We start from the raw sequence: 69,226 nt of genomic DNA, 5'->3' as shown, positions 1-69,226 counted from the left end.
TTGCAAAACAGAACTTGGAGTGCTTTCAGCAAATTCTGGTGTTGAGGAAATAATGACTTGATTTTTTAAAAAAGTGCTAAATTAAGTGCTTTTCCTTTATAAGAAATATTTCTTGGGCTTCTAGGATATTTCTTCCCTAACCTTTTTAAGACAGAAGAAGCAAAGCTTTGCTGCATTAGTAATATGCTGGAGTCAGCGTGAACCCTGAGAAAAGGAAGGGGATGAGTAGGGACCGCTCCCTGCCCACCTCCCCTCCCAACCCCATTGTGGCATTTGAGCCCCTTTCTGGCAGGGGGCTGAGCTGCAGCAAGTCACTTGCTTCCTCCTGAAGGATGGTCCCCTGAAGGCCAGATGACACCTTACATGCAAAATTCATTCCATGCCCTACAGAGGTGCCAACACACATCACACATGCATAGCGCTGGAGCAGCTCCTGCTCCCGGAGGACAGTGGGGTGGTAGAAGTGCTCCAGCAGTGAGGCCCAAAGCTTGAGCAGCAGGAAGAGAGGGGCAATGTGTGTTTGCACTCAGGGAGAGGGGCAGCGATGAAGCTGGAACACAGCAGACGAGTTCCTTTCACAAGGTGTGCACAGACTGCAATATGCCAATACTCCCAGGGAGGTGGATTTTGCAGGTCTTTAAATTTGGAGGTGCCAAAAGTTCTCCTGAGGCAAGAGGTGGGATAGCCCCATCTCTGCAGTGCTGGGCTGCCACGTGTCCTTCCATGGCTGCTCTGTGTAAGTCCACCCTGCTTCCCTCTCCCACCACAACTCGGCCAGCCAAACTCAATTTAATACAACTATAAAATGAATGACATTGAAAATAGCTCTATGGACTTTTTTCGGTGTGTTTCTCTCTTGCCACTCTCCCACCAGTACCACCACACATTAAAAATCCAGTCGCTGGGCCAGACCCCAGTCTTTCTTCCAGCTCTGCCCTGGGCTGAGAGTGCGCCTGGCAGCATGCAAGAGCAGCATGGACAAGGGCAATCTTGCTCAGCTCAGCAGGTAAGCACAAATGTTTGGAACACTAACCTCTTCAAAACCAGAAGAAAAATAAGTCTGTTTCTGTGAGATTGATCTGCTGGCACCGACAGAGTGATCAGCTGGACTTCTAGGAGAGCAGCAACAAACAGCAAATTAGAAGGTGTCAGCCAGCTGAGATTTCAGACAAATTAGAAAACGAAATGGCAATGTCACTGCGCTGTGCCTTTCAGCAGCTGCTGGCTAGGCTAAGCCAGCTCCTTGCTTTCCTGCGAGCCAGCCCCTGACTCCGCTGCAGTGGCCGGTGGCCGTGTGTTAAGGCAAGGGAGCTGGTGGCCAGGTGGGAGCTGCCGCCAGAGCACCCTGTGGGGATGCTGCACCCACTCCCTGCAGCGCTGGGCTCCAGCAGCCACCGGGCACCTTTAAGCCGAGCTGTTCCTGCCACCAGCCAAAACTTCACCTTCCTGTCAACTACCTATATTAAAGAAAGCATGAAGCTCTTTCTGCTTGTCTTAGGGGGCTTTGAAATACAGCTACCCAAACCCCAAAATGTCCGTGCCCCGTGTGCAGGAGTGCTGGGCAGGCTCTGCGAGGTGCTTTGACCAGCATGAGCACAGGTGCTGAATCACCTTCCTGCTAAGCCCACTTTGGACGTGGAATTCCTGCATCCGTGACGCAGCATCGCTGTTAACTTGTGCAGCCCAAAGGTAGATCTGGATTTTCCTTAGTGCCCCCCAATTCCACCTAACTGTGATGCTTTAAAATCTCTCTCTTCTTCTGACAGTAAGATATTCCTCGCTGTGCAGCTGAAGAAGAAAGTGAAGTTGTGGTCAGAAACAACCATTCCCATGGGAGGTCAGTGGGTCAAGCAACTTGAGTTGCCTTCACAGACTGTGCCAGTCTGGTGAGAGATGTTTCCACCAACGCACAGTATCTCAGTAACCGTTGGGTGCCCTAAGGAGGATCTGAGCACCCCACAGAAACTCTGCCTTTATCCCCAAATGCTGACCTACCATATACTTTAAACTCTGATCTCAAGGGAATGATGCTCCTAATGCTTTCATCCACCAAATCCGATACTGCTCCAAATGAGATGGGTAATTAAACACCTCTGATGGTCCTGAAATCCTTTAGAATAAAAAATCCCAGATTACAACAGCACAGAAGACATCACCAAAGGAGTACAGGTTGACAGCTAAATTCTGTTCAGGTAAAAGCACTTACGTGTGTGGTTTCATCTTCTTCTGAAGTCACAGAATTTTTAAGAATTTTTTGCCCTTGGTTCTAAGGAGACAAAACTTCTCCTGACAGTTTTGAATTTAGATTTATGAAGTCTACTTTCATTCCTTCTCCCATTCCTGTTGAATAAAGGCAAACACTTGCCATTTTCTCCTGCAGCTTTTATCATGGAAATCAATTCTCCTTTTTGGCTGAAATGTCTGGAGCGAGTTAAACTACCCCCAAGAAATTATTGGAATAGCTGGATATGCAAGACAGACAGAACGAAAAGCCTGCAAACAAAATGGGGGATGGAGAATGCTTTCAAGTGCTTTATAATTACTAAGTCTTTTTTTTTTTTTAATCCTGTTTACATTTAACTTTGCACATTAAATTCATAACCGTGGTGTGCAACCAGGTGCAGTAGCAATATACAAAATCTTATTAAGAGGAGCAAATGAAGAAGATGGGAGGATTTGGGATGGGAAAGGAGGGGCGTTGTGATGGAATTAGCACCTGCTGATTTTCAACCTTTCTAACAATAAATTGCTTGTCAAGAAACTCAACAGGGACCAACTACCGTCAGTTAACTATGCACTTGAGAAAAATAATTGGAATGCAAAATGCAATGGCTCACAGCAATCTCCAAAATGTCCTGGCTCCTTGGGTTTCCGTCCAGTGGGCTCTGCCTTGCTGCAGCTTGGCATCTTCAAGGCCCTTTCTGCTCCTCTCTTTCACTCGCTGATGCTAATTGCTATGGTTTTTTACAAATCCTTGTTCAAACTTAAATAAAAAGGAGTCTTGGGCAGTCTGGCTGGATTGAACTGTTATGTCTGCATCTTTCCAGCCCTGCCAGTGATGATCAAAATAAAAGTTACATTTTAACCAGGTTTGCTATTAGAACAAAACAAGGATCAACTAATTACTGATCTCACTTAGGGAAGTCTCTCAGCTAACACTGGTGCTTAAGCATTATTGGCCACTTCATATTAATAGCTGTAGAAGTGAAAGTTAAGTATCAGCATCCTTCTTACACAGAGGCAGAAGTCGCAGACCCAGTGAGAAGTGACTTGTTAAGATTGCTCAAAAAAAAATGTGCCAAACCAGAAATTTAATCTCCACCTGGGGTTTATTTCAAATTCTCATCGCTGCCACAGAAATAGAAGGACCCATACAGAGAAAAACAACAGAGGTGTGGGTATACTTCAGAATTTATATTTCTATTGTTTTTCTATGGTCAATAGGTACACCTGCTCCCATGGGCCGGGCTGCATCCTGCACGCTCCTCTGAACAGCAAGACACCAGAGCCCTCCTTGGATCCCAGCACCACTCACCTTCGGAAAGGGAGGTAAGGTGCCAAAATCCAAGGCTGAATCCAGGTTAAAAAATGCTGTCAGGGATGCGGTGAAACCTCCAGCCCCAGGTATCTGGATGTAACAGCGGCTGGGCAGATGAGTTATACTGAGTCAATCAAAGGATCTCAAAATCTCAGTGGCAAGTTCTGCCGAGCATCCCTGGGTCAACCTGAATGCATCGCCCCGTTCCCAGCAAAACTCTGGAGACTTTCAGACTGAGCAAAGGCACTGGAGCTGGAACGCACCACAGCAGGACCCTGTGCCCCCCCAAAACCCACACCTGCAAACCCAGGGCTGAGACAGCCCAGGCTGCCCACTAGCCCCAAGAAATCCAAGCCCAGTGTAGCACACCCCCAGAATCCCGGCCAGCCTGAGCCTGCTCAGAAGCGGGATCTTTTTCCATCACATGAGAAAACACCTCCTGCAGAAAACAGAGGAATAAGAGCTGATCTCTGAGCTATGTCATCTCCCTGTGCTGCCTTCAGCTCACTGTTATCGTGGAACTGCTGAGGGACTCTGACCTTTGTAGGAAATGTTAAATCGTTGTGGCTTTCATATTGTTTAATATTCCTCATTGATTAGTTTCCATCTCCCTGAAGGCAAGAGGATTTGACTGAGAGCCAGAGCTCAGCGGTACCCGATGCTGTGGGTGGTATTGAGCTTTTGAGAGAGAAAAAGCTGACAAAATAAAATGCAGCAAATGACTTTCAAAAATAAAGACAAGAAAACTAATAACTTTCAGAATGGATGTTTTTCCTGACCTGGGCTAAAATCCCACTACCGTTTCCATAAAGCTTTAACTCCCAGAGACAGACAAACATTGACAGCTTATTTCAGCTCCCAGCCATGGGTTTCATTTGTTGCAGCTATAGAAATGTCATGTGGGCCTGGGTTTTGGTGGGGTTTTTTTGCCAAGAATTGTCTGTATTTGCTGTGCCCACCCAAGAGTAGGCTTGTGGGTGCAGCAGCCGTGTGTGTGTCCTCGCCAGTGATCTGGGGCGCCTGCGGCAGGGTGCTGGGTGCTGCCTCCGCACCTCGTCATCCTCTGGTGGACAGGGCTTCCAAGTCCAGCCTCAAGCAGGCAGGAGGAGGAAGAGCCGCCCGTTCTGCTGGCGCAGGCGGAGCTGCTGCCAGGGAAGAAGCCAGCAGAAGTAGGGCACAGAGATCAGGGCAGGTAGTTTTTCATGGGGTGGGGGCCAAGCGCAGCTCCCAGCAGGGTGTCCTGCTTCTCCAGGCTCCGAGCACCCATCCTCACATAAGTCCACCCCTGTGCCATACACGCTGAATGAAGCAGTGCCACTGAGTAAGGCGGGGACCTGTCATTATAGCCTGTTTAACTGCCTCAGAGCTCGTTTTGAGGAACCATAAGCAGTAATCTCCCTCCTAATAGAATAGCCAAGAATAGCCATGTCGAGGCAGATCTTGCTACTTGATTAATCTCATCTCAGCCCCAGCCTCCCTCTCCCAAAGCTTCTCCACAAAGCCCTGACTTGCCTCTTTCCACTGAGTCATGCACAGCACAGATCCCTCCACTCCCAGGCTCTTTCTTCAGTCTCATGATATTTTTAAAGCCTGGATTGGTTCTTTTTCTCCCCGTGTCCAGCCAAGTATATGATGGGATCTGGTTTACGAAGCCAGGTTTTGCATTTCCTGCCAGGAATCCCAGTAACAGCCTCCGAAGGGGATCTGGTGCTCAGCACATCCCATGCCATAGCCTTTGGCATCGGCAGAGCTGGAGCCCCATTGCAGCAGCCGGTACGGGGAAACCCCCCGCTCTCTTCTGCCGAACCATTCCCTCCCTGGTGTCCCAAGATTCCAGGGTCTCCAGCATTTTCAAATGGCTGTTACACCTCCCCAAACAGCCTCCCCCCTGCTCCCCCTACCCGCCCTCACCCCTGCTATGGTTCATTAACAGGGACCTCCCGCCCACGAGGCTGCAAAACCACTGCCCTTGTTCTGCCAACAAATACCAGAGACGTGGAGAGAAAAAAGAGGAAAACCAAGAACCAAGAGGAAAACATAGACCTGAAGAGCAGTCATTGCTTTTGTTGTTTTAAGGGTTTTGTGCTATCCCATGTCAGCTTAGGCTGGGTCAATATAATAATAGCAGTAGATAATGGTGAAATACCAGGTATTAAGAAGTAGCTTAGAATTAATCTCAACCTTATTTATTTATTTCTAAGTACAGCAGTGCACCTCCTAGCTCCCTTATCTTTTTGGGTGCACCTGGAATTGTGAAAGCTTTAAACTTGCAAATCCAAAGCTTAAACGAGGTAAACAGTTTTGCTTCAAACACTCCAGAATGGGGACGGGGAAGAAAAATCATGCTCTCTATTTTGCCTTTGGATTTATTGGGTGTGCAGAAGAGGAAGGTTTGGAGGAGCTTATGGGTTTGTATTTGTACAGGAGCTGAAAAGCTTGTGCCTGCTTAGCAGCCTTCATTGCACTGCACGCGGTAAGGAGAGAGCTGCCCATCCTGCATGCCAGCACTGCCAGGCCAGTCATCCTGCTGCAACATGGGCACTAGGGATGGATTTCCCCCAACTCTACCCAATGTCTTTAAAAAACTGCTTTTTAAGCATCTCTTTACCCATCTTAGAATAAAACTTGCCTTCCTCCTACTGCAGTTATTTGTGGAAGTTTTATAAAAGTGTCCAGAAAGGAGAATAATTTTCTCCTTTCACTCCTGGGCCCTTCAAAATCCTAAAATAAAATTTAACCATCCTCCTAAAAAAACAATAGTGATGTCAGTGTATCTGAGTGATGTCAGGAGTGGTCACGGAGACAGCCCAGTAACTAACCCTGAAGGATCCCCGCGGGTCTCTGCCCCAGAGGAGCCTGCAAGCGGCAGAGCAGGAGCTGTGCCCTGCCAGCGGCGATGGAGGTGGCTGTCAGCGGAGGATGCTTTTTTCCAGGGCAGATTTTCATCCCTCCACTAAGAAGCTCTGACAGCACACACCAGCTGAAACCAGGGGTTTGCATCAGCCTGACAACACTGCCTGCATCCCTTGCTGTGGAAATACATTTCAGCTGCACCATCTCTCTGATATAAATATGTTTTCCAATCCATTGGGAGCACAACAGACTGATTCTGTTGGCAGTGGGGCATTTCCCACTGCTTAGGGCTGCCCACCATGGGATGTTGTAACTCCCCAGTCTGAGCTGGGACCTAGAAACAAAGAACGGGAATTTCCAGCATTTGGCACGCATCATGCCTGGCTCCTCAAGGTTTAACTTTTGACCAGGATCTTGCAAAGTCTCTAGAGTTGTAAAGAGGATTTGTGCTACACAGTCCATCTTTTAGCTATTTGCAGGAAAACAGGGCACTGCATGTAAGAAAAATAAGAGCTGCAGCAGCAATTCACTAACCCATGAATAAAATTTGATGAGGACATGCCTCCACTCAGTCCTGGCTACTTTTTCTGTTTACACCACACTCCCCAAAGTACCTGGTGGCTGGTCATGAACAGCGAGCATATCTGCCCAGAGGACAGAGCTCAGGTGGGCTTGAGTTTGGTGGGAGTGAGAAACCTCAAAGTAGGGTTTTTTAAGGGTAAACTCCCTCTTTTTAAGGTAATTTTTGAACTTCAAGAGCATATTAATGTGCCAGCAAAGTCAGATCCATTTCCCAGCTTTTCTTCAGGAAGAAAGGACAGGGGTCCACATACTTTCTGCAGGCTCGAAAAGCAAGAAGCCAGAGAGGGCTTGCAATCTATTCATATTAATTATATTTCTTTCCAGACTTGACTTTTACAGCAGTCTTCAGTTTGAGCTCCTCATTTTTCAGTGTTTGGGGCTAGCTGGCAGGTTTTCAGTTTCCATCAGTGGTGTAAAGAGGATGGTTATCCCCAAGTGCCTGAGAGTGCCCAGAAGAGCCAGGGGAAGTCTGGAGGAGCGAGCAGGACGGCGCTGTCCTTGCAGCCGAGAGAATGAAGAGGGACAGCTGCACCACAATGCAGCCCTTCCTGCTGCTTTTCAGTAACCACCCAACGTAACTTTTCCCCCCACCCCCCTCTCCTTTTTCACTATGAAGATTTATGGGGAGGAAGGTGCCCAGCTGCATCTGAGTGCAATAAACCTCTCGTGGCTGGTAAAAACCGATGAGCTATTCTTTCAGCTTGTTAGCAGTCAGGAAGATGGAAGGAAGTGGGAGGAATCCAGAGGGTGAGGTTTTCTAATGCCTCACTCGTCACTGCCGAACCTAGCGCTATTTATGGTGCAATTATCACCGCGGACAGACTCCTTTATCATCCAGCCAATATTCTGAGTAGAAATCCTATTGCAGCCCAGCCACTCCATATATCATCGGGGCGCAGGCAATGGCCAGGTGAAGAGGTTCGCTTGTGGAGAACTCATCTGCCAGACGCTGCTTGTCCCTGGCATCCCTGCCCACCCTGTATTTACGACCAGGGAGGAGGCTGCTGTCCTTCTGCCCTCGCAGCAGTGCCCAGCGCAGTGGGAGGAGGTGAGGACAGTGCAGGGCTGCTCTGCACAGCAATGCCAACGGGGGGTTCCTGCAGGAATCTTTTCCTGTTGGGGCACGAGGGATGGGATTTTTTTACTAGTAACACATATACAAGCCAGCACCAAACCTGCTGGACTGTGGATGGCTGAGGGCAGCAGGGAAGGGAGAGGAATCTGCATGGAAGCGGCCGGAGCTGTGTTTTGAATCCCCTGTGGTTTTGTAAATGAGCCACAAGGCAGAAGACAGGGAGCCAAGCTCCTTATGCCCTGGTCATGTCTCTGAAGAGCAGGTTCCCTGCGCCTCTGAGTACCCCCCACAGCTCTGGTCCACCCCTCTCACCCCCTGCCTGGCCCTATTGCCTGAGCCAGTGCTGCAAGCACCATCCTCAAGGAGTCACCTTTGGGGGGCAGCCCAGCTCTGCAGACCAAAATTTGGATTTTTTTTTTTTTCCTCATCCCAAAATTCCTTTTTCTCTAAGGGAGGAAACTACGCCTTTCTCCTTACTTTGTGCTCAAATCTCTCCCAAACTTTGGCTGCACTTCTTCATGGGGCTAGAGGGTCTTGGAACAAACTCCTGCAATGCTAGTCCTCTGGCTGGTTTGGGACAAGACCGGAGCAGACTGACTCATGGGCACCACCAGTGAAGCCAGGTTTCCTTTTAAATACATATCTGGAAAGAGTGTGGTGTAGATTTTCTGGTGTCTAAAAAGGGTTGAGCATCCCCTTCTGTAGGGGAACGAAGGCAATGAGTTGATTGACACTGATAATATGCAGCTGTGGCCTTGCTTTGACGATGTGCAGCTGTGACCCTACAGCAAAATGGTTAAATAGCTCTGAGGGGTGTGACAGAGGAGGTCTTGGATGAAGGAGGGAACCAGAATGAAGCAGAGACAAGGAGGAGTGTGGTCTGGCCTCTGGAGGATGAAGAACCAGTATGGGCAGTAGAGTTTGACCAATGGTAAAGCTTTTTGATGCTTATTATTTTATTTGCGTTGCGTTACTTCCTGACTGCTGTAACACAAATTGTAACACCCTTCTCCTCCTCGCTGGCAGGTGCGTTTCTTTCCTCTACTTCATTGCCTGTTTTCACAGACCCCGTCAGCACCTCAGTATATGTGGAAGCCTCTTCCCCTGTGTCAAAAGTGGGTGGTACTGGGCAGCTGCTAGTGGGAACAAGCAAGAAAGCACGCAAGGCTGCTGAGTCACATAGCCTAATTTTCCTGGAGAATCGGACTAAATTCCCACCCACGTCACTGTTTCCACTGCCAGGGCAGAGCTGAGATGCGCCCTGGTCTCCACTCAACCATCTCCCCTTTATCTTTCATTGCACAGAGCTGGGCTGCATTTATTAAGAGATGAGCCTTAACACTTGCAAAAGGAGTGAAATTCTTGAGGCACTGGAGCTAAAATAACCATTGCTTGCACTGCCTGTTTACCTTCTAATTGTGACTGACTCCTGCCTTTTCACGTTCCTGGTGCTTGAAAAGGGAAGAACAGATCTAGGCAATGTAATTTAATACACCAAACATACTGGCTTAATTGCAATCCCCATAAGCCGGCCACACAAAACTCTAAACAAATTCGATTAATTTATTTCAATTTGCACAAGTCTCCCTCTCAGACTGTAATTAATGGAGGGAAACAATTAAGGTAAACACAGCACAGCTGAGAGAGCTGTCCTTGCTAAAAGTCACATTTTATTTTAATAATGCTGTATTTATAGAAGTTCCACACTTTTAACAAGTTTCCCATTTCCTCAATGTTTAATCGCTCCTGTAAATATTTTGCCTGGGCTAAAAGAGTTTTTTGAAATCGGAAATCAACGGGGAGGGCACGAGGCAGGGAGAGGCTGGTGGGGGCTCAGGGTGGACATGGCTGTGGGCAAAGGCTCAGGCAAGGGGGTCGTATCGGACCCCATATAGCCTCCCTCTCTCCACCAAAGCAGCGATGGCTGGCTTTGCTGAGGCTTGCTTCCACTGGGTTGTGGTGTCTTACGCTGAGGGGCACCTCACCAAGCTGGTGCCAGTGGTTCCCAGTAGCTGCAGTAAATGCCTTCCCCCTTACAGTCCTACACATCTGGAATGAAGCTAGTGGGTGTTCATTAAGGCTTTGATAGCCTTCAAGAGAGCCATTAGCATCAGTGATGGCTCTGCCATACTGTGCCTTCCAGGGATGGGGTTCCACCTGGGCACTGTCACGGCAGGGGCTGGGCAGAGTGGTGCTGGGGCTAATCCTGCACCCCCTGCCCCATGCTCAAGCCTCAGCTGTGTTGCTGTTGTGGGACTGGGGACAGTCACACACTGGGGGGCTATAATCCCCCCTCCAGGTTCTCCTCAGGGGGCTGTAAGGTGGCCCTGCATCAGGCAGTGTGGGAGGGCTGGGGGGGAGCCCCGTGCAGCTGCCCCGAGTCCAGGGCTCCCCAGCTGCCGGTCGGCACCATCACTAGTGTGATGGGCCCAAATGGGTTCGGAAAAGCCTGTCCCAGTAAATCTGTTTACCAATGGTGTAAATTATCCATGATCACGCTGAGACAGCTCCACCTGATGCATCATCCCAGATCAGGGCTTGGCTTTGCATGGCTCTGGTGTGCAGCTCAGCCAGCAACATGCCAGCAAGACTCCTCCAAAATGCCACCAGACTGGAGGCATAGGCATTTGTCCAGCTGCTACTTGATCTCTGCTCTGGGTCGCCTTTAGCACATGCCCACAATCATCCTGCTCTGCTCCGTACAGGACAGACTGATTTCATGATTTCATGCCGCATGAAGCCTGGCCAGAGGCAGGGACCAGGACATTCCTCCAGGGGGACAGGGAGATCCCACTCCAACTGCGGCTTTAAGTCACTTTTTTCATCACTTGTCATTTTCTGGCTTTGAATACATCCTGTGGGTGATTTTTCTTGCAAGAGGTGGCACATCTGTCTTCACTGCTTTCCTTTGGGTTTGTTTTTTATTTTTTTGAAAAAGCAGGACCAATACAATCCATCTTTCATTACACCAACTGGTATTGCTAAAGGATAGAAAAAATTAGGTGCTGCTTTTCTCCTTTTTCTTCCCACCTTCATTAACCTTAACATGTACTGTATTCCTCTTCCAACACAAGTGTGGCCTTGCTAGAGAAGAAGATCTTAGTTCAAGCAACCTCGTGTTGATTTTCCACTGTTTCAAGTACTGGCTGGCCTAATTAGTTTGGAAATGCACCATTTGTTAAAGAAAAATGAGGCACAGCCTGACATCTCCTGTATTAATTACTTGCCTCTTTAGCTAATTGCTTGCCCACGCTATTAGGTGAGGGAAGTTGTCACCGATGCCTTGAGTTGAAGGTGTCGAATGGGAAGGGAGGAAATGGTACTGTTGGAGAGAAGGTCAGGTTTTGGGATAATGGAAGCAGGGCCAGTGTTAGTGCTGGTTTACACCTCCCCAGGAATGCAAAAAAACAGGTGCAGGATACGTCCCAGCATCCACAGAGGTGGGGGCTAGGTGGGGTGGGAAGAGGGACCCATTGGGAGAGTGGTCCCCTGAATACCAGGGACCTTGTTGGGTCACCCTGTTAGGTGACACATTGCCACTTCCCACCCACAGTTTCTGCCTGTAAAATCCAGAGAAGGATACAGATGTCTGTTTGAAAAGCTCCGATGAGGTCTGCTGTATAAAGGCCAGAAATCATTACTAGGTGGTGTGGATGTGCAGGGGAGGAGTGCATGTGGAGATGGAAAAATACAGGGAGGAAACAAATCCAAGCCACAGAACGCAAAGAGTGGTGGCACAGGTGGTCATGACCTTCTGTGCTGTAGGGCTGAGTGTCTTGTCTCCCGTCAGGTCCTGAGTGCGACCAAGGAGCCTTATGCAGAGATGGATTTGTCTCCCCATGGTGCTGGCTGCTGATTTGGGGGTGAAGCTGCCACATGCACTGCCACCAATCTGAGGCAGAGGGGCTGGGGGTGTCCATAGCTGCCAGCCCCAGCCGTGCCAGGCAGGACCAGATCCAGCCCTTCTGAGGCTCCTGGCAGAGGATGAGTTGAAGCAAGAGCCCCTGGAGATGAGGAAAGAGTCGCTCCTGGCTGCACCAGCTCCTCTGTGTCCCCACAGACGGTCAGGCTGTAGCAGCCTGGGACCAAAAGCTGCCCAAAATGGACCTTGAAGAGCAGAGCATCTCAGGAGGTGACAGTTTACTGGGAGCTAGTGATGAGCGCAACAACCACCTCACAGTCCCACCTGCTGGTGAGGACAATGCGGTCGGTTTCCTCACCCTGACAGATATTTGGAGCAGGGTTGGGAGGGTGGCAGTGTGGAAATTACCAGGTCTTTCCCAGCTGCCCCCAACCAGATCCCAGCTGCTCGGTGAAACAACTAGTCCTCCCGGTGGGGCTGGGAGATGCCTGGTCTGCCTTTTCAAGGGGTCGTGGGACGCTGTTCTGCCCCAGCTGTGTGCTGGGACAAGGGGTTGTTTCATCTCCCACCTCTGATCTGAGGCCGTGCCCAGCAGGATGGCTGCAGGAGGATGGTGAGGACACCCCCCTACCGCCCCGAGTCCCCCGCCCCGGACCCGAGAGAGCAAACAGGACCCGGAGCGGAGCGGGGCTCCCCTGGCATGGACCCTGCGCGCTTGGGGACCTGGGGGTGGCCAGCCCCAGCTTCACTTCAGTGCTGGCGGGGAGCTGGGCTGAAAGCAGGGCTGCTTTTGGGGCCGGGCTTGAGAGAAGCATGGCCGAGGCTGCGGCTGCCGCTGCGCATCCCCTCGGCTGCGCCGCCCGCCCGCCCGCACTCGGCCTCCGCCTGACACCTAGCGGGGCGGCGCGGCACGCGCTCCCGGCGCCGCCGGGGCTGGCAGCGGCCACCGGGCTCCGCCAGGGCCAGGGCACGGCTGCCGCTGCAGAGCACTGCTGGGGGTGAAACTGGGGGTGCACGTAACTCCGCGGGGAGGCAGGTGTTAACGGCCCGGCAGAGACCCCGCTCTGAAGCACGGGACCTCCCCAGGGCTGCCCCCCGGCTCCAGCCCCCGCCCCCCCCACCCCTGACTTTTCTGCGGTTGATCCCGATTCCCAGGCAGGGGGCAAAGCAGAACCGAGCAGGGAAAGCGCCTTTGTCACCCTTGGCTTCGGGTGGCACATTTGGGAGGTAGAGGGAAGAGGGGAGGTGGGAGCCAGAGGCAGGCGAGAGCTGTGCCGTAGGGCATCCCCGTGCTCAGAGCCGAGGGCTGTCCACTCCATCCAGGGCCACCCTCTGACTGTAGAGCCCTGTAGTGCATGTCTCCCTGGATTGTCGCTCATGCCTAATGCCAGCTGCCAAAAGCAAACCTGCTCCTTGCAGCGCTCCACCCACAGTTGCAAAGGCAGGACAGGGACAGATGGTCTCCATGGCATTCAAGGGACAGACACCCTCCAGGGTCATCCCACACTGGTCTCCCAGTTCCCACCCTTCCCCAAAGCCTTTTGCTGCAAGGATGGGCAGGAGCTAGTCCGTCCTGCCCTGTTTCACATGCTCACTTTCTGTGAGCAAAACCACCCTATTTTTCTCCCCTGTTGCCATCCACCTTTGCTGGACTGTGTTCACTGTGTCTATCCAACTTACTGCCTGAAGGCCAGGGTGTCACCTCTCCATGTGCCCCCACATCTCCTTGGTGGTGACCAAGCATGTGAGCAGCTAAAAGTTAAACACCAGCAACAAAACAACAACAGTCTTTATTTCAATGACCACGAAGAAAATTTAATTCAAAGAGCAAAGACACCAATACAAGCTCCAAAGGTGCTCCGAGCAAACCGGAGCAATTTGCACAAGTCCCTTCCCAAAGCAGCCAGGCAGATGTGGCTCTGGTTCCTGGCTCTTCCCCTGGGAAGACCCACGCTTCTCCCCTGCATCCCCCCATGCCACCGCCTGGCTGAGGGACCTGCAGTGGTCCAGGGAGCTCCCACACCTGGGGAACAGGCTATGCCAGAGGCGAGTGAGGGGCTCGGGGGGGTGGGGTTGTCACTGGGTGAGCTCACCTTGATCCTGCAGAAAAGAAAGGCACTTCCCAAACTTCAGTGACATCCTGCCACCTGCATGCATGTGCCCTGGGACTGTGAGGCATCCCTCCATCACTTACCCCTGCCCACCCCTACGTGACACCCCAGGGATGTAGCCCCTCAGGGGAGTCACGGTGTCTCAATGACAGAAGGAAACTGGGGGAGGTCATGGCTCCAAGGTAGAGGAGCAAATCCATTTTGAGTTGCCCTCAGCCACCCTACACTCACTACGATGCTCCCTGCAAATGAGGCACTTTGCTGGAGAGGAATGACCCAGACCTCTCACTCCTGGAGAAGGCAGAACAGGGAAAGGTGGAGACCTTGGGCAGGGACCTCTCCAAGAGTTGTGTCCAGAGCCTCCTGCCCTGGGCTCAGCCCAGCAACACATGCAATAAGAAGCACCACAGCCCCAGCCTGATTTTCTCTCCCTCACATACATCCAACAGCCCACCGAGCCCCCACATGGGATGTGGAGCCTTTGAGAAAAGCAGGGATAAAATTCAGGAACCAATGTTAACCCAATGACTAAGTGGATGTCACTCCCAAAATTCAACCCAAAGCCACTGAAATTATGGATGGGAGACAAAAACCCCAAACCTTCAGGATTTCCATGGATGAAAGCCTGGTCTGTCCAGGGGGATAGCTTTTTCCCCGTGTCTACAGACAAGCAGCAGACAGGCACTTGCAGATAGGCACTTGCTCCCCTAACATGGGGCTCACTGCCCCGGTCACTGGTCCTACCCCCTTCCCACCGCTCCAGAGGTCTGGCTGCCTTTGACTTTACTATGTGCTCTTTTGGGGGATCCTAAACTGCTCTGGGTCCCAAGTGCAAGGATCCAGCCTCAGCTCAGATCCTGATTTTCTCCTGAGGAGGCAGAAAGTTCACAAGAAACACTGAACATGAGAAAATTGCACATGCCAAGGAGCAGAAAGTCTCACAAAATTTACTCCCAGGCTTAACTCCCTTGTGCCATCGGCTCCTTGCAGCCCCCAGGTCTACCCTACAACCTGAACCCAGCCAGGCTCAGGAAGAGCAGCCTTTGGGTGGGGAGAAAAGCACCAGTACTACCAACTCCCCCCCTTCCCATGGGACTTCACGGCAGTGGAGCCAGCAGTCAGGAAAGCAACCAGCAGCCTCCAGCACAGCTCCAGCCCAGGGAAGTGGCCGGCAATCTTTGCACAGCAACCACAGCAGAGCACTGAGCAAAGCGGTGGGAGAGGGATGTCCAGACCTGTGTGCATCTCCTTGCTGTGTGGCTATGGAAGTGGTTAGGAGCAGGACCATGAGTTTCAGATTGCTTACTTTAACCTTTCTTCTCCTTCAAATAGAAATTTAGTTAAAGTTGTAAGCAGAGGCAGAGCTGTCAGCCCCCGATGCTGGGGCAAGCCATCGGGACCCTCTGCCTCCGGGTGCCACCTCTCCCAAGCTTCTGAATCTGCTGCACAGAGCAGGACCATCTACCAAAGACCCCTAAGTTCCCCTTCAAAGCAGAAGGGCCAAAACCAAGGTGATCCTGGCACTTGGTCCTCTGCCCTAAGGAGAATCCTCCTTAGTGCCAAAGCAGCTCAGCAAGTGATTTTGGTTCCCAAGACACAACCCAGATTTCCATCCCAGTCCCCCCTTCAGGGGCACGGCACAGCCCTGTCACCGAGCAGCTCCCGGAGGTGGCATGGACGGCTTAGTGTCACTGCCGGTGCAGCACCGGCCCCACGAGCTGGGCAGAGGGTGCCCAACTCATCGCTGAGGTCACTTTTGGGGGGGGGCTTAAGCCAAACGCAAAACCATGAATCAACACATAGAGAAACCCAAGGGGGTGGAGGTCTCCCCTGCAGAGAGGGCAGGGGCCAGGGGGCTCAGACATGGCCCTGGGGGCTGCGCTCAGGCAGCGGGTGCCTGCCTGGGGGCTGCTGCAGCAGGGCGGTGAGGATGCGCTGCAGCTGGGCGAGGCGGGCATGCAGGGAGGTGGTGGAGAAGAGGTTCAGCTGGTAGGACGGGTCAAGGGGCAGGATGGAGATGAGCCACCAGCACCACGTTGGGCCATCTGCCAAAGCCTGGAGAGGAGAGAGGGAGAGACCCCCACGTCAGGAACTGCAAGGTGAATGCATGGCCTTTGGGCAGCGTCGCTGATGGGAAATCGTTGCTCTTGCCAGGACAGCAATGCCAGCTTTGGCCAAGGTATTCTGCTGACTGGCCCTTTTATCTGTCCAGGCTCAAAATTTCTTGATAAGCTAATTTAATTTCCAGACAAGCATTCCCCAGGGAGTCTCTAGACACAGGTGTAACCTGTGTACTGTACTTAAGCCTGTACTAAAGAGACAAAGAAATATCTTGTGCATTTCCTTGTTGAAGGTGATGCTTTTTGTAAAAGCGGGCCAGATCCTGCGTGGTCAGTGCCTTTTGGGGTACTTGCCTTACCACCACAGAAAAAGGCGAGGTGCAGGCCAGGCAGGCACAGCTGCTGGGCAGTGCTTTTGTAAACTTTTTTTCAAAGCCTGAGATAAACTAAGAGGGAAATGTTCAATTCAGTTGAAGGAAGATGAGGAGTTAAGTTATTCTGAGCACAGCATTGACGTGACTGCTGGCCAGGACAGCCTTAGCCTGGGACAAGCAGCAAGAGCACATTTGTTAACGATCCAGAGAGGAAACATTTTCTTACAGGAGTGAAAACTGAATTTGGGAATTATTTTTTTCTCCAGAATCCGAATTTGTTGGAGCAATTTAATAAGCAAACTGCACCCTGCCCTCTCAGCTCCTCTGCTCTGGCCAGCTACAGCTGTCCCAAGGGAACACAGTGAGAGGAGGCTGCAGGCTCACTGAGCTGTGGGGTTCACTTCTTTGCCCATTTGTTTGTTTTCGGTTTGTTTGTTCTTCCCCCAAGTGTTTTCAAAACAGTTCAGTTTCACAGCTCTCATTTAGGAAGAGACTCCAGGAAAGCTTTTAAAACTCAGTGCTCAGTTTCCAAGAGCAGTTAAAAACTATAAACATTAAACAGTTTCAACAGACATCTCCCTGAGAAATGTCGTAACTGGTAAAGCGAGTGGACAACAAGGTTTGTTTTGCTCATCCTGGGGGGGAGCAGGGTGGTTAGCAGGAACCATGCTGCTTCAGAGGTTCTCTTGGTACCCTCCCTATTTAGGGCACCCCTTCCCTCAGGGAATTACCTGGATGTCCTCTTCCTTCTCCGGCAGCTGTCCATGCTGCATCAAAATGTGCCTGGAGACAAGGTCTCTGTGCTCACAGAACTGCTGAGCCAAGCGGTAGGTGCTTTCGTGCAGGCGCTGCAGCTCCTGCAGCTCCTCCCCGGCCACCTGCATGGGGGGAAGAGGAACGGAGGTGTCCATAGGGAGGATCCATCCCACCCTGTTTGCCCTGGCCCTGCCCTCACCTTCTTGTCCTCCAGGTACTCGATGTCGGCAGTGTTGTAGCCGTCCCTGTGTCCGCGGCTCAGCACCCGGAACCGCCGCCTGCCGATGGTGTCCACCAAGGACCTCCCGTCCGCCAGCAGCTCGATCTGCCGGATCTCCAGCATGCAGCCGTAGTCAGCGAAACTGGAGGGGGCCAGGGGGAGAAAAGAGGGGCTGAGCTGGGATACTGGTGGGGAGAGAGCTGCTTCTCCTGAAGATACCAGCACCAGAGGAGGAAATGGCCCAGGAACAAACTGCCTGGGAGGGGGCAAATTTGGAGATTCACTCAACTCTATTGAGTTACCACTCGCTGCTAAGAGGGCAGGGAATAGCGTGCACGCTGCTTGCACTCCCTTGGATTTGCTATACACCACATTGACTGAGGTCCTCATTCTGTCCTGATGTCCAGGGGTTCTGAAGGCACCACCCCTTGCGGAGACATCCTCCCAAAGCCCAGAAAATGTTATTTATCTCACTTCACTTGAACAGGACTGGAGCACAGGGAGGATAAGTAAATAGAGTTATCTAACTTGGGTTAGGATCCTGGAGACTGAGCCCATCCCAGATCTGGAGGTGCCACCAGGAACATAAGGATGGCCAAGCTGCACCAAACAAAAGGCCATTTAACCCCATGTCCTCTCACAGCTCGTTAAGACAAAGTATGAGAAATACAGCAAATTTCAAGTGCTTGCTAAGAAGAGCTGGAGGTCACAGCCAGGGAGCCATGCAGCTCTGAGACATCCTGAGCCAGCAGCTGTTCCCAGACCACGGTATTTAACACCCACCACTAGCTCTGCTCAGCTGCAGCACTGGCCCATTCCTTGCCTGGCCAGTGGTGATGCCAGGAGGCTGCAAGATCCCTTTTGCTTTGCCATGTGGGGAATGCACCACCTCCCTGCTGCTTTTATCTGCAGGGTGCAGTGGGATAGGAAATTGCACCTGGTTCCTTCCCTCCAAACCACTCTGGATTTTAGATGCTCGGGGCCAGGGCAGAAAGGGGCAAATCAGCTTGGGCAGAGGGAAGCCGCTTTGCCCAGAGCTCACCTTTTCCCATTCTCATATATACACATGCCGAACCTCCTTGTGCCAGTCTCCTGGCACCGCCGGATCATGAGGCGGTAGCGAGGCTCGAAGACGTGCAGAGGGCAGGCAATGCCTGGGAAGGACATCGTGCATACGAAGATGGGGATGTTCTTGGTCAGGCTGAGGGACAGGAGAAGAAATCACTATGAAACCTCCCAGAGCAAATCCCATCCCAAGGGCTCTGCATCAGTTAGTCCCCCAAACCAGATGTGTCCTTTACCCTAAGAAATGATGCTCTGGCACAGAGCGGCACCAAAGCTTCCACTTGGCTCACCAAGAGCCCAAAGACAGACTCTGCCCACAAAACAGCTACTTGCAGAGATACTCCCCCATCCCCAGATGCCCCATGGGGCACGTCCATACCCACGTGGCATTGCGGTGATGTGGTCCTAGAAGTGGGACAGGCATCACTTGAGCAGAACCACGCCAGAGCAATGGTACGTGGTGTGGACAGCCCCCTCAGAGCCCAGCCCGGCCCCCACGAACATACACACTGGAGCAAGTGCCTGCTTACTTAGAGAGCTCTGCCATCTCGGCCCGGTGCAGCTCCTGGCGCTCGGCCAGCTGTGCGGGGAAGGTGGCCAGCATGATGTCCTGCAGCAGCACAGTGGGGCTGTAGCTTCCAGCTTTCAGGTACTAAAAGAAATTAGACCCAGAAATAGGTTGGAGAAGAGCAGGGAGGGAGCTCTGAGACTGTCAGGCTCTGAATCACACTCACTTTTATTGGAGCTGAGGGTAATTTTAGATCAGAGAAAGTCAGGGATAAAACCTATCAGGGGATGTTGAGCCATCTAGCAGGACGGGATGTCAGCTCCACTGAGACCTCCAGACGATGCTCAGACCCAGGGCCCGTCCCATGCAGCGTCCTGTCTCTGACAGTGATGCAGTCCTTGTATGACAACCTAATTTCCCTGATGGTCTCATCTGAATCCCTTTTCATTAAAGATTAAATCAAATCTCCAGGCTAGCAGGTTTTCCACCCATTTCCATTTTTAAAAGTAATTAGCATTTGCTTCTTTCTTTCCGTCTTTCTCTCTCTCTGCCTCTCAGTCCTGTTTACAATCTCACTAAATCACTGTGGCATCTTGTGGAAATTAATCTCTTGGTCTTAATTATCAACTGTCTGGTCATTGCCACATGAGTGAAGGTGACACCAACCATCCCAGGGAGCTGCTAATGTAAAAGAATTGCACCTTCCCTCCCAGCCCCGGGCACGCTGCTGGCAGCCAGAGCCAGTGCCCCGCTCTCCCTCGGGCTCCATCCCATGGGACACATGCCCTCACCTCTCTCAGGCTCTGTTTGCAGAGGGGGCAGTTGGGCCGGTGGTCCAGGCAGCGTTCAAGGCACTCCTTGCAGAAGGTGTGCCCACACGGTGTCGTCACCGGCTCAAAGAACATCCTGCAAAGGGACTGAAGTCAACGGATTGCAGAGAGTGGCATGGGGGAAGGACCTCAGGTAAGCCCAGCAGAGAAAGACTTCACAGAGCCTCTGTTCACAGGGCTGGGTGCCCTCGAAGCTGCTGTTCCCCAGGTCTGGCTCAGCACCCTGCTTTGGAAGCCCTGGCTGGTCTTAGCCCCATGGTGCAGGGGTCCCACAAAGCACTCGGGGACTTGCAAGAGGCCCAGGCTGCTGCTGCAAGGGTAGAGCTGGGCAGGGTGGGCAAAGCTCACAGGCTTTCCCCCCACAGCCCATGGGCACAGCTCCTGCCTACCCCCAGCCTTGTACCTGCATCTTCCTTGAATCACCTTGCTGGGAGCAAAAGATTTTGTTCCCAGCAGGAACAAGACATTTCCCATGTCTCCTCTTGCCATCTCAAGGAAAATCTGCTGCCTTCACCAGCCTTCTGCACTGAAGACAACGACGCTGCAGGGATGCAATGCCATGGAAAGCTATCTCACACTGTGTTTTCCAAGCCTTGACAGCCCCTGGCTATGAAACTCACCTTCGGTACAGCTGCATTGGCTAAGCTTTGCTCCTAACTCCTGTTAATTAAATGTAAAGGTTCCTAACTGGCTTATTTATTCAATTAGAAGTCTGGGCTCAGACTGTTGGACTTGCACAGCAATGTAAAGCGAGAACTGTCCCAGTTCTGAGCACGGCTCCCCATCCCTGTAGGGTGGTATCTCCCCGCAGACCCCATCAGTACGCACATGGCACCCCTTGGTCCTGGCAGCACTGCAGTGGGAAAGTGCCTCCTTCTCCCCTGTTCCCAGAGCAGAGCCAGCAGCAAGCACTCGGGATGCTCACAGGTAGCTCCGGGATCAGAAATTAACCGAAGGTCTCGGGGAAGCCCTGCTCAGCACTGAGCCCTTACTCCTCCTGAACACTGTGTTTCCCTGCTCTCAGAAGAGACCTAAGTTCACCTAACCCAGATTAGATACAGCCTTGATCTCTCTCTCCTCTGTGTCATTCCCCCATGCCAGACCCAGAACTGGAAAAATCTGCCATACAGGAGACCTTGACCGTCTTGCACGTCCAGCAGAGCAACACCCAGCTCTCTGCCAGCAGCCGCTTGCACAACTGCTCAAGGTCCTGGGACACGCCAGAAATAACAGCGTGGTTTCAGCGTGCCCCGTGGCAGCACCCAGCCCTTCCCTGGCCCTGAGTCAGCAGGCAGCCACGGGCTCTACCCTCTCCCCTTTTCTACCTTCAGCAGGCACGGAGCTGGGAAATGCTCCCCTCTGGGTCTGCAACATCCCCATCATAGATGGTATTTCCCTAGGGCAACACCTTCGTGCTCCAGCCTGCAGTTACAAAGGGCAACGGCTGCTTTCAGTCTTTGACCTCACAGAACATCCCCACCTCCACACCGATGTCCCAAGTGATACAGACCTAATGATGCCGCACCTGGAGACAGGGCAACCTGAGCTCCTACAGCCTGGCAGGGCAAAGCATGTCCCTGTCTGCCCCTCTTATCTCCTCCCTCTACTGGAACCTGCATTTCAGCAGTACTGGGGACTGAGTTTGCTGTTAAGATGTGAAGAAAGATCCCCACCAGGAAAGAAGACCCAGCAGGTGCTAATTCTTCATCCTAAAAGCTCTCCCACCAGAAAACTCACCGTATGCAGAGGGAGCACTCAAAGTCAGATATGCTCAGCAGCTCCCCAAGGCATGGCTGGGTACACTTTGCTGCTGCCGTTTCCTCTTCATTATCTAGTAGCAAAAGAGAAGGCAAGAGAAGGTGGCCCCCCATTCCAATACTGAAAATCAGTCTTTGCTTTCTGACCTTTTCTAGGTGTAAGTAGTTCACTGCTACACAAAACACTTAGAAAGTTACAAACAAAACCACTAGGAAATGCAACATCAGCCCCTCTATTAACCCATCTGTGTTCATCCACAGCTTTTACATCACTGGGGTCTCATGGTACTTGGTAGGAGAAGGTGGTATCTCCCTACCTCCTTTTGCAGGCAGGGAAACTGAAGCACTGGGAAGTGAAGTGGCCTAAGAAATTCCCAGATGGAGGTCTCTGGAGATGGAAATCTCACCTGCCATGAGTCATCATCACTGCTTGATGTGGCAGTCATCTGGCTAGATGCTAATGGCAAGTTAATGCCAATGGATGCGCTGCTTCTCCCAACGCACGGCACGCTACGTCCTTTGCAAGGGATTTTAAATATAAACCCATCTAAACCCATGGGAACCAAAGGAAGCCTCTCCTTGACTCCATGCAGGGAACAGGTGATGTCTGGCTTTAGCAAGAACTTTTCACCAAGCTAGACCCAAAAGTTTGGTATAACTTCACCAGCTCAACACAGGAAGATCGGACCCTCCTCAGAGCTGTCCCACCATGTGCCCCCGGGACGTCTGCTCACTGGGCTGGCACACAGCGCCAGCACCAATTTTCAGTGCCAAAATGGATTTCAAACAAGTATTCTGCGTGAGACAAGATCTTGGTAACTTTGACAACACTCACCTACCAACCACCAGCTCTGCCTCTCTGCCAAAGTCTCCGGCTCTTGCCCTGGCTGGGAAGGGGTGGCTGTCCCCTGGCTGTGCTCAGACCCTGTGGCTCCTCCGCCATCCGTCGACTCTCCCTCCGGACCCTAGGCACAGCAAGGATGAAACCAAGCTCAAAACCTCTTCCCTTTTTGAATGCACAGCCCTGTCTGTCCCACCGAGCCCAACGGCACCGGGAGGCTTCCTGGTGTGTTGCTGTATATCAACATCTTGCATCTGTGGGACAGCAGGAGAGCGTGGCCCTCGGACATTCCTGCTCATCCCAGGGTTAAAACATGGGTTTACTCTGTCCAGATGTACCACCTGGCACGTGGGTGTATCTGAGCCCATCTTCTCTGATTTCCCTCTCTCTCCAAACTTGCCAAATTCATCTATAGAAGGCAAAGAGCAAAAGATGAGCTTTCCTTAATAGCTGCTAATGGTCTGAGCCGCTCTCATGTGTGGGTTTTGTATGAAAAAAAAAAACATTAAAACTGAATTATTTTTTTTTCCTAAATGTAGTGTGACTTGGGAATTTTAAACACAATGACAGTCTAAAATCTTACCAGAAGTACTGCAGAATGAAAACTAGGAGAGGAATGGAGACAGAAAGAGCCTCCTCTGTTTCCTCAGTCCCCACGGCACCAGCTCTGATGGCACCTTTGCTGTCCCATCTTCCACTACCTGCAGCTTCTCATCCCAGCATGAAACCACACACACGTGGCTGTGGTCTTGCACAGCCTCCCCTTATCACACCTCCTTTCCCATCACTGGAAACCCCCATTTGGGATGTCCCAGAGGGACATTACACCCCGTCACAGACCCAGGTCAATGCAGGCTCTCTTACCTGAGCTTGTGAGGAAGACAATGGGAGTGCAGGGCTCCCTCCATCAACCTGAGGATCGGCTGAGCCCTGGTGAGCATCACCCAGGTTTGCAGCAGCCATGTGTGGCTGTGGAGCATCCTCTCGCTTGAGGATCTGCAAGGAGAAAGCAGGGCTCAGGGGGTGCTGGGAGAAGGAAGCAGGGAGGTGTGTGGGCTGCCAGGCTCCCTCTTTCCCCAAAGCAGCCTCCTGCTCATCACAGGACACATCAGGGTTACTTGTTTCAGCGCTGGCCGAGCTCTCTGTCAAACAAATGCCTTCGTAGCACATAAGGAAGAAAGCAGCATGAGGCAGCAAACAAAATGGTGTATTTTAAGGGCTGGGAGCCATGTTCTCCATCACCCACAAAGAGCAGGGAGTGAGCTGCAGAGGGTAAAATGTCATTCCCCATTCCCTTGCCCTTTTCCTCCTGGGGGGCAAGTGTCCCCTCATGGCATGAAGTCCCTGCGCTGGGGATATTGCTGGCAGCCCACTGGTGACGGTGACTTTGGTACACAGGCGGGTGCTGGCCTGCAATCATCTGCAGAAAAGACACAAAAGAAGCAGCTTTTGGCTGTCTGCTTTGCCTTGGGTGACTACTGATACTGCCTCAAAGCCCACCTCGTGCCATGTCAGCATCTGAACCCTGCAAAACCTGATACTTGAAGCTACAGACTGAGAAAGAGGAGTTTTCTTCACAAATAAACCTGCATCACTGATGGGAAGGCTCCTGGACCAAGATCCAACTCCTCTTGATCCCACTGCTGGCCAGAGCAGCACAACTGTGATGCATGTGAGTCCTTCAGAGGACAAGAGCATCTTCCTGTGTGATGTGAGGGCACAGGACCCTGTCACAGTATGGCCCACGCACCTTCTCCATCTCTTTCCAAGCAGGGTGGAAATGGGGACTGAGTGTCAGGCAGTGTTCCCACGCCAGCAGGGCTTCGGCTCTCTGTCCCATCTCCAGAAGCACCTTTCCTTTCCTGAAGAAGGCCTGCGGAGCAGAAAAACCTGTGGTGACTATAAGACAGCGACCAGCTGAGCATGTGCCCCTTCAGCTCCTATGTGAGTCCCGAGAGAATCTCCCTCCAGCCTCCTGCCTGCTCCCACCCCAGGCCAAAGCACCCAGACACGTCGCTGCTTCCAGGCTCAGACTCGTCTAGAAAAGACAGATCCACCCGCAGCCAAGTACCCGTAAAACAGGACTCCCCCAAAATGCAGCAGTTGCAAAAGCCAAGCAAAAAAACCCTGCAGAGACCCAGGGAAGGAGCCAAGGGCTTCTGCCTTTGAAGCTGCGAAACTATTGCCAACAAGTGCTTCACAAACCAGCAAACGGGCTGCCAGGGCTGATATCTTCAAGGGCAGCTCAGCCTCTGGCCAGTGCTTCTCCAAGCCTGCAACTGTGATCCTGAGCACCAGCGTGGCTACGTGCCCTCACTGTCTGCATGCGAGCAAGGACGGACTGGTGCTGAACCTCTCCCGTTAGTGCAACGCAGCGCTTGCAGCCTGGATTTGCACTAATGGGTCTGGCAAGTGTATTTCTGAGCGGGATGAATTCAATAGCTAGGAGAATTCTGGAAAGGGGGAAACGGCTCCCACACAGTAAGCTGTGGTTCCAAGCACAGCCAGCCAATGGGGGTTCCCCTCCACTCACCTCGTGCTCTCCAGGCTCAGCCCTACACACAGCATCCAGGTCCTCCAGCGCCTGTGAGTACTGCCCCAGCGCAGTGAAAGCCTCTGCCCGGCATAGCCGCAGGGACCTGGCATCTGGGGCTGGAAAGAGAAATGTTATCACTCACGTAATGAGTTCATGGTGAGGCAGAGGGGCTGGATGAGACCACGGAGATGCCACCGTGGTGGGACAGCCCCTGCGGTGCTGCCTTGAATTGAGCACAGCCAGCTCCTGCTCTCCTCTGGCAGAAGTCACTGGCCTCATCAGTCTCTGCAAGGAAGTTATTTCCCCTAAATATCTCCTTTTAAGCTCTTTGAGGTTCTTCCCTTTGTTTTTCTCCAGCTCCCCCAAATGCCTTCAGCCAAGGGGCCCCACCACTGCCTTGGCGCTGAGCCACGTTGGGGTCTGGGCTCTCATCCATCCTTTTGGGATGCAGCAAAAAGGCTGTACCATACACGTAGTCCCTACAGGGTCTGTTGCCACAGGAGGCTCTGCAATATGATTCACACAGCAGAGCCACAATAACATATTACCAAACAAGCCTGCAGCTATGGAGATCTGAATTCCCAAAACACCAGGGAGCCTCCTGGACCCACCTGGCTGCCACCACCCTCCCAGGGCAGAGGCAAAAACAGGGGGGTGCAAGGATCTTCTCCCCCACATCTCAGGGTTTCCAAGTATGAGAAAAGGCTGAGATTTTCCAAAACGGAGGAACTGAGCATTTACTTCCTCATCAGCAAGATGACACTGATGGGATCTCAGGGAGGGGGATGGGGGGGCACAGCACAGTTCCCACCGGTGCTGCTGGCCATGACACCCCAAGGGTCACAGCACTGAGTGCCCCACACACCCCTGCCTGCTCGTAAACAAGCAGTGAGACCCTCTGCTCTCTTGTCTCTGGGAAACTCCATAGCGACCTTCCTTCCTACCAGCACTGCCAGCAGGGGAACTGGGGTGAGGGACATCAAGGAGTACAAGCAAGCAGCACTGCGAAAGCCCATACTCATGGTGTAAGCAGGTGCAGTAATGTTTGCAGGTTTGAACTGCAACGTTTCCCCAGACCCACCCCGTTACACCTCAGCTTGCGTGGAGGTGACCTACACAGACCCAGCGCTGTGCTTAGCTGTGCACGTGCTAGCATTCCAGCTAACGGAACGGGTCTGTGCACCCAGCCCTGCGTCCCCCCCAGCGCAGAGCATTGCCCAACAGCTGCTGAGGGCTGGGGTCGGGGACCTGCAGCTCCCTGGCCCCTCTGGGGAGGTCTCCAGTGTCACGCAGGTCCCTGCTGGCCCCCAGCTCCCTGTGGGACAACGGTGGGTCCGGCATAGGTAGCATGTGTGGTGGCCCCGCAGGATGCTGGCTCTGAGGCCAACCTTATATCACAAATTAGGCACCATTTGCAGGCACTGGTGCTGCACTTACTGTGGCAAAGTGGTGCAGGCAACATCATCTTGCTGAAGGGCCAGCAGCTCCCTCCAAGGCAAGCCAGGACCAGGGGCCCGGCTGGCAGCCGATCAGGGATCATCAGGAGATGATGACTGATGATGATGATGATGTCTCCCATGCACCCACCCCCAGCAGCATTTCCCCTTGCCCCAGTTCAAACATGGCACCGATGCAGCTCTGCCAGCAAATGGCAGGTCAGGACTAGCAGCCCAGGAAGAGCAGGGTGCAGAAAGCCAGCATCTGCCCCCACCTCTGCCTCCGCTGTCACCATGCCCGGGCACCCACCAATCTGCCTGGGCAGCTGCCACATCTTATCATAGAGGAGAAAACTCTGCCATGGCTTTTGCCTCCTTTCCACCCACGCCCAGCACGGAGCACAGGGAGACCTTGCTTGCTAGCTGGTGCCACCAGGACCCGGAGAGCAGCAGACAGCCAGCCGCTCCTGCATCAAGGTTGCACTGTCCACACTGAGCTGTGCAGCAGAGCAACACCTGATCCCTTGGAGCTTATTTTCATTTATAATGTTAGTTCAGACCTTAGGGCTCAAGACAGAAAACAAAGGGACTTACTGCTGGGTACCCCATCCCACAAGCACACATCCAAAGACTAAATACTCCAGTTCCTAACAACAGGTAGGGATGAACAAATGGGTACAAAGTCTAGAGGCTTATTTTGCATGTGGGCAAACCCATTCAAACATTTGCACAGCCCAGCAATAAAGTGACCAATTTGGCAAAAAAAAGATGTGCAAAATGTGGCTATGAATTCTGCATTTCCCTTCTGCTGCACCTATTTTTGATCTATGATATCATTAGACATTAGGGACGTAAGCCAGCTGGCAGCTCTGGTGGCTGATGAGTGACTGATAGTGCTCCCCAGCCTCCCAGCTCCAGGCATGTCAGAAGGCCTCCTGTATTACACGTTACAGTGCATTTCTTTTGCTCACTTGGCAAAACAGAAGATAAAAAGTTGACTATTTTCTCCCAAGAATAAGCGAGCTGCTCCACAGGCTGGGCTGAGCAGGGCACTGCAAACTGGCCCATCGTGCAACACTGAACCCTACAAAATCCATTCTCGTGGATCAAATATTTATCAGTGGTTACTTTGGAAAGCAAAGGGGAGCCCATAAAAAATTGTGCAGCCTGAAAGTGGTCTGCAGGAGTTGGAAAACACATCCTGAAAGCACCACCCACGTGGCTGAGCCTGAGCAGCACCAGCAAGCGCAGGTTTACTGGAGCTGCGGCTGTGAAAGCGATTTCCTTGTCACCCTAAGCCAGACCTCCCCTGTCCTTTGGGGAGTGGAGCGTGCAGGGAAGACCGAGCACAGAGCTTGCAGTGTTGAATTTTTTCTACTCTTTATGCTCACAGAGGCTTGTTAAAAAGAGACGTACAACCATATACCCCAAACAGTCAAAAGCCTGGCGATGAGGAGCACAGTCCTAGAGAACTGTGCACATGCGTTGGCGTTGAGGGACAGGTGTGCGGGGTGTGAGATTGATGCCTATGGTTGCATAAAGAGACCTGCTTTGTGTTGCCAACACCAGGATCGGCTGGCCCGCTCAGCCCTGCGGTTCCAGGTGTACCCTGAACCTCCGGCACTTGTCTGGCAGCAGGTAATGAACAAGTGTCTGCGCCGCGGGAGGAGAGCTGACTGCTGTCATAGAAACGCTGGTGGAGAAAGGACCTTCTGCCACCATCGCCCCAACCCCCTGCTCCAGACACATTGTATAACCCCTTTTATTTAAGCGTTACTCTGCAAGAAATCCACTTACAGCCACCCACTAAAGCAGATCAGCTTCCCCCCCTCCCCGGGCCTGATGTTGACCCTGCAGGCAAATGTCTAGCCAGGGCGGGTTGCAGAAGGGGGCTGGGGTGAGGGGCTGCCCTACACCCTGGGGCTGGCACAGGAGCTCAGCCAAGGCTGTGTCCTCGCCAAGCTCCAAGGACGTGTGTGTCCTGGACTGGAAAAGTCCCAACCACTTTACATAATGGCCACCCCCCCCAGGGAGAGCTCTTCCTCTGACCCCAAAATATTGCCAGGCAGCAAGATGCAAGAAGCTGTTTGCTGCTCTTTCCGGCTGCTTGATAATGCCACAAGCACGTGGCTGCCCTGCCCCTGGCCCCGGCAGGCGGGATGAGCAGCGGGGCTTGCCTGGCCACCCACCCCCTCCCGTCACCCCGGGACAAGTGCAGACACGGCAGAAACGCCCAGCAGCTGGATCCCCCTTCCCCATCCCCACCAGTCCTGCCTTTCCAATACTTGCACCTTCCCAGCTCGGGGGACACCGCGGTGCTGGGATGCCGTGACCCACACCGGTACCCACCACATCCTCGCCTCCGCTTCAGGCTGGCCCCTGGCCCCCAGCCCCCCAGCGCGCCCCGCCAGCCCCTCCGGCCCGGTGGTGCTTACCCAGCTCGACCCCTCTCTGCGCCATCCTCAGCGCCTCCCGCGCGTCCCCGCGGGCCAGCCGGTGGCGGACACGGGCCACCAGCCAGGCCAGCCGGCTCTCCCGCCCCGCGCACTTCTCCAGGAGGCCGCCGAGCACCACGCTGCACCTCGCTGCCCCGACGCCCAGCAGCTTCAGCCTCTCCCGGCACAGGGGGCAGCGGGAGGGCACGCCCCCCCCGAGGCACGGCTTGCAGAAGGAGTGACCGCAGGACACGGTCACCGGCTCCCAGAGGAGGAGGAGGCAGGAGGGGCAGCGCAGCACGTCCAAGTCCCCGCTCCCGGCGCTGCGGGGCTGCCGGCCGGGGCTCCCCCCCCGGGCTGGGGAGGGGGGGCTGGGGGGGCCGCGGCTCATCGCGGCAGTGGCAGCCGAGGCGGGGGAGCTGCCCCCGGGCCGGCACTACCCGCACACGGCGGCCGCCGCCGGGGCCCCGCGCACGGCCCCGCTGCTGCGCCCGGCCCCGCTCAGCCCATCCGCCCGCGGCTCCCGGGCCGGCGCTGGGCTGCGGCTACCGGCACGGCACGGGCAGGGCTCCCGGGCTGACCGCGGGGGGCGCCGGCGGCGGAGCTACCAGGGCCGCCATTGGCCGCCGCCTCCGCCCCGCCCCGGCCCCGGCCGCGTTTCGTAACGGAGCCGGCGGTACCGGGGCGCCGCGGGGCGGGCGTGGGCTGCTGAGCAGCGTCCCGGGAGTGTTGAGGGGTCCGGTCCCGGTCCCGGTCCCGGTCCCGGTCCCGGTCCCGGTCCCGGTCCCCTGCCGCCGGGACGCGGGGGTGCTGGAGGGATCCGGTGCCGTTCCCCGCAGCCGGGACGCGGGGGTGTCGGGGGGTCCGGAGCAGCCGGGCTGTGGGGTACAAGCCGTGACACTGGAGTGTGAAGCCACGCGGGGGATGCTGGAGAGGTCTCTGAACCGGGGTCCCCGGGAGCACCGGGGCACTCTGGAGCAGGACCAGGTTACAAAGTGCTCGGGGAGGTTTTGGGGGGCCCAGAGTGGGGCCAGGGCACTTTGGAGCCATCCCAGGGGCCAGGCTGCTGGGGGTACCCGGGGTGCTGCAGAGCAGGGGTGAGACACGTCCTGGGGGACACAGGGTGCTCTGGGACACGGACAGGAAGGTGGGATACCCCAGAGCAACTGAGACACGGGGTACCTGCGATGCTCAAGGGGCAGCCCAGGGTGCCGAGGTGAGGCTCTCCGGAGCAGGACTGGGGTGCAGGCTGTCACAGTGCTCCAGAGCTGCCAGGACTGGTGAGGCTGGGGTGCACCAAGTGTCCCTTTGCAGACCCCACTGTGCATCATGGCGGGGTGCTCTGGAGGAACAGAGTGTCCCTCCGGAGTAGATGGAGAAACTGCATCTCCCTCAGATGCTGTGCTTCCACAGAATTCAACGAGTTCAGACTCACTGGGGACAGCCCCTTCCCACTCACGGACCCTCGGAATGGCTCTGTGTACCAAGGGAGATTCATCCCCCCACCACACAGCCATACAACAAAGAGCTGGCATCTCTTGCATAGCTGGGAAAAACAGCTGAAATCTGGCAACTCCAGAGCTTAGTAGATGAGACTTTATGTAAGGATGATGCATGTTTCCCAAGGCCTCTTATGTGTGTCCCCAAAACCAAACCAAACCCAGGCACGCACTGGAAGGGAGGGAGATCACCAGCGGGACGTGAGTGCTGGTGAAGCCCGTGCCCCACTGAGGGAGTGGCAGGCAGAGGTCTGGGCTGTGGAGCAGGTTTTATTTCAAAACCTACCGTGATTACATTAAACAGCTCATGAGTGGTTTGAAAAGCTCAACAACTATGTTATGTGAGCTTGGAAGGCTTCACTCCTTGCTCCGTTATCTTTTTAAGGAATCCCTTCAGACTGGAGAAATCCCAGACGAGGTTTAGCAGACAGCCCCGAACACCCCCTGAGAGTGGCATCAGGGACATAGCACCGGGGACAACCAGGAGTGTTGTGGGGCTGTCCCAGACTCTGCCCCACAGGGACCATTTTCCATGTTCCCCATCCACAGGATGAGGCTTTGGTTGCCCTCCCAGAGGGACCTGCCATATTGCTTCCCCCAGCAGCTCTGCCATGGGCAGTTCTCAGATGAGCAAGGCTCATTCACGCCATTCTCTCATGATTTAGTTCTCACCACAGCTAGTTTTTTCCACCAAAACCACCAGGGAGCCCACACCAGTCTTACCTCCAGATTAAAGACTCATTCGTGACTCCTGAGCTGTGAATTGAGGGTGATTTTAGCTACCACAGCCAACTTTGCAGCGCTGTCCTTGAAGAGTGCTCCCACAACCTGTGTGTGTGGCTCAGCCTGGCAACACCAGCCCTTTGCCACAAGCAGCCGGCATCAGGTGAGGCGCGTAGCATCTTTCATCACCCCAGCCAGCTCCTCCAGGAGACACCTGGCTGTTCCCCGGCACCTGTCACGTTCTTTTCCTCACCTGATTCACTCCACAACCATTCTCACATGCGTGGGCTCTCCAGTGCTCTGTAAGCAGTGAGGACACACCGCTGCCTTTGCATAATGCAGTTAAAAATCAATCAGCCACGACACACGAGCCCACTGGAACCCAGCCTTCATTAGCGCCGGTGTAAGAACAATTTGTTTTCTTCATTCTGGCCAGAGCTGAGCTGGTTCTGAACTCCAAATGCTTTCCCTCGTCACTGCTGTTTGTGCTGACTCAGTACATAACTAAAAAAAAAGGGAAAAAAGAGTCTTTAAATGCTTAATGCTAACCATTCTGCTGGCCAGATGAGGACTTCATGTTTTGCATAACACAGAACAGATTACAGTGTATTTAGGAACTATTTGCAAAGCACATTAGGATTTATTTTATAATAATTTTTTTCCACTTTAAAGGTGGGAAACAGCCCAGGGTTGGTGCAGCATGAGCAGTTCCAGGTGCTGGTGCAGGGGAAACAAGCTCCTCCTGTGGCTCCCAGCCACGCACCCCACTTGTGCTTGGGCTGCAGTACAGCCTCATCGGTGTGGTCCAGACTATGGATGATGCAACATGGGGATCAGGGATTTCACACTGGCTATGTCTGCTCATTTTTAGTGCCTAAGTATTAGTTGTGACATTTATTTTGACCCATTAGGGATTAAGGAGTAGCTCAGAGGTGACAGCACCTTCCCAGTGGTACTTTTTTTTGTTCAGAGAGATGAGACTTGCGTGCTCCTTAGGGTGTCTTCAAAGGCACCACAAGCACTTGCTAAACAGCAATATGCCCCCTGAATGTCATGACCCCTTTGGCGCACAGCTATTCTTGCTCTGCCCACCACCCTCCTCCTGTGAGGATGGGGCTGTCATGTCAGACCTGAAAGTCCTTTTGCACAGAGGTCAAACAGGTTTTCCTGTTTCAAAAGCAAAGGAGTGAAGTACTGGCATCCCAGCTGAGAGGAGGAGTGTTGCCATCAGGAAGGGCCACACACGGGGCTGACGGTGGCATGGATATATAAAAGCCAGTGCAGTCTGCTGGGTGATCAGGCAAAAGAGCCATGGCCAAATCCAGCCTCAGCATCATTGCAGACCTCCTCGTGCCCCCATGGATTCAGCATTTTTTCAGCAGCACTGTGCCTGGGTCCTTGCCTGTCTGACAGCCTTGAGAGTTGGCCTAGGGAATTATTTTTGCACCTCAGTACGTGCAAATAACACGCAAGGAGTTATTTGCATCATACCCCTCCCAGCCTGACAACAAACACATCAGCTTCCTGGAATTTTTGCTTTCTTTGCATCATATTTCTAGATGCAGGATGTTATTCAACCACCAGGTTTCTTTATTTGCCACACGCGGTTAAAGCCGGCCCTGGGAAGGAAAGCAAAAGGAAGTGGAAGCAGGTGGTGTGGGAGACTTTGTCTGCATTCATGGCTCGTCTTTTGTAACAAGCACCTTTTCTTTCAGGCCTCTGTATGCAGTAAGGGGAGCTGCTCCATGCCTGGTTTTCTCTCAGGCAGATTGCCACTGTTCCTTGATGTTTGGTATTCGAGGTCTGCACTGTGCTGACTAGGCTTTGGGCAGGGAGCAATCATAGAAATTACATGGTATTGTTTCTGGGTCCCAAAACTCTGCTGTGCGAGAGCTCAGAGAGGCCCTGACTCTCTTACTAAGGAGGATCAGATGTAAACAGGGTTGGGGAATTCAAGAAAACTTTAATATTATCCTTTAAAGAAAACTTTAATATTTTCCTTTCTGAGTCATACAGGCTTTGCCTGAGGCATCATCATTCCTAGAGAAATGAGTTGACTGCCACATGGATTGGCGGGACACAGGGCTGCGATGTAACATTAGCTCATTGCTCATGTAACTGGGCTTATGCCTGAACTCCTGGAAACCAGAGACAGAGGGAGAGCCCAGATCTGCATCTGGCTCATTTTACTCTCTTGGGCCAAACATCTTGGCAGACGATTTGGCAGAACATTATCACACAGTTTTGGAAGCAAGTCCCACATAACATGCATGGAGATGTCTTGTGTACAAGCCACATACCACGGAGAAGGGAGTACAGCTAAAAGCAAGGTCAGGATTGTCCCCATTATCCAGGGGCAAGCCCTAGGATGGGTGACAAGACCATGGTCTGCGGTGAAGGGTGCTATCAGCTTCCCTTGATGCTTTGCAGTTGTTTCGTTGGTGTTTCAAGGGCAGCTGAAGACCCTCCACCTGTAGGAGATCTCATGGAGGGGCCCAAGGTCAGCACAGCTCGTCCAGCACCATCTAATCCTAGGGTGCATAAGGGCATGAATAACATAACCAAGTGATTAGAGGAGGAAAAGCCCTAAGGAACACACTGTCTGAGGACATAATCCACCTTTACCTTGCAACAAGCTCCATCACTTCCAAGGAGGTTGATGTCCGCAGGAAGCTCCATCCTTGTGGGCCAGACCTGGAGGTCACATCACCCACTTCATCTTCTGGATGGGGAGAGCTGATTTGTAATCAGCCATTACTGCAGGGTCAGACAAAAGTTGCTGGCTTCACAAGCTGCTGTGTGTCATGACCTGGCACGTGTGGCCGGGGGTGACGCCGTGGTGGCCCATAACTGCAGCTCAGGGACTCACCAGGCTGCCCTGCCCCAACCACTCACCATCCCGCGTGGCCTTGGCTCCTTGCCCCAGCAAGAAGTGAGTCTGTGCCGCCTCCCTTTTTGCTTCCTTTTTTTTTACTTTTTCTGTTTAGCTCCCACCCACCTGACAGAGATGCCAGCAGGGCTGGCGGGGACCCAGAGCTCCTTTTTCACTTTGCCAAAGGAGGCTGCAAGTGGCAGCAGGTGGGTTCTGCAGATGGCAGAGCCTGGGCTGCAGCGATGCCCCTACCCTGCCATGGCCAGGTCAGGTCCAGGGTCCAGCTTGTCCCACTCATCTCATGCCATAAGGGTCACAGGAGGGTGTTAGCTGGTGGAGGAGTGAATTTGCTGATGCCAGTGGGGTTGTCTGGGTGCAGGGGAAGCATGGGCAAGCTGTGAGGTCCTGCAGCTGGGCATCCTCTCCATGAACACCCCCTCCCACTGTGGCCAAAACTGCTGCATGAGTGCTCACCCCGACTGCACTGCCTGGGGAGCTGCAGGTCTTTCCTCCTCTCTCTGCTCTTGGTGTTGGCTCCTGTACAGATGTTTTTCCAGATGAGCTTTTGCATGTAGCTTCCTCATCCTCTGCCCTGGTCTTTAGTCCTTCAAATCCACCATCTCCACCACCACCAGCCTGATACTTCAGTGTTCTTCTTCACGAGGACAAAAGAGCTCTTGCAAAGCTGGAGCTCAAACTCTAGCTCAGACCTGTATCTGACCATGCAGAACAAAGCACCTTGAGGACTCGGAGAGCAATGCAAGGGGGCTGCTCAGGGTCTTCCTGCAGCCCCACTTCCCCACAGCCAGCCGGCGTGAAGCCCTAAACATAGGCACTGGGCTGGATTTCAGGCAGGATGAGCTGGGCTGTGTCTCTACTGCAATATAAATATATAAATAGCTGCTTGTGGGCTCCCGGGCTGGCTGCAGCAGCGGTGGCCTGGGCAGAGCTCTCTGCTCAGGGAGCAGACGGGTATTTCTGGCTGTGGTTTTGTTTTTTTCACAGGTTGTTTTGCCTCCACCTCTCACTGCACTTTGGACAGCAGGTGAATCGTGTTTGGGGAAGTGAGTCACTGCCCCGCCACCAGCGCACCCTTTCATAACACACGGACGTCACAGCTTTTAAAGAGGTCAAGTTGTTAGTACTCGGCAGAAGATCTGTCACCCAGAAACCTGTCTTGGTGGATCTGTCAGAGCAAATTGCAGGTCTTCCTTTGCCAGAAGCCTGGCACCATTTAGTTGTGGATTTTAGGGATGTATTGCAGTGAGGCCTGGGGAGTAAAGAGCCCACTCCACTCTTCCAAAAGAGCAAACACAGGAGTCCTAGAAGGTTCTACAGGGGAGAGGGGGGTGCTCTGAAAGTTGTGTATCCTTAAGTCATTTTTATGAAAATGAATCCCAAGCAGTTCAGCGAATAAATCTTCGCTATAACTTTTAGCTGCCAATTAACATAGCAAAAAGTCTTAATTTACAGATTTTCAGAATGAAGGGACAAGGTGCAGGATGCAGCACAGAAAAGGGCAAGTATGAGTGCTTTGCAGAGAGCTGGAGCAGAAGCAGGGATTTGACCTTCCAAAACACCCTTCACTTGCAAGACTTAAGTTCCATTTGGGTTTTGCTTTTCTTATTATTCAGCACAAAAATAGAAGAGTCGTTTCATAGGAAACCTCTGCCTAGTGCTCTGCAGAGATTAGCAGATCATAAGCAGGGCTGCCGGAATCAGCTTTTCTGGGAACGTCAGGATTTCTAACTGTTTCCATTTTTTAGTGGAATGAAAAAGCAGCTTGAAATTTTCCATGAAGAAGGTCGCTTGGGAACAGAGGAAAGATTTCTTTTTGATCTCTACCTTAGAGAGGCTTGTTTCCCTAATGGGACACTTTATATAATAAAGCCTCTAGATGCAAGATGAAAAATTTCATCACAAAATAAAGATCCAACTTTTTTGTTCTGAAATTGTTGGCGTTTATAGAAAAATGTCTTCGTTTTGGGGGCATCTCTGCATGAAATGGTATGGAAAGCAGATCTTTCTCCATTTTCTTGGCATCTCTGCTGCTGTGAGGCCCCAGACAGCTGTGTGCCACGCAGGGTCCCTGCAGGTACCCCCAGCTGCTGTGAGCCAGGGCAGCACAACCCCTCCTGTTCTCTGAGGACCAGACAAGGTTATTATATAAAGACAAATAGATGTGTGTAAACAAGGCTTGCTTAAGTAACTCTACAGCTGCCAGTTTCTCTTGCTGGTCTTCTTTTCCTACTCCACCCCTCCAGAGCCTGACGTGATGGGTGTTCTGCATGGCTCTGTCCACGTTCCTCTCCCAGCCGGCTGAAGGCACATCAGCTCCAAGGAGCCCCTAGTTGAACCTTGCAGATGCTTTCAAGCAAATGAGGTGGTTAAACACCCGATGAAGTCAGACCTTGTGCCCAGCAGTGCTTGGGAAGCTGCTGGTTGTCACGTCTGTAGGCAGGCACCCATCTTGGCACACCAAGGTCATGCTGGGGGACGCATCCCAAAGGAAAGCCACTGCCCTGCTGTAGGTGAGAGTCCTCAGCATCCCCAAACGCCAAATGTTCCACATGATTTTTGCTTTCTCCAGTGTTTTTAGAGCCCTAATCCATGCGGGTGGCACAAATTCTCGTGCTATATGCCCATTCAGGTCGCCTGGCTTCAAGCCAGGGCTGAGATGCAATGAAACCCTAGGGGCACTAGATAATTTGAAATGGTTTTCACCCCCACAACTTTCTGGGGAAACTTGACCAGTTCAAATCAGGGCAGTACACAGGCACAGAGGGGAGCAAGCTACGTGCAGGGTGAGGTACTGAAGGCAGGACAGAGAACCTCTAGGCTGTTGGAGGAGACGCCTGGATGTTCGCACAGCCAGTCCCTGGGTGTGTTTCGCATTTTACTCTTGTGCCACAGGGATCTGGCTGAGCACATTCTATTTACACAGAGCTTAGTGCAGTGGCCTGAAGCAGGGACCGTAAAACACAAACAGCAAACAGGGAGACTTGCCTGGCTCGGCACTCCATCAGCCAGCAGTGTGGGGTGTACTCAGCACTGCCTCCGAAGACGTGAAGATGCTGAGATCTGGGACAGGGTGAGGACACGGTGGTGGGGTCAGCCCCAGAGAGACATTTGCAAGCTTCACCCACTTTGGGAGCTGGGGTACAAGGTGCAAAGGACAATTTTAGGGCTTTTAGCTTGTTAGGTGAGACATCTGTCATCAGCTGAAAAGCAGAATCTCACTCCAGTGAGATGCAACACCTCTCAGCTCCAACAGAGCATCTACAGGCATCCTTGACCTCAGAAAATAGAGCCTGGCACAGCATGCTTGAAAAGTTTCCAACCTTTAACTTAAAAAGCAAAGGCAGGGCCTCCCCATTTCATGTCTAGACACAGAGAATTTATTCCAAGAGATTCCCATCCTGCAGGAGCATGGCCTGAGGGGACTGTAACATGCCACAACTCCATATACTATGTGGAAGTAGGTTGTGTCTTGTGTAAGAGTCCTTTGTACTTCCACAGGAGGGGAAAGTAAAATATGTAAAATAACCCCACGCAGGGCTGTTTTACATTAAGGCACCCTTGTCCATGAAATAAGAAAGCACTTAGACCCGGCCTTTCACTGCTGAAGCCAAACCAGCGCACTGAAACCCAGCTTAGCTTTTGAGGTTGGTTGTTTTTTCCTGTCTTCATGTTTTTCCTTTAATCTTTGTGCTGGATAATTATGACAACATTCCTCAGCATCTTTCCTGCTGCTTGTTGTGCTTATACAAGAGCCGGCTGCATTTGTTCCATGAAAACAACATCTGAAGCCACGTTCTGTGGTTTCAAATAAAATTGTCCACAGCGCTGAGCCTTAAACTCGAGTTTGCCCGAAATCTGCATTAGTCTGGAAAATGCCCTTAAAAATAGACTCCTTAAGGGAACCGAATCCAGGCAGCGACTCAGCGGGGAGCGCTCAAGTTTGCGTTAAGGTTTTGATTGTCGGTGAGACTTGTGGGCTGGGGGGCACACGGCCGGCAGAGCGGTGGGTCGGGGTGCTGGCACTGCTGGCGAGGACAGTGTCCCCCTGCGAGGTCCCCCCACGCTGGAGGAGGGAGGGGGGGGGGGGGGGGGGGAGCCCGCGGGCCGCCCCCGGCTGCGCTGCGGGAGCCTTTACAAAACAGCCGGGCGGTTATGAAACGCGGGGACCGGCTGCCACACGTCGCAGCCCCGGCAGATGGCGGTGCCAGATCATTTTTCCCAATTTCCCACCTCCCGGGTTTTTTTCCCCACTCCCGGCGCTGCGCCCGGTGCCGGCCCCGCTGCGCTGCAGGCTGCGCACACGCTGCGCGCCCCGCGCTGGGGTAGCACTGCGGGAGGGGGGGCAGTGGGGTGTTGGAGTTCCCCCCCACCCCCGTAACTGCTTTTCGTATATTTTTGATAAATTTGAAGTCAGAGCCAGTTGTGACAACTCAGCACAGCCCCAGGAGCCACCTTTGGCGCAGCTCATGTCCCCGCTCAGGATGCTCCATCCCACAGCAAGTGGCGGAGAGGGGACAGGGAGGACACATACTGCCGAACTGTAGGGGACTATGCAGAGCCAGGCAGCCAGAGCTCATGGATTTCTTCCCAAACTCTTTCATAGTTTTGTACAAAACCTGCTCACACAGATCCCAGCTCCCCACCTCTTGCCTTTCCTTGGCTGTTTCCTTCTCGGGAGGGACAGATAGCACTGGGTAGGCACCATGACTAGGTGAATAAACAGCATTTCTTTCTCCTCGGAGCCCACAAACACCTTTATTTGGCTATAAGTGGCCCGGGCCTGCTCCAGCACATGCTGCCATATGCATCCCCACCTCCTCGGCATGCCCAGGGCATACACGGCTCCAGCACGGGAAGGCTAATCTTCGTCCTCCTTCTCACCATCCTTGTCACTGCCCTGGTCCTGAGGCAGGAACAAAAAGAAAAGGGACAGCACGTGAGGGGGTTGCTGGGTATGTCATGTCCCATCCCTCAGTACCTCTAGGTATTTGATAGCACCCATAGCCAGCACCCACATAGGGGTCTGTAGGTGCAAACCCCCTCGGGCTGGTGGGCAGCGGGGCAGCCAGGCACAGCACAGGGCTGGCAGTGTGGTTACCTCTAAATTGCTATCAGAGCTGCTGCTTGTGCTGTCCTTCCCATCTCCCTGCAGGGAGAAAGAGAGATGGACAAGCATCACCGGGGACCCTGCTGCCCTGTTGTACTCAAGCCAGAGAGATGTCTGGTCTTGGGGGCTATGTAGAGTCAGGCTTTGCACCAGTGATGCTGCCCTGGACCCACATGTGCTCATGGCCCCACAGAGACCTCCAGAGCCAAGAGCAAGGAATCAGTGGTGTGTGCAGTGCAGACAGCATTGCTCTCCACAGCACTATCTCATTTAGGTTGAAATAGGAGGAAAAGGAGGGAGAACTAACTTGGAATACCAGAAGCAAAGAAAGTGCTCTTTCAGTGGAAAAGCCATGCACACAGCATGATTTCTAGGCTGTGGACAGCACAGCTCCATCTACCAGATATGTGGGGTTGTCATGGGTCAGACATGGCTTCCCTTCACGGCCAGGATGTAAATCAGTTGGGCCCGGTGCCTTCTAACTCCCTACAAACCCTGTGCCAAGCATCTTTCTCCACCAGGCTCAGTGGCAAGCTGGGAGCTCTGCATCGTTCACATCCCCACCACCCCATACTCACCTGTGGAGGTGGCCCAACTCCATAGCTGCCTGCTTCCCCCTGGGACACCGATCGTCCCCGCAGGGGCTGGCCCCATCCTGCCACATGCTGGGTGCCCCACAGACACCACACAGCCAGCGGCACAGTTTGTCCAGGGTATCTCCAGCACAGCCCCTGGCATCAGATCAGGGGCTCACCCTGAGCACCACGGTGGGGACTTTGGGGCTGGAAACCCTCTGGCAAACAGTTCAGCAGATGTGCAGAAAATTCCATTATTTCCCTACCTTTTCTCCTTCCCCTTCCAGCTTCTTCTGGTCCTCTTTTTCTCCCTCGGTCTTTACCTTCTCCTCTTCTTCCTTCTCTTCTTCCTTGTCCTTTTGCTTCTCCTCTCTCTCCTTATCTTCTCGCCCAAACCCTACAACAAGGCACAAAGGGAGGTTCATTGCCAGCACATGCAAACCCGGTGGTTCCCCTTGGGTTCACACCAAATACTCACATTTCAGGATTGTCGACATTTCACTGAAGCCAAAGAGCTCTTGGGCACGAGACCGTCACACCTACAGCACAGAGGACCTCAAGGAGCAACTGGAGAGTGGAGTAGGGTGAGCTTTTCAGGGATGAAAATGCCTCACTGCATCCCACCATGTGGTTTTCTCTTCTTCATGGGAGAAGAGGCCCTGTGTACTTTCTACCCCCCAAAACAGCAGGGAAAGAGGTAAAGCAGTCTGTGGCCTCCCCCCCCAAAAAAAACCCAAAACCCAAACAAAAAAAACCCAAAACCCAAAAATCCACACAAAACAAAACAGAACACGACAAACCAACCAAAAAAAACCCAAAACACCAAAAGGACCAGACCTTGTGCCCACCAAGGCAGCACCCGCTGCCCTCCACCCAGGGAAGCAGCAGGGGGAGAGCAACAGAGGCAGAGAAATCTCAGGGCAAATGTGCAGGGAGATGCCTTAAACCCCCCGTGAGCAAGTGCAAATTACAGAAATATTTCAAATTGAGAATGAATCAATAGGCATTGGGGCTCCCAGGGAGCCCCAGCAGAAAGGAGACCTCCCCTGGGGCAGGGCGATGGCAGGGAGATGGAGACAGCAGCGAGCAGAAGAGAAGCTGAGAGCAACAGCAAGAAAACTCTCAGCATTGATTTGGCGCCTGAAAGGTGACATTAAAAGAAGAGAAAGATGACAGTTTGCTTTAAAAATAGTAGAACCAAAGTCTATTAAATAGCCCAGGCAGGTCAAACCCCCCTTCTCATACACAAATGGCAAGATGGGACAGAGGGAAGGCAGAAGGGGCGAGGGATCGGGTCCCTTCTGCTCACAGGGGGTCCTTCCCCTGCCGCAGTAGGTAATTAGGAAACAGTTTCTCTTCCAGCCGCTGATGGAGGGAGGCAGAATATTAATGCTTTCTTTTAATGCTTTTTTAGCCACAAAATGACATCATCTGGTTGGTATTTGGGCTTTTAAAAGAGTTGATCGCAGCTTCTGAGCTGATAACATTGAACTGTATTTCCTAGACAGGCTTTAAAAGCCAGGAGATGCTGCAAGGAGCAGCGGGGTTTGGGGTGGCATCAGAGGAGAGGCAGGTTGGATGGGGAGGGCAGGAGTGTGTGAAGTGGCTGATAAAAGGTGTAATCAGTGCAAAGTTAAAATCTAATTAATAATGAACAGTAATCTAATTAATCTTTGTAATTAAGAAGGGCAACTATTAATTGAAAATAATTAAATTTTAATCTAAAATCATTAAAAATAATCAAACGTTAACAAAAGAAAAGACAGCCCCTGGGAAGGTGCAGGAGAAAGTACAGCTGATGCCTGACCCCGGGGTCCTGCTCACCAAAGCTGCTGTACAGCTCCACAGTTTGTGTCCAGCCCCAAATCCATGGGGGATGCCCCTGCCTCGTGCCTTCACCGGGGGAGTGTGAGCAGACAGGAAAGGCACAAGGTACACAGAGGTACGCAGAGGTGGACCTCATGCTTTGCACCAAGACACAGGTAACCGGAGCAAAGCGCAGCAGCCAGGGCTGGAAAGAGGTAGTGCTGCCCCAGTGCATGCTAAGAAATGCTACTGTGGGGGGTTAAAACCCTTCAGTTCCCCAGCGAACCACTAACCCTGTCCCTAGGGACCAGCCCAGCTGATTTCCAAGAGATGGGGTGGGCTCCCCTGCCCCAGGGCTCTGCCACACTCCTTTCCCCTCTCTGGGGGTGCCACCCAGCACCCTGCACAGCCCTCACCGTGGGTGGTGGCTCAGATGAGGGCTGCCAACACTCAGCTTTTTCCCATCTCAGACCAGCAGATCCTGTTTTGCCTGTTCCTTCGGAGCCTTGGCCACCCTGCATTTTGGGCAGGCAGGTTTCCCTGCCCCAGATGAGCTGGTTCCCTAAAGCCCAGGCAGGCAAACCAGCAAAAACCAGCGGCCAACTCTATGGTCCCTGCTGACAAGCTGCAATTGTCCTCCATGGCCAAGCAAAACACGAGATGCATGTGGCTCAGACCTCTGGCTGACAACACAAACCTGAGTATTTATACCCCATCAGATGCGATGGCCTGGATGGCCTTAATCCCACCAGGCACAGCGGGCTTACATGTCCCAGGGTTTGTGCCTAGTCTCACCCAGGGGACTGAAGTCCTTCCTGCAAGGCTCCAGCACGACGCCCGATTGCCGTCCCCAAAACCACATGGCTCATGCCCAAGAAAGTACGAGCTGCCCCAGGGATGCTTCTACTGCATCCTCTGCTCCACGCTGCCCTCTTGCTCCGCTTCTCCAGCCTGTAAGATTGATCTGTATCGATGTCTGTAAATCCCCTTGGTAACAAGAGGGAGACAGGCAAGTGCCTTACCTGGAGCTGAAAAAGGCAAGTGGCCTCCTCGATGCCTGGCTGGCACCTACCAGGGATCTGGGTATTTGAGTGTTGCCGTCTCCTCCCCAGTCCCACTTTCAGAGCAGAAAAACTGGCTCTGCCACTCGCCATGGACAGCACATGACACCGGGAACATGACCAGTCCCTTTTGTACTCTAAGAGGCATTGCCTCCAGCAGGGGCAGGAGCAGGAGCAGAAAGACCCTACGCAAGCAAGCCAGGGCAGCTCTGGAGGCTGCATACATCCACAGGGACCAGCCCTGGGACCAGGGAGGGCACTGGGGTTCAGCCAGGGAACATGCTATGGTCAGGATCCTGCTGGAAGTAGAGAAGAGAGGATTTGAGGGTGTCCTTAAAACCATGGTGAGAGGAACCTCCAGCAGGTCCTTGCTCCCCTCTTGGTGGGAGGTGCCAGGCAGCTCCAGGAGGTCCAGGCAAAGGCTGGAGCAGGCAGCTCTCAGCACTCCCAGCTCCCCACGACACTTGCTTGTCCTTGCTGCTGGCTTTCACTCCAACATATCATTAAGCAAATACCTGTCAGCAGAGAGCAGTTACCAGCAGGTCTAAACACTTGCATAATGTGCTTCCCCTCTAATGCAATGCCCTCGTTTTAATAGTACCAATACGGGATAATAACAGTAACAATGTCAGGAAGGGCTTGTGTACGTGAAAGCTGATTTGTCTTCTCCACCTAGGTATTGCCTTTCCCGCAAGATTTTCCCCATTTAAAGCTTTCAACTCTGCAACAACGTTGCTCCCGCAGTCATTTGACTTTAATTTACAGTAATGGCAAGACAGGTGGAGCCCCTTCCCACCAACCCAGACTAATCCTGGGTAACTTATGCAAGAAGCAAGCAGCTGTACAGAAGTCTCTGTACAGCTCTGTACAGCCAAAAAACCTGGCCACGTCTGCCCCAGGCCTCCTCCACCAGGGCCTGCACCGGCCCCAAATGCAGAGCGTGAATCCCCTTGGCAAGTTTAGATCAGAAATAAGGGATGGAGTTTAATGGCAAGGGTGGATAAACTCTGGAGCAGCTCAGAAAAGCCGATGGCATCCCTGCTGCTGCCAATTTTACAATCCGTAGCTGTACTGCTTTCCAATAGAGATGTTTCAGCTCGTACACAAATCATTTGGCGAACTCGGGGCAGCCAGCACTCAGTCTTGGGGTAAACGATGGCAGCAATGCCACCTGTCCCAGTGTGACACAGCCACCAGGTCAACGCAGCCAGGTAACTCTAGGTACAGTGCGGGAGCTCAGCGGAGATGTGCATAGGGAGCACAGTGCAGAACCCTGGAACAGATCCAGGGAGGCTGTTTGGTGTCAGGACTGGCTGGCATCCAACCCCGCTCCTCTGAGCAGCTCCTGCCACCTTAGGAGGATCCTCCCTCACAAACACCACGCTCAACCTTATTTTTAACTGGTGACCTCATTGCTCGCTCCCTGCCAGCCCCCAGCCAGGCTCTCAGTGCTCTGATGCAAGGGACCTAAGCCTGCAGCATTCTCCAGTTATAGCAGCCCAGGGAACAGCCCTGCCATCACTCCCTGGACACAAAGCATCACCCCAGGGAACCTGCTCATCAGAGACTGCCCCGACCATCAGGCCAGGCTGCAGCCACCAGCACCTTACAGCACAGGGGTGACTGCCACCAGCCAACAGGACAGCAGAGTGGCAACCGCAGCCACAGCTAGGTGTCAGCCCACAAACCACACAGGCTCTGCTCTCACCCTGCAGCAGGCACAAAGCCGCCCTCAAAGGAAGGAAAGCAACCTGCAGCCAGTGCCCGAAACATCAGCACACAGCCACCTCCGAGCTGTCAAAGCACAGAGCTGCGAGGGACCAGCGAAGCTCACAGGAAACCTTCACTAGCACGTTACTGGCCACTCATGCCCTCCGTTTCTGTGCCAAGGAGCCTTCGGCTACAGAAGACCAATCTCTGCTTAAATCACATCATCATAGACCACTGTTTATTTAGGATCCAGCATGCACACCTGGGAAAGAAATGCTGGAGCTCCCCTCCCTGCCTCTGAGTCAGGCCATTTAATGTGTGCTGCAGGTGACCCGGGACTGCTGTCCCCTTGGTCAGGGCAACCAGTGGCAACGTAACTGCTGCTGTTTCCAAATGAGGAAAACTGCTCATCCCACCTGTGTCAAGAGGTTTTACTGCTACTGAACATGTGTGCTTTAATTATGAAAAATAAGTCCCTGGGAAGCTGGTTGGGCAAGGGCTGGGAGCAAGTCCCAAAGCCCATCAGGAAGACCAAGCCCTTTTTATGTTTTCAACCTTTCCACAGCAGCTGCCAGGAAGCAGTTTTTACAGCTGCAAGTAGAAGAATCCCTCCCAAGGAAAGAAAATAATTGTGGAAGGCTTTCCCCGGTCCAGCCCCCCCCCCCCCCCCCCCCAAGTCACTGCCAGCATCTTAGCTAACTCTTATCTATTCTCAGCCACCTCTTGCCTCTCCAAACACTACCAGAAGTGCTCAAATTACTGCCAGCTCTCATTAGGTTCATGCACAAGGCAAGGCTGAGCAAGACCTCCACACAGCTGGATGCTGAATTCTGATGAATCCTTTGGGCAGGAAGATTTCAGCAACTGTGGAACTCTTTTTGTTGGCTATCTATTGTAGTGCTTGCCCTGGCACACAAGTGAAGCTGCTGCATGTTTGATTACTGGCTGCTGCAACAAAATCCAGGTGGGCATATGACTGAAAGAATTAGTGTCTGCAACTTCAAAAAAAAAATCACCTCATTTTCTTTAATTATTAAATTAGACTAAAGCACTGCAGGTCAGTGGAATTTATCTGCAAGAAAAGCAGCTGCTGCTTCATAAAACACTGTTACCTTTATTTCTCCTAACATTTCTGTAAAATTTGGCTTTGCAGCAGGAACAAAGCTGCCATTTTGCACTGATGCAGGAACTGGGAGCTCAGCTGTGGGAGCTCTCAGTCCCCAGCCTGGGTTCAGAGCCCTCTCTGCTATGAGACGGTACCTTATGATGTGAAAAGCCCTAGCTGTCCGGGCCCCAGAGCAGCATCCAGCCTTGCCCCACAAGCCACAGTCAGGGCTGAGAAGATACAAAAGACAGCTCTTCCTTCTCATTTCATTTGTGCCCACTGTTATCTTGATAGCTTTTAACTGTAACGGTTGTCAAAACAAATCCTTTCTTTAATAATGCTATCAACCAAAAGAAGAAATAAAATACAGAGTTTATTGTAGTGCAGATTTTTTTTACCCCAGACACACCCCTTTCAAGGCTAGTTTTCTTTAAGATGCAAAAAAAGGCTCTCCCTTTAGAGATCTGATCAGTCTAACCATGACCAAGGTAAGGCTTTTTCCATATATATAAAATCAGAGGAGCATTAACCAAAAGATATTCTAATAATAAAAACACTTCTCTACTGCACAAATAGAGCAGAGGAATGTTAAACCTTCAGTACAGCAGAAATGTGCAAGACCTGCTAAAAAACCCAGAGGATTTTCAAAATGGGATTTGAGCATCATTGTTACCAATGAGCGAGTACAGATGCAGGTGTGACAGTCACCTCTGGTTAGCTATTCTGAACTTCTTGAAGAGATCCATTTTGGCTGTGCATTTCTGCTCTTGTGATTCCCACAGAGGCTGCTCCCTCCCAATGGGCAGGCTCAAAAGATAGAAATTGCAGAAAGGAACAAAGCAGGGAACTTTCACAGCACAAAGAAACAGATACTATACGTGGAGCAGCTTCTGAGACAAATCAGAACTCCCGCTAACAGAACCAAATTGCTTCCTCTCCCCCTACATTAATATACCTTCCAAGAAGGAGCATCGCTTTATAATGTTTTTTACACAGGAAGAAGAGAAAAGCAGTAATTCGAGTTTGTGAACAGTCTGTGGCCGACACATCAAGCTGCATTGAAGAAGGGGAATGAATCCTCCTGCTAAATTCTCTCATTAAATTGCCCAAACACAAATCAATCCCTTTTAGCCAGTTCTCATTTATTGCTATAAAGCGAAGTACCCACATTCTTAGGGCCCAATCAGCATTTTCCCAGCTCACGCTGGAGCAAGCACTCTGCAAAAGAATGAGAAACAGCACCGTAGTGAGAGTCCCCATCGCGCATCCCTGAGTCATTAACAGACACTTTCAGGAAGCCAGGGCTTCTCTTCAGCAACAATGGCTTGATCAGGAATCCTCTCTGCTCTATGCTTTCCAGCCTAGGAACTGCAAAGTTCATCATCATAAATATCGGCCTTCTCTCGCACTTCCCACCCAGTACTCACTTCAACACCAACACAGAGCTATCGGGAACCTAATTATGCCTTTCTGACTTTAAAATCACACCATGATTTTAGCTAACTCTTTAACTAGCCAGCTGCTACTCTTTTCTCCAGCACTGGAGAAGCTCTCTGGACTGTGAAGACAAAGAGCTTGTTAACACATACAGCAGAGGGATTTCAGTGAAAAGATATAGACAGTCTATGGAAACAGAGAAGCAATATGCACTTTAAGTCTGTCACGTTGTCCACCAGCCTGGACTATGCTAATCACATCTCTCAATGTGCTGTAAGAGCTGTCATTGCCATTCTGCATTTAATCACTGTTCTTGCAGCAGCAGTGATCAGAGTTAATCTTTCTCCCTTTAATAAGAGCCATTACATCATTCTCCAGCATGGATACTATGAAGTGGGAAGGTCAAAAAGTTCTTAATTAGAAGGATTCTTATTACTGTGATAGTTCCGTTCTAGCCTCAATAAGAGAGATCTGCAGTACAGGCAGCAAGAGCTGGAAGGCATCTTGGATATACGAAGCACTGTTTGAAGCCTATGAAAACAAAAATCAAAATACACACATGAATAAATATGCTACCAATCAGTTTTAGTAACCACATACCCATTTCAAACAGCATTAATTAATGCACATAAGAAACAGAAGCCCAGTGCTTGTCAAATTTTTAAGGATTCATTCTAGAAATCAATATTAAGTTTTTAAGGGGCTTTATGCCACTCAGCAAAAAAGCAACTGACTTAAAAACTGCCAAACAAGATCAGGTGCAATCCAAACGTAGGATACTGGTTTTGGTAACAGATGACAAGAATTTATTTCTAAGTGAGGCATAAGCATGCTGTGGCAGGAAGGAGAACATGCCAACAGGAAACACCCGTTTCCTACCACACCTCAGAAGTTTACAAGCACTGAGAACCAACTTAACAGCTAGGAAGTGTTGGGACTCTGGCATGCTAATTTCTGAGCTTGTCTAATGTTTGACTTTGGACATGTAAATTCTAGAAATCCAGACTGTTGAATTTAATATGCATCTTCTGACTCATCGTAACTGTCAGTTGAGACCACGTAAAGCTCACTCTTCACCAAGTAACTCATCTCTTGTGCAAACCTACAGACATTTATTAGAACTTTTAAGTTATTAGATAAGTAAGCAGAATCTTAGATCATAGGTTAGAGAACTTGGCGTGCATAAGGATATTGAAGTGGAAAAACCCCAGCATATCTATTTTTTAAGTATTAGCTTTAAGTTTTAACTTCAGCATAACTGACCTCCAAAAACACTCCAGTGATTAAGGGATTAAGCACATCTGCTTTCTCTTTGACCTGCAGAGATCACACATATATTATCCTGATTGAAAATCTGATCACATTTCTTCAAGCAAGATAAAGCTAAATCCCCAGTAAGTTTAAAATTGCCATTTGCTCCCTTGAGTATAAGAAAAGTTAAGTCACCAGCTGCAGAGGACCTGCCTTGTAGCATGCAAATCAGAACAAAGCAACCCACATATGCCCAACGCAAATCGTATGTCAATATACACATTACATCTTCAAATGAACTGTGGACAACTGGACAATCTCTAAAGATAACGACAGAGTAACACCTGAGCGTTTTGGAAAATCCACAACAGGATCACAAACCTTATTTTCTTCCGTCTCCTTAGTACTGTCAGCACCAACTCCCACCCCCAGTCTGTGCTAGGCTGAATGCAGCTGGAGGCACTCAAAAGCTCAGCATACATTCAGCTGCCACAGTTAGGGGAACATTGGCCCAGAAGATCAGTTCACAGGGCAAAACATATATATATATAAACATGCAAACACAAAAAGCACTTCGTGGTGAAGATCCCAAGGCTGTAATCAACTAACCACATCTCAATCCCAAGAACTATGGTGTAACCCTTACCCCTGCAGTTGTTAAGCACGTAGTAAACTCTTTAGAGAAAGTTGACAGTTCTTTACACAGCACAATCGTCATTCTGTGGAATAAGAGTGGGAAAATCATGTAGTAAATACAGTCTACAAGGTAACTTCCTTTTAGCACTCCTGTAACACACAAATACCTTGTTTCCATGCATATACAGCTAAAGTAAACCAAAACCGATACAGAGCATATAAACAGTGTATGAAGATCCAGAGGTTCCCCAAATAACTTAGGGAGGGGAAAGATGGAAAAATAAAGCTGAAGATCTGAAACAGCATTCAGAGGTCAGACACATACATTCCAGAAGGAACAGTACTAACTTGCTTTTTTTTTTTTTTTTGACTGACAAGTGTTAACTTCTGAAAGTACTGCATATTTCATACACTTGCAAGTATCTCCCAACATAAAAGAAAATTCTCATGTCATGCATTATTAGTAAGACCAGTCTACTAATTAGTTGCAGTAATTTTACAGTATCATGTACCTAACATACTAAATGAATAACAGAGGTAATTAAGAATTACCTTTATACAACTGCTTTGTCATATTTTAAATGTGTATCTACTAACTAGCACAAGCTTAGGGCAAACATTCTTCTTGGCTATGTAAAAGCTTTCAAGTAGGGTTTCCTCTTTTTTTATTCAAGAAATGTCTTTAAGCTGGAAAAAGAAACAGCTGAATTCTGCGGGAAGATAGTGATGCCACCCATTGCAACTTTGAACACATATGCAGAATTCAAGAGCCCTGCATCCCATGGATCCCAGAGTTATTAGACAGTTTAATCAGTATGTAAATAATTATATGCTACACATTTACTAAGAGGTGAACTTACTGTGAAAGGGACTTGGCTCTGTCTGTGGCTGTCACCTCTTGCTTCTGACCGTGTAGAAACAAAGCTGCAGTTTTGTGAAACATTTCAATGGAGCATGCTGTCAGTTCAGCCAGACTTCTTATGGCAAACGCATGAACGTCCTGCAAGAGTTAAAAAGATTCCCCATACCATATGAAACCTGGCAGCTTTTATTATTTAAAACAAGTGAATCACAATGTACTATCACTACACTGCCCTTTCAGACCTCAGAATCTGCACAGAAATAGAAACCCGTAAATTCTGGAATCACAACTGTAACTTAGCAGCCAGGTAAACACTCTGCAGTCAGATATTCTCTTCCTTCATTACTCCATTACCTCTACTGATATTTTAGCATCATGGTCACCATCTCTGGATTCTACTTCTTGGTTTTCTTCACTCTCTTTTTCTTCTTTAGGAAGACTACTGTTGAATCGTGCTATCCATTCATGAGCAGATGTCCTCACCTGTATGAAGATGTACCATAGTATTTAATGACTGGAACGAAGCCCCCCTCTACATACCTCAAAACATGGAGCATTGGATCTCTCTAGAGGAAGGAAACAGCTACAACTCCTGAGCTAGTGAGAAGAACCAGGACAAATGATCCTAGTGCTTTCAGCACATCAACTGATGCAGTTGAGGGCAATTATTTCTCTAGCACCAGGTGCTGGAGTTTACCAGCAAGAAGATGACTAACAGAGGTGCTTCAGAAACACATCTGCAGAATGCTGCTGCCACTTGGTGGATCTGAAGGGTAGTGAAATGAAGGCAAGAAACAGGATTCTTCCTCATACCAACTTCTGAACACAGTAAAACCAGCTGCTTTGTACCAAGAGGAGGGCTTCAGTTCATGACTGTAGGTTGATTTCACATGGTGGCTGAAGGCTTACTGCTCCCAGTTATCTTTGCCACCACTTATAACTGCCCAGTGACAGGCCAAAGACACACTGATGTCTACTGATTCAGAGCCAAAGACCTTACAGAACATGATTTTGCCCTATAAAGTCAAAGGAAAAGGCCCAATCTCTTTTGCCTACCATTGTCAAAGGATCTAAAACATGGCTTGTTTTCATGCATTTGATATTTTCACAGGCAAAGCAGGACTGAGAAACAGTTCCTGTGAGGAATCTCTTCAGCTTTTAGAAGATGGGAAATAACTCACCATGATCAGTTTGTCTGGCTTTGAGGAGATACGCAATTCTGAAAACAACTCTGTTACTTCTTTTGTGAACTCCTCGTCTCCTAAAGGACAGGAAAGGTTAAAGAACCCACACAGAAGACAGACACAGGGATAAGCAGCACTTCAATGCACAACTAGTTCTGCACAAGTGTGTCAACTGTTTCCTTTATTTCCTCTTTGAATCATCACCGCAGGCAAGAATGCAAACCTGGTCTTTTTAAATACAGTTTATAAGGGAAGTTCTGAAAAGGTGGAGACATCAGTGCCAGAAGGTTAAAAAAAAGAAAGCTTTTGCTTTCTGAATTCTGGTTTTGTAACTAAGGTTTTTTGGTTTTTTGTTTGCTTTTGTTTGTGGATATTTTTTTTTTTACCGCACTAACTTGAGCATCACCTTGGAGAATCTGAAATATCATTTGAAACCTATGGTTTTCCTATTACATACAGCAGGGCAGATGTTAACAGTGGTGGGAAGGCTAAGAGATCCATCATGTGCAACTATAAAATATACATTAAATGCTAAATGATAGCAAGTGCAGGTGTGTAAGACCTCCCTGATGAGCCATTTAGGTAAAAGCAATGCAGAAATTTACATTTAAATCTGCATAATCCTCAAGAATCAGATGGTTCTTGTGTATGGATGCCCCTCTGAATCTTTTGGTCTGTGTGGCTAACTCTCATTTAAAAAATAAATAAAAAGGCTTTTTGCTTTCCCATGGGTTGGACAACTCTATTCACAGTCTTTCCTTCATGGTCAGGGAAACCCAGCATCTCTCCGAATTTGCATCTTGGCTCAAGGTCAGTTGTATGAACTGCTCAGGAGTCAAACAACTCTAATCCTGCCCTGGCAAGAAATCATTCCTGCTACAGAATTAATGCACAGTAGCTTTCCAGAGATGAAGGGTACTGCTACCTGTCATGCTCCTGGCCACAGGCAGCTTTAGGATTAAGTATCCAGTTAAAGAGTAACTTTGGAATCATGCCCATTGCTAGTGATCAGGGCTGGTTGGCGCTATACTGAGAATTTCGTTAAGAACCAGCTTCTCCTTCCAGAACCTGGGGCTCACTTACCCTTCCTTTCTTCTTCTTCTTCTTCAAAGAATTCAGGTAAAGAAAATGCTTCTTTGAGTTGCTGCATTTCCTCCTTCAGTGTGTCCAATACTTCTCCAGACAAGGTGTTTAGAACTGATTTCACCTGGTTAGGGGCAGCACAACCAAAGAGAAAATCATAAATCCAACAAGAAAAAGAAACAGGATGGAAGACGCAGCACTGGTTTACATTGTGTGTAAAAACATCAAAGAACGATGTAATTGGGAAGTGGTATTTTCCTACAGAAAGAAGGAAAGGGAAAAAGACCTAGTTGTGAAGTCCTGTCAGGTAATAATGGATTCTTAAGGAGTTCTTCAATTTTCTTTCATAAAAAACCAAACAGTGAATGACTTGTGAAATTGCACGCTGATCTGCCCTCCTACCTGCCCCAAGGCAGAGATGACAATCTCTGCTGTGCTCACAACACTCTCCTCTTCTCCAGACCCAGGCAGCAAACAAGTGGGTATGAGGACAGAGCAACTCGTGAGAAGTTGCTGAAGACATGCAGGAGCGGCGGCTAGCTGGGTATAGAGAATGGCTTTAGGAGCTGACGATGGGACATAACGCTCCCAAGGTAAACACCAGATCATAACGCAGGGGTCAAAGTGAAGTTGTGTTATCAATCACTTTATAGCAAGTTTTGAGCACTTGATTTTACATGTATATACATATATTTCTAATCTTTTTTGCCCTGCTCAGCCGAACTCAAAAAAGAAGGCAAATTGCTCAAGGCCATTACCTTCGATTCACTCTCTCTGGAAAGCATCTCTAAGGCCTCCAGATGCGAAAGACCCTGAAATTCATCAAACAGTAACCCATAATGGGCTTTCTTCTCTGTAGCCATGGTAACCTCAGTAGCTGTCTGCTGCTCTTCTTTCTCCTTTGCCTCTCGTAAGACCTTGAAAAGAAAAACAGAGGGCTCAGGTCAGTGCCAGAAGATACAGTATATGGGAGGAGAAGCTTTTTCATTCAACAGTAAAAACTGTTGCTTAATGACCGGACTGCAAAAGAAGCAAAAAGAAATGAGAGAAACCAATGAGGAGCCGATACAGAACTGCCATACCTGAGATAACGTAGAGTTTCTGTTCATTAGGCCCTTTGTTTTTTTGAATCCAGGGTCTCCCTCAGCTATTACATCCATTGTCTTTTTCCCGATGAATTCCAAGGCATCCAGACCTCCACTGATAACACTTTTCCCCTAGGAATCAGGTTTGGATACAGAGAGTGATTAAAACTTGCAGAAGACTATACAATTGAAGAAATTGAGTTGGGGGATTTGAATCAGCAATGTTACAGTACACACTCACAGAAAAGCCACATTGGTCCTTGCCACCCTAAAATTCAACCCTAATCACCACAATGAGAGCAGGACGACAATGTAACAGCCACAACACACTATCATCCAACAGTTTAATATAGTACTCGGGCTATTGCAGTAATCTGATGAGAAATATATTTTCATTTTGTGAACAAGCTGGTTCTCAGCACATTAAAATATTCAGTTCTCATCCTTCAACCAAAAAACTCTAGACCTGTGGGTTTTGGTTGCCGACTCTCGTTCAAGCCTTAATAGCAGAAGCAAGCTTTCCATCAGCGGCTTTTTCAGATTCATGGGCAAATTGACAAGACAGCAGATCACAAAAGCACAGTTTCTAAGGGTAATGGGTTCCTTTGAAGTGCATTTCTCATGGTCACAGGAGCAAGCTGATTTCCAAGTAATTTGGGCTAGTTTCACAGAAGTTTTTGAAGAGAATGGATTTCATCTCTAGACAGTTCTGGGCAAATCAGTAGAAATATTCCAGGAGTGAGTCTGACCCAGCATTTACCTGAATACTCTAAAGGAAGGGAGCAGGGATAACAGTACAGATGTGACACGCACAAACCACACAGTCCACTTTTTGTTATGCATGTATCAACACTGAATACAGAACTATCAAAATTCAAGACATCTTACACATTAAATGCCAGTTAGAAGCAAGGCACAGGATAAAGGTTGTCTGAAGGTTGAAACAGTTTCTCACCATTCAGCCCACAAAAGTCAAAATTAAAAGTTTCCTCTTACAATGTTTTAGATGAAAGGCAAAAACCCCAACGCTCTCTTAAAACGCATTTTCTCTTGCATTCCCAACTCACTCACTGTGCTTTGGACAGCAGTAGAGATGGTTGATAAAACTCCAAGAGCCCCAGCAATAGGAAAGGAACTGCCGTCATCAACCGCGTCTGTGCTGCCAGCACCGGGATTCTCGCTTCCTGCATTAGAAGGCAGAAAATTAAGTTCCTTGCTCCCAAAAAAAGATCCTGTCAGCTGCAGAATGCAGAAAATCAACAAACACCGAGTGTCAGCCAGGAGCAGGGCTAGAATTGGGATTATTTTCCTACCTACTTTTCAGAACCAACAGAAGTAAGCAATAGAGTATTATTTTAGCACAGAGATATCTACCTCAATATACATGACGCAGAGAAGGTGATATTATTTTGCAGCTAATTACATTATGAGAAATGTTTTGGTGTTTTTCTTACGCAGTAAAAACTGACCTCTTATAGCATCTCTGGCCTCTGAAGAGATTTCACTAGGACTGGGGATCCCAAGGGTTGTTTCTGCTTTTTCTATGACATTTGAAATACCTTGACCTAGAGAAGACAGCAGTATTACTTTAACCGTGACATATAACAGAAATCAGAACAGAACAGGATTAGGGCTGCATTATTTTTTTAATTATTATTCTGGATTCCTCCTTTCAAGACAGTTTGCCCACCACTAAAACCTACCACTACCCAGCTTGCTTACCAATATAATGAACTCAGGTTTCATCTCAGCTTTTAAATCAAGCTGTAAACACCAGCTGAATACCGTTTAAAATACAGGCTTAAAATTATGTAAACAACTTAAAAACTTGAAAGTAATTTTGGCTGAGCATATCTCCTTAATCTCACTGTACCTTTCGGTACAAGTTTTCCCTGTTACTTGAACAATTCTCTTGACATTTTTCCAATAATTGCTGCTATAACAGAAATCTCCTTCTCTAGAAACAAGCTCAAAAGCAGTAGCTTGAGACATGAAGCATGGTTAAAATATTTATCAAACACCAGAAAGAGCCTTACCTACAGTAGCTACAGTAGCAGAAGCAGTTGACAGAAGAGATTTCCCCCAGCTTCCCCAGTACCCCCATCCTGTCTGAACTGCAGCAGGAGAATCTGAGACCTTTAATGAAGAAAAGCAGAAGAGAGCGATGGAGATATTGTGGTGAGGAGAGGAACACAAGCGGTCTGTGATGTGTAACTTTTGCGCAGCTTTTTCTTTTCAGACAAACAGCAATGTGAATTTTCAGAAAAGGATTGGGGCTTATGCTCAGAAAGCGTCTGTGCTCAAAGTCATGAAACGTGCAGTCACATTATTCAGTGGGCAGGAACATACCATGAGGCTTTCAGCTGCGGGCTCTTCTGTGGCAGCAGGCTGGCTTGGGGGTTTGAGTTCAGGTCTTTTCCGAGTCATAGGCACAGGCTCAAGCTCTTGCTCTTCAGTGCTGTCAGTGCAGCCAAGTTCCTCTGCTTTCTGGTCATTTTCATCTTTGTAAGAGGTTTCTTCTTTCAAATTTTCACCACTGTCTTTCTCAGACATGACTATGAACATCCATAGAAAGAAAGCAGATAAAATAATCACTTCCCTGTACACTTTGACATTAGTTCAAACGCATCACATTTGTGTTTTAAATAATTAAACACAACTAAGACAAAAATCCCTTCATGTTACCACACCGCATGAACAGATTAAGTTTTTAAGCAAGTGTGTGCACCAAATTACATCTGCCCGGATGAAATGTCACACTTGAAAGTTTAAAGTCCCATAGAAACATGTGGCTTTAACTGACACACCCTCTCCACAGGAAAGAAAAAGGTTGCTAACTCTGAAACACAAATGAAAGGTTCAAAAGGTCCTCAGATAATTACATCCATGACTTGCTTCACACACAGAAAAAAAAAAAAAAAACAACAAAAAAAAAACAACCACCAAAAAAACCCGAACACAAACCCCAAAACTGATCAGGATGGCTACTTTGAAGGGTGTCAGATATGAATTGGGAAAGCTGGGCAGGTAGGGAGGCAGCAGCTAGTTCATTTCTGTATTTAGGGCTGAGCTTCACCAGGGCATTAACAGCACCCAGAACGTGAAACACACTGCGGCTGCCACCGCACCCGGCCCCGACATCACACCTCGGGGACGAGGGTGCCCGCAAACAGGCTGCCATGCTGCGGCCTGCTCACGGGGCAGAGGTTCCGTGCCTCCTGGCTTTGCTGGCAGCGCTTCAGCAGCTGTGGGACAGCACGTTGAAGGCAGCAGCAGGCAGGGCCAGGCCGGGCCCCCCCCAGCCCCCCGGTCCGTGCTGGCACAAAGCTGCGCTCCCTGAGAGGCCCCCACCGATGCAGTCAGGGCAGCTGCCCCCGCCACCGCCTTCGGTGGGCTTGCAGCGGAGGAGAGGGGCAGCACTACGGCAAGGGCAGCTGCGGGTGACGGGCTGGGCTCCCCCACGCCCCCGGGACCCCGCTGCACCCCCGGGCCCAGCCGGCCACGAAGTCATCCCAGAGGGGCCACCACCCTGTGCCCCCCAGCCCTGCGGCCTCCCTGCGCCTCTGCTTCCCCGGGAGATCCCCAGGGTCTCGTAACCACCAAGTGGGGCTGCTTGACACCCAGGGGACCCCCAGGTTCCCTAGAGCTCCCCGCGCCACCCCTGCCCCGTAGGGGGACACCCAGGTGTCCATAACCCCCCCATAGCAGCGGCTGCCCCATGGGCACCCCCAAGCGCCTCAAAGCCCCCCTCCCCTTGGGACTCCCTGTGCCACAGAAGGCCCCTTCGGCCCCCCCGTACCCCCAGCCCTACGGAGGCCCGCTCCGTGGCCCCGGTGCCGGCCCCGCCTCACCCGCCAGCCCGGGCCGCCCCTCCAGCTCCGCACACCCCGCGCCGGGCGGACCGGGACCACCGAGGCGAGGCGCAGAGCGGCACCTGCCGGCTGACCCCGGAAGTGCGGCCCAGCCCGGAAGGGCGCGCGGGGAAGCACGTCCGGGCGGCGGGGCCGGCGGCGGCAGAGGTGTGCGGCGGGCCGGGGCGCGGGGCCGCGGGGCGGGCGGGGCGGGGCGGGCTCGGCCACCCTCCTGCCGGTGCGGGCGGCGGGCCGCTGCCTCGCTGCGCGACGCCAGGTTTTACCTGGCGGCGTCCGGAATCGGGGGAAACGGTGCAGCGGCGCGCAGGCCCTCCGCGCCCACCCCGCTGCTGAGGGAGAGCTCGGGGGCCTGCGTCGCTGTTTTGGCATGGGAATGGGGGGAGGGGGGCAGGCTTCTGGCGTGACGTCAGGCCGACGTGGTCTGGGCTCCCTCGGCTGCAATGGGGGAGTGTGTTTCCCCGGTAGAGTTTTATGCCTGATTGTTTTCAGCTGACAGAGGGAAAAGGCTTGGGGGTGTGTGCAGTGTCAGGCAGCCGCGGGGCCGCGTCCACAGCTGGACACCGGGTCCTGTGCGGCAGCGAGGTCGACTCTCCTCTCCTGCAGATTTTCTCCTTACGTAGGTTTTTGGCCTGTGGGTGCAGCTGCACCCCCACGGAGCCTTCACGGGTGCCGGCTGAAGGTGAGCCCTCCCTGCGGCCTCCCGCGCTGGGAACCCCGGTAATGGCTCTCGTCCAGACCACACCATCTATTTTCATAAACTTCCCGGGAGTTAATGTCTGCAGGTCTCTGCCAAATGCAGTTTCCTGATTGGAAAGAGGGTCACGGGGCCTTATTTCTTAAAGACACCACCCTGCAAGTAGGAGGGACATGTGCTCTGTGCAGAAGTGATCCATTTAGATCCATTTAGTGTGCATTAGTACCAATTAGCTTGTTGTAACTGCCAAAACAGATTTCCGTGTTGTGTGCCAGAAGTCAGAGGAGTCTGTGGTTTTTCAGGTGTGTCTCGGTTTATTACTTCACATTTCTGCAGGTATGAAATGATGTTATAAGCAGTGAATGTAAAACCATATATCCTGCAACCTCTTGGGCCCCAGTTTTGCAGTGCCTTATAAATGTGTGTAATTTTAAGTACTATCAGTACTTCCATTGACCTCAGTGGGACTACTTATAATGCTCTTGAGTTAAACACAAATAGACTTCTTTAGGATAAGAGCCAAAGATGACTCATACAAGCGTATGCCTCACGGATTTTTATCTTTCCACTGCTGTTTGTTGTTACGACTTATGGCTTAATAAAGGTTAAATATGTTGAGCTCAACTTCAGGTTCAGTTGTAAAAAAGCCAGTTTCTATTCTGCACATTTCATCTTGCTTGGGCTTAATGCTTTCTTGAGTAATTGTGGTGTTGGCACTGTTCACGCTTTATCCTTTTTGGATCCTTTATCAGTTCCAGCAGCTGTTTTGCATAAGTGTGATAGTTGAAGAATATGAATTTCACAAATCACTTTATTTTTCCCAGCACTCGGCAGTGAGAGACCATTGTCTGCTTAGCAATAATGGCTTTTCCAAAAGTGAAATGTGACAAACAATTCCTAATAAATCAGACCTCGAAGGGTTTAATAGTAAAATTCAATGACCCATCACCAATGTTTTATACATTATGCAAGCTCAGTGCAAATACAGTGGAGAGCATATGCAATTACTGAAGATAATTATCTTATTCTTATGAGGGGAAATGTTGCAGAGTATTTCTTGTGTTAAATAATTGACTGAGGTTCCTAATGTCATTTTAGGAGGAGTGTTACAGACACTTGGAAATCTAACAATTTAAATTTAATAATTCAAAATGACAATAACACAGGCAAAGTACAGGAGGTACTGGAATTATTCTCTAATAAATCTAAAACATTATTAGTTGGTAGGTTATTGGTTTAGATGACTGTAAGTTATTCTGTGTGTTTGATTTGATACTGAAGATGAGGGCTTGTCTTCACTGCAGAGCTATCATCAACTGTAACCGCATCAGATGCTGTCAAGTCAAGCCCCAGTGCATGCAAAAGCCATTAAGTGCAGTGGCATGTTTAACCGAAGGCAGCTGGGTTGTGGAGGCAGGTGTTCTGAAGATCTGCAACCATAGTGCCTCACTTGCTAGTGCAAGCTGTGACAGACTCTCAAACGGCAGCTCCAGCAATCCAAATGTCAGTGGTCCACTGACTACCAATAACCCTCAGCCTGTCTTTAAGAAGTCTGCACAAAGTTGCCAAAGTAAGCAGGTCAGTTGTCAGCAGCCTTCTGAAGGCTCTGAAACACTCTGAAAATCCTAGGGGTCTAAAAAAGGAAAGTTAAACCCACTCCTTCAAACAGAGAAATAGTTGTTGATCAGCAGCAACCTTAGTATTGGGCTTTTTTCAGACCTGTGCAGTTGATGTGGCTGGGATGCTCTTCACCTGAGGCAGCAAGACTCAGTAACACTTTCCCTGAAATATAACTGGTGGAAAACAGGAAGGAAGAAGCCTTGGTACCATTTTTAACCATTTAGCTGTGGGAAAGTTGCTTCTTCAGCACAACAGTAGAACTGAGGCTTCAGTGTTGGTCTTCCTGTAAATGAATGGAGAAGAGGCACGGAAGAAAGAGTGGGGCCAAGGAAAAAGAAAAAAAAAAAAAAAAGAGGGCAGATGAAGGGATTGCTGTTTACAGAGAAACAAGTGGAAGGCTTGTTTTCCAGTTTCTCTTGCAGGATTCAGTGGATGAGTTGGTTAGTCAAGCTTGAAGGAGAGTTGGACACAGCTGTCGTCTTTGCCTTCTTTGTTAAACTGGTTTTGGCAATAGCCGCAACAGAAATGGGTCGGATAACACATATCTCATCAGATGTCAGGTCTGGAGTCTGATTTGACCTTCAACAAATAAACTTTAGCTGAAAAAATTCCTAGTCTGGGAAGTGTGTTATCAGCACTTTTTCCCATTCTTGAATATACTCGATTTTTCTCTGCTGAGAAGACAATTAATACAAATCACCTGTATTTATTTATATGACATTGTTTTTCATAAGTGATAGGATTTCTGTCTGCTTTAGGCAATATTAACTAGTCAGTCTGGAAGGATGAGAAGTGTCTGCATTATTTATTAAGAAAGTGTATTCCTTTGTATTGCGATATTTATGAATTCAACTCCACTAGCATTTGCTGTTGGTAGAAGAAAAGATGATAAATTTGAAGTCACACAGTCAATGAGATGAAGTGAGATATTCTTTAAGATAACATTTTGGCTTGTGGCTTCTGTACTTCGTAAATTGTTTTTTAGGGCTCTGGAGCAGTCTAGATGGAATCATAACTTCAGAGAATGCATATTGGATTAGAAATTTTCTTGAATCAGGCTTCCAGGAAAATTGATTACAGATTTCCTCTTATCAGTGTCATTTCATTTTGTTACAAGTTGGTTTTATTCTGGCTTTTAAAAAAGGAAAATCCTTGTGTGCAAACAATATAGAATTAAAGGCTGTATTGTGATGTCTTAAAAAATCTTTTGTGCACATTAATTTGAAGAGTATGGATTCTGTCCCTAGGCAAAACAATTTTTCTAATCGCTGTGAAGTATGGGGCAGCATTTGGGTAGAGAAGATGATAAGCAAGATATGACTGCTGAGATGTAGCAGCATAAAATAAAAGATTTTAAACAGGATCTTGCTTAAAACAAGCAATAAAGAAGGAGGCAGAGTTAGAAAATACAGCATCAGCAGCAAGAGAGACTGCAAAAAAAGAAGTATGTTTAGACATCGGTATCCCGATATTCCGAAAGGGGCTTCCTCTCTGTGGCTGTAGATAACTGCCAAGAGAGTTTTTCCCAACACAAGAAATTATAAGCATGTTATGTAGTATTCAGACATCTGACGCTGAGTGTGCCTCTACAATCAAGTAAGTAGATGTATAAATACTAAAAATCAGGGGAGTATGTGCACTTTGGTTTTGCTCTAGGTGCTAAATGAAAGACTGGCTTTAGAAAACCAGGGCTTAAAAGCACTTTGATACTGGTGGAGAGGGAGGCAGAAATTATGTCCTCTTTCTTGCTTTTCTTCCTCTATTAAGAAAACACTCTTTCTCTGTTAACAAATGTAAAATCCACTTTCTGACCCTAAAGATAGTTACGCGTTGCAAGTAGTCTGAACAATTTGTTCTTTTTTTAAACATTTTTCTCCTTAATGATTATTGTTCCTGAGATTATTTATTTGGATGGGAAGATGAACATTTAGAGGACTGAAGGGTGTGCTAATGCCTTCTTACCCTCATTTCATTACTGTTTTATGAGCAGAGCTCTGATTTGGAACCTCTCAGCTGACAGTTTATATTATGCTAATCGAAATCTGTTTACTGGAAATGAAACTTGAATATGCCATAAGCCTGCTATCATTAATAAACTTAAATATTTTTTTTTTGTTTCAGTTGGATTTCCAGTTTCCACTTCTAATATTGATGGTCTTGAAAGTGCATTTGGATCCAGGACATTTTCTATCATTGAACAAATCAAGAGCCTCCTCTCCTATCTCAGAGCAATACAGCTTAATATCATATGACCTCATTTCTCCAAATTACATGAAAAAAGAATTATCTGTAGCTTTCCATGAAGCTCAGCTATTGCCTGTTAATTTTGACTGTTAGTACTGATTTTTCAATTGGATTTACACTGAAAAATGTAGCTTTTAACAGGACAGTTGCTTTTGGGTCTTTCAATGCATCACTTCATACAGCGTCTCAAGCTTTAGTAAGTTCTCCAGCACACCATGATATCATAGCCAAAGAAGGGACCAGTATTTTAATTGAATGTAAACTGAACATCAGCCAGTATGAATATATTCTTTGGTATAACTCCAGAGGACACCTGCTTGAACAGAAGGATGAAGGTGAGCTTTCCAGCTGTTTCCTATCCTTCAGGACTCTCCTTTTACACAGTAACTGAAACCCTCGGGAGTTTATTATTATTTTCTCTTCCTATCCTCCATTTACAGTTGGGACATAAGGAGAGAGCAAGACAAAGCCCTTTGCCCTCTGGCATATTGTATGTGAATTATACCTGAGTTGCTCTGTCCTAGCCCATTCATGCTGCGGTAGTGCCCCACAGAATCATTTCCTTAAGAGTCATCACAGCATTCAATACAGAATAAATGAGTCTTCATCCTACCAAATACTAACATGTTTTTATTTATTATTTTTGCTCTGGTTTATATTGTATTTTTCCAAACACATGAATTAAACACAGTTCTCCACAACTTGTGACCTTTTCCAGCTGGCAATCAGCGCTTTAATTTTGTTACAGGATTTTTTTAAGCATGGGGTGACTTATTACATTTATTTTTTGGTTTATGCGCCAGTGAGACAGTGGAAACTAACGCAATTTGTGATGGCCGACGATGAAATGCATGCTATTTAATCCTTTTGTGTAGGGGGAGAATATTTTTTCCTAGCCATTAGCTCTAATAGTTCTGTCCCTGTAGTTTTTAATTTTCAAAAAATAATGTCTTTTAGAGATACATGTGGTTTTCTCTACTCTATTAGTATTAATGAAGGTCATCGAACTAATTAATAGGATCTTCTCGGAGGCCATCTTTCTGGCCTGCAGTATTCAGTAACCTCTTTGTAGTTATAATGCCATCTGGAGATTAGTTCAAAGTAGAGTAATTAGAAGAATGAGTTATGAAAACAGTTTTCCCCTTAAGTTATTAATGCATAGGAAATACTGTATAAAGCTAGCTTCTTTATTGATTTCTTTTTACGTGGGTTTTGTATATCAGCACTGCATGCTCAGCAGAAAACTGTCTCAGGAAAATCCTGGGTTCTTTTGCCAGCCAAGCCATTTACAGACTGATCTTTTCCATGGGTCACTTGACTTTTGACTCTGAACATATGGAAAATTACGCTTTATAGAGGACAGTCTTTCAAGATAGCATTACACAGTTGGTGAGGAGCACTAGTTAAGAATTAGCTTCCCTGTCAGAAAGAGCTAGCAGTCCAAAAGCACACAAGAAAGTGCAGAGAGAAAGGAGAAAAAGCACAGTAGCAAGCCTGCAGAATAATTTACCATTAAGCAGATGGATTGATAACTGGATTATGGTGCTCTGTATCACAAGCATGAAAAGGAAATTTCCATCCTTGGTGTTCTGTTTGTATTATGCTAGAAATGGACTGCTTACTTCCCAGTTCTGTCTCCTGTTGATGGAGCAAACAGTGCATGTCTAGTTTACGTCGTGATTTTTGTTTCATTAGCTCAGTTTTTTTCTTTTGAATCTCCAGGTGGCCGGTGGAGGATTGCTGATAATTCCCTTAACATCACAAAGGTCAACTTTGCTGATCGGGGGCGATACACGTGTGCAGGTGTTAATCGTAATGACACCTTGTATTACACAGTCACCCTGAGGGTTACCTTCACCTCAGGAGACATGAGTATCTACTATATGATTGTGTGCCTCGTTGCCTTTGCTATAACCCTCATTTTGAACATAACCCGTCTGTGCATGATGAGCAGTCACCTCCGCAAAACCGAGAAGGCTATCAATGAGTTCTTCAGGACGGAAGGGGCTGAGAAGCTTCAGAAGGCTTTTGAGATAGCCAAGCGTATCCCTATCATTACATCTGCCAAAACACTAGAGTTGGCCAAAGTCACTCAGTTTAAGACCATGGAGTTTGCTCGGTACATTGAAGAGCTTGCCAGAAGCATTCCCCTTCCACCTCTGATCCTTAACTGCAGGGCGTTCATGGAGGAGATCTTTGAGGCCGTGCGAGTTGACGATCCCGATGAAGTTGGTGAGGAGGAAAAACAGACCCAAGCCTGTGGTACCCAAGCTGCAATATACCCCGTCAACCCAGAGATCAAGCGCAGCGATTCACCAGCCGGGGATTCAGACGATGGGTCCATGAATGAGCAAGGTCAAGAGATAGCTGTTCAGGTGTCCATTCACCCACAGTCAGAAGTGCAGAGCATTGACACTGTTTCTCACGACAGCTGCCAGTTTGCGCCTTCTGAGGAGGGCACCTGCTGAGGCCAGTGATACGCTGCTGTGGAGAGAGCACAGGTGACCCAGGGATGCTGCCATAAGCGGTCCACAAACAAGCTGCCTCAGTACCATATGCACAAGAGTTTTCCAAATCGCAAGGTGCCAGAACTGCTACGGAAATCTGTATTTTCTGTCAGTGTTGAGCTAACAATTTCAAGTCTGTTAGAGGAGGCCGTTTGGAATATTGTGCAGTGGCTTTTCTTTTTAAAGCAAGCTTACTATACTTAAAATATTTACAAAACAGGAATTCTTTGCCCTTGGCTCCTTGGTAGCTTCTAATACTTTTGGTCTGTATTAGAAGTGGCCAAGCTGAGCAGTACAACTTGCAATAAAATCTTTTCCTTTGTGAACTCTTTTCTTCCTTCACAAAGTGGAGCTGGAATTCCTTTGAGTCAGTGTTGTCCTGATGAATTTTGTGTGCTCTTTTTGAATTGCCTTTTGCTGTGTGTAGCCCATCAGAACCATGGTGAGCTTGTACAAATCTGTTTTGTGTCGTGTGCTTCTGTGTTGCTACCAAAATGTACTGTACTTAGAAAAAGAATAGTACCAGGATCTGCTGCTGGATTAAACAAATTGTAGTTTCAAAGCAGCTTAGAGAAGAACCAGGGGGTCTCAGTTTTCGGTGCGTCTGCAGCAAACTTGTGCAGCATACTCTAGCGTGTGGAGGGCAAATTATTACGAAGCTTGTTGCTTAAACTTGGTGCTGATTGCCAAAGCGCCTTACAGAATGGAGCAGTAACAGCACTGCCAGCATTGTCTGTCTTCTGACTTTGCTGATTTCACTCACTAGAAAATCCAAAGTTTTATATTGTGTTTGACATTGTTGTGAGAAAAGAGTGACAGTAATTACGTTGTGGCATAATTTAAAAATGAATTAATCTACAGATCAGGTGTCTCAATTCTTTCTGAACAACATTATAATAAAGGTAGTAAGAAGTAGCGACGCTCACATTGCTCTGGGTAGCACTTTCAGAAAGCAGTGGAAGAAGCTGGTTAGCAGAGGGGGCTGGCTGAGCTATTTGCCAGCCACTGTTTGCAAGAGTGGAGTAACTCACTGGACATTCCCTGGCTAATCCGCTGAAGAAGGGTAGCAGAGAGAGCGAGTGGTGCGGGTGTTGACATGTACACACATAAGTCCTTCACCAAGGATCTCCCACATGGCTTCCTCAGCTGTAGAGATCCAGCCTCCAGGAATCGGAGTGCAGACAAGAATCTAGTTTTTTCTTTCACTCTTTGGTGCTGATTTTTTTTCTCCTTAACGTTTGTAAGTTGTATCACTTAAATAGCATTTTATATCCTGTTGAGATTTAGTAGATGTAAGGCTTGTAAGCACTCCACAAATTAATTTCTTACAACTACTGGAAGCATATTGCCATATAATTTTAACAACTTGGCAACAGGAGCACCATTTAATTTCCCACAACTCTTTTTCCTTTCCTTATTATTACAGAAATGTCAGTTGAACAAGTGATTCTGGATGGCTGCTCAGGATTCTTAAGAGGATTTGACATTACATTTACATGAGTAGGGATAGAAAACAAGCAGGCACAGTGGTAATAACAGGGTGGGGTCGTCTGTTGTAATGCATGCTCGTAACAAAGGATCTGAACAAATTATATTTATCGTATCATATCAGAGACGGGGAAGCATCTATTACCATTTTAAACTGCCTTGTGGGGAAAGTTCTGCAGTCAGCTACCAGTAAATGCACCCTAGTTGGCTTTGGTGTGTCGGCTAAGAGTGATACTTGTCAGGAAGGAAGAAGATTGCTAGCCTTGGTTATAGTAGCATTCCCACCAGCTTGGTACCATTTCCAAGACCGTAGCAAATTTTAACTGCTTCAGGGGAATAAAGTCTTCTGTAGACACAGGAGCTACTGCCCTCAACAGTAACTTCTTTTTTGTTTCCATAGTTTGATGGCACTTTATGTCCAGGTGAAAAGTTTGTATAGTTTTGTGTTACCTGTCTGCTTTCTTCAAGTTTTTAGAGGTGATCAGTGTTGAAAGATACTCTTGTAGATAAACACCTAGTTCTCTTAGAAGCCCCGCTAAGATGCTGCTGGCTTCACTTCTGTACTACAGCCAGCTCTGCAGGTTTGTTGCATATGCATGAGTGGAGATTTGGGGGTTTGCACCCTTTCGGATGTCCTGGTTGAAAGAGGTGAAGGCTACAAGACAGAATGATCTGATTTAATCTTTGTGCCACAGGCCATCAGGAATGTACCTGCACCTGCCTTTTTTCCCCGTAAACAGCTCTCCTTGCTTCTGTGAAACTACTGCATTATATGCAGCAGTAGCATCTTGGACATTTTGCCCCTGACTACACACACCATGTGGAGATGCAGCCACAAAATCAAAGTTCCATTTAGTTGCTTCCTAAGAAGCAGTTACGCAATCGTGATTGAGAGATGGCTCATCAGAAGTGGCAGCTTACAGGCAGCAGAGTGACAGTAGGGGTGTGTCAGGTGGGTGTTAGGAGAGCAGTTTCTAGATGAATTCAATCTGTTCTTTGATTTTTATACTTTATTTACATAGGTCCAAGTCCTTACTAAGCACAGTTACTTGGTGTCTTCGTGTGTACTGTTGCTGGTGGAAAGCATGATCATGCGTAAAGGTCCTCAGAAATGCGGTGGCAATGTCAATTGCTGGATAGTAAAGCTAAGAGTTTTCCTGAGTTATTACAGTATTTTGTTCACTAAATTAATTTCATTCCCAGGAAGGAGGCTGTTTTGTAAGGATTTCAGTAAATCGGGAGTACTTATTAAATGTAGAAACAGATCCTACTCCCACTGAATTAAATTAGAGCAGTTTTGAAGCTCAAGTGTATTTTACAAACAATATTACAGGATTATTATGCATCTGAAAGCAAGGATGATGGTGACGTTATACAGTAAATGTAATTTCCAGAGAATGAAACTTACACTGGTTTCCAAACTTGTGAACTATTCTTGTTATCCTGAGTAGATGTGTGCATTAAAATTTGTTTGATGCATCTAATTGAACATTAACTTTGAAAGATTATGTAAACATCTGTGTTTCTCTCTTAACCTTTTTGTAGGACAAGGAGAGTCTACAGTGGTTTCCTTGCTTTAAACTAAATTTCTTGACAATCACAAGGCTATTTTATCTCTTCTTTGTGACTTGTTTTTATTTTAAATAAATGAATAATGTAAAATCTATTTGTTACCCAAGAGTATCTAAAACTAACTTTGTAGTGGTTATTTGTATTACCTGGATTGTAATGTAACTGTTTAATGTAGCCACGTAGGATTTCATACTTTCGTAAAATGAATTGGTAGATTTGCAAAATAAATTGAAAACAAAAGCCTGATTTTGTTAGAGTTTTTCTTCTTTATCAGTAAAGGGTGCCGAGTGCCTGTCTATCCGAGGTTAAACAGCAGCTCTGTTCAACTAAGCATGGTGTTAGCCAGCCTGACAAAGGTTGCTGGGGTGTTCAGTCATCTGATAGACTGTTCCTGCTGTGACATCTTTGGGTCTCATTTTTTTCTGTCTCAAAGACCCCAGCAGCATCTGTAATAATTGTTACCAGCTGCATAAACAAATGGTTACAGTCCTGAAATGGTTTCAGGAGGGCCCATGCGTTCTCCTTGATTTTACTTTTGCAAGCGAAAAGGGCGTCTGTGAAGTGCAGTGACCTGCCACAAACCTGTATTTTCTGTTCTTACGTTTTCACAGGATTGTACTATTCTATATTATAATCACATCTCTTTTTTTTCTTTTTTTTTCTTTTTCTTTTTTTTTAATCCTCCTGAAAACCCAGTCTATTTGGACAGAATTTACCTCCTAAAAGGCAACAGAGCATGAGTGGGGAGTATCAGAAGTCTTTGAGTGACAAGTCTGTGTCACTGTTTTTCTAGTGAGTTGCTGAAATTACATAAATTCCCACTCCTGGGCCAAGGGAGGCATGTGGGCTGCTCTCACTCTGCATCCCTAGGACCAGAGGAGATATAGGTCTGGCTTTACCTTTGCTCTTTGCTAGCCAGCAGTTTATTAAATTACACAGGGACTAACATCCCCTGGAGTGCTGCGCCGACCATACTGACAGTGGGAGGCTGGGGTCCGTCCCACCTCGTTGGGGTGACCAGGCTTGGGTTCCTGCTCCCTTTGCAATCAATTCAGAGTATTAAACTCGGCCAGGGGATGATCCCAAGCCCCTAAGCCAGGTGCTTACTTACCACTACTGGTTACCCCAGGGAGCCAGCCTTATTTCCCGTGTGAGTGTCTGATTCTGCATGAAAATAGATGTCTTCTGTATGGGCATGTCCTGCAGCTCTGCATGCCAGCCTGGAGCACAGAGTAAATGTGCCCCTAGTTAAGTGTAAACTGCAGTCCCCCCCACCCCAAACACCAAAAGTCTAGCTTGCTGAGAAACCCTCTACAATATAGTCAGTGGGGTTGTGCAATGGGGAATGAGAGCGGGCTTCACCCACATTGTTTTCAATCTCTGGTCGCCAGTCTCTGCACAAGCCAGATAGTAGAATTAAAGCTGAATCTTGGGGTTTTCCCGTGAGAATCAGCTGCTTAAAGGAAGAATTATTGGACCCATACTCCTCAGGCTAGGTCAATGTTCAGTCAGCATCTGCTTTCTATCTCCCTGTTACGAGACGTGCATGAATGATAACAGGTAAGTTTGTTAAAGCTCCTGTAACCTGACTCCGTGATCCTGTCCACAGTGAGCAAATTAATCTGCATGAATGTAAAGCACTTTTCCATTTGGATAACAACAGATCCTTGAAAAGGGAGCTGCATTAAGGATCATTTACTTTAGTTTTGGGTGTGCTCCTTAAAAAATACATTTTTTCTCAGTGTTGCAGCACTCTTCGTCTTGTGAGTCAAGTCTGCTGGAGACATGCAGTGGAGACACGACCGTGTCATTCAACTTGGGCAAGTTACAGCTTTATCAACTTCCCTTCAGCCAGGTCATTTCACACCAGCTGGGTCTCTCTCCTCTTCATTTTTTTAATTGTATAGCAGCTCATTCAGATGTCTCCAAATGCTGCCAGCTTTTTTGCATGTGCAAGGGAGAAAACACCATCAATCAAAAAAAAAAATGTTTTGCCAGACGCTCAAATATCAAAAAAGCCCAAAAAGCTGGAAAGTTGTGTTTTATCCCTGGTAAGACAGTGCCTATTCTTTGGTCATGCCTGGCTGCCAGTGATCATAATAATACTGAGCAATTAGGCCTTTCATTTTCGTTAGGCTAATTAATTGTTTGCACAGTGCCCTGAATATGGAATAATTTTCCTTTGGAAAGAATAAAAGGATTAGAATGGCTTCATCCCAAGATGCTCAGAACGTATTTTATTTATTTTATGGGAGAAAAATTCTCTTGCGCCCCAAATGCAAACCATATACTTGAGTGTTAATGCCTGCGCTGGGACGTTTACATCAGCAGAGATGCACACAGATTATACATATGTCCATCCATCTGCCTCCA

General features: G+C 49.3%; 3 protein-coding genes across 10 annotated transcripts; 1 reads left to right on the top strand and 2 right to left on the bottom strand.

The window, feature by feature from the left end:
• Positions 1–13,040: 13,040 nt before the first annotated feature.
• Positions 13,041–29,580, bottom strand: LOC308068556 (LON peptidase N-terminal domain and RING finger protein 1-like). Its single transcript, XM_080399375.1, has 12 exons — positions 28,840–29,580; positions 24,966–25,084; positions 24,183–24,305; positions 23,297–23,428; positions 22,427–22,556; positions 21,572–21,665; positions 19,796–19,910; positions 19,027–19,148; positions 18,474–18,632; positions 17,411–17,573; positions 17,187–17,333; positions 13,041–16,076 (listed from the first exon to the last, which is right to left on the bottom strand). The coding sequence occupies exons 1-12, from the start codon at positions 29,228–29,230 to the stop codon at positions 15,879–15,881; spliced, it is 1,893 nt and encodes a 630-aa protein (XP_080255501.1). The 5' UTR covers positions 29,231–29,580; the 3' UTR covers positions 13,041–15,878.
• A 9,116-nt stretch (positions 29,581–38,696) lies between these two features.
• On the bottom strand, positions 38,697–57,119 carry FAM114A2 (family with sequence similarity 114 member A2). 4 transcript variants are annotated; one of them, XR_013929922.1, is made up of 17 exons: positions 56,992–57,119; positions 55,206–55,411; positions 54,893–54,992; positions 54,326–54,421; positions 53,928–54,040; positions 52,854–52,988; positions 52,530–52,688; positions 51,772–51,895; positions 50,686–50,765; positions 49,859–49,987; positions 49,503–49,642; positions 48,653–48,725; positions 48,019–48,072; positions 47,192–47,286; positions 40,115–40,175; positions 39,903–40,033; positions 38,697–38,857 (listed from the first exon to the last, which is right to left on the bottom strand). XR_013929922.1 is itself a non-coding variant. In XM_080398630.1 (16 exons), the coding sequence occupies exons 1-15, from the start codon at positions 57,095–57,097 to the stop codon at positions 40,118–40,120; spliced, it is 1,668 nt and encodes a 555-aa protein (XP_080254756.1). In that variant the 5' UTR covers positions 57,098–57,119; the 3' UTR covers positions 39,827–40,033; positions 40,115–40,117. The 4 variants fall into 4 exon arrangements, 2 of the variants coding, with proteins under 2 accessions (XP_080254756.1, XP_080254757.1); XR_013929923.1 differs by lacking the exon at positions 56,992–57,119 and adding an exon at positions 56,708–56,828 and having other exon boundaries at positions 38,705–38,857; XM_080398630.1 differs by lacking the exon at positions 38,697–38,857 and having other exon boundaries at positions 39,827–40,033.
• MFAP3 (microfibril associated protein 3) lies at positions 56,754–67,099 on the top strand. Of its 5 annotated transcripts, none has more exons than XM_080398632.1 (3): positions 56,754–56,875; positions 61,164–61,621; positions 63,009–67,099. In XM_080398632.1, the coding sequence occupies exons 2-3, from the start codon at positions 61,342–61,344 to the stop codon at positions 63,752–63,754; spliced, it is 1,026 nt and encodes a 341-aa protein (XP_080254758.1). In that variant the 5' UTR covers positions 56,754–56,875; positions 61,164–61,341; the 3' UTR covers positions 63,755–67,099. The 5 variants fall into 5 exon arrangements, with proteins under 5 accessions (XP_080254758.1, XP_080254760.1, XP_080254759.1 ...); XM_080398634.1 differs by lacking the exon at positions 56,754–56,875 and adding an exon at positions 57,255–57,407; XM_080398633.1 differs by lacking the exon at positions 56,754–56,875 and adding an exon at positions 57,255–57,445.
• The last annotated feature ends 2,127 nt before the right edge of the window (positions 67,100–69,226 follow it).

This window comes from Falco punctatus (assembly GCF_963210335.1).
Source record: "Falco punctatus genome assembly, chromosome: 8".
Lineage (NCBI taxonomy): Eukaryota > Metazoa > Chordata > Aves > Falconiformes > Falconidae > Falco > Falco punctatus.
The sequence above is the reverse complement of the archived record's forward strand: the minus strand, read 5'-3'. Positions and strand labels throughout refer to the sequence as shown.

Excerpts from the sequence above, each read along its gene's own strand:
- LOC308068556 (XM_080399375.1), bottom strand. The coding sequence starts at position 29,230 with ATGAGCCGCGGCCCCCCCAGCCCCCCCTCCCCAGCCCGGGGGGGGAGC. Across the intron at positions 22,557-23,296 it reads TGTCTTCCTCACAAGCTCAG|GGTCCGGAGGGAGAGTCGAC; the intron begins GTAAGAGAGCCT and ends TGCTGTGCCTAG. Across the intron at positions 18,633-19,026 it reads GAGATGGCAGAGCTCTCTAA|CCTGACCAAGAACATCCCCA; the intron begins GTAAGCAGGCAC and ends CCTGTCCCTCAG.
- FAM114A2 (XM_080398630.1), bottom strand. The coding sequence starts at position 57,097 with ATGCCAAAACAGCGACGCAGGCCCCCGAGCTCTCCCTCAGCAGCGGGG. Across the intron at positions 54,422-54,892 it reads TGCTACTGTAGCTACTGTAG|GTCAAGGTATTTCAAATGTC; the intron begins GTAAGGCTCTTT and ends TGTCTTCTCTAG. Across the intron at positions 50,766-51,771 it reads AGAAGAAGAAGAAAGGAAGG|GAGACGAGGAGTTCACAAAA; the intron begins GTAAGTGAGCCC and ends CCTGTCCTTTAG.
- MFAP3 (XM_080398632.1), top strand. The coding sequence starts at position 61,342 with ATGAAGCTCAGCTATTGCCTGTTAATTTTGACTGTTAGTACTGATTTT. Across the intron at positions 61,622-63,008 it reads GCTTGAACAGAAGGATGAAG|GTGGCCGGTGGAGGATTGCT; the intron begins GTGAGCTTTCCA and ends TTGAATCTCCAG.